Source organism: Chamaea fasciata, unplaced genomic scaffold (assembly GCF_029207755.1).
Source record: "Chamaea fasciata isolate MVZ Bird 193981 ecotype frontalis unplaced genomic scaffold, bChaFas1.0.hap1 SCAF_10, whole genome shotgun sequence".
NCBI classification, from domain to species: Eukaryota; Metazoa; Chordata; class Aves; order Passeriformes; family Sylviidae; genus Chamaea; species Chamaea fasciata.
Window position 1 is genome coordinate 306723 of NW_027094095.1, and position 70733 is coordinate 377455.

At 46.3% G+C, this 70733-nt stretch overlaps 1 protein-coding gene and 1 long non-coding RNA gene across 2 annotated transcripts; both read left to right on the plus strand.

Annotated features, from left to right (window-relative positions):
• Positions 1–14360: 14360 nt before the first annotated feature.
• On the plus strand, positions 14361–16262 carry LOC136294884 (inhibitor of nuclear factor kappa-B kinase subunit beta-like). Its single transcript, XM_066193073.1, has 5 exons — positions 14361–14367; positions 14720–14843; positions 15097–15248; positions 15840–15949; positions 16206–16262. Exons 2-4 carry the CDS (start codon positions 14788–14790, stop codon positions 15923–15925), a joined length of 294 nt encoding a protein of 97 aa, XP_066049170.1. The 5' UTR covers positions 14361–14367; positions 14720–14787; the 3' UTR covers positions 15926–15949; positions 16206–16262.
• Positions 16263–17358: 1096 nt separating this feature from the next.
• On the plus strand, positions 17359–19869 carry LOC136294339 (uncharacterized). The gene is made up of 3 exons (XR_010722381.1): positions 17359–17529; positions 18248–18338; positions 18872–19869. It is a non-coding gene; the product is annotated as an uncharacterized lncRNA (long non-coding RNA).
• Positions 19870–70733: the final 50864 nt, after the last annotated feature.

Below are 70733 nucleotides of genomic sequence, written 5' to 3' on the forward strand. Positions count from 1 at the left end.
GGGGGCGGGACAATCTGTGGGGCAGGAGCCATCTGTGGGGCGGGGATGGGATCTGTGGGGCGAGGTTTGGGATTCGGGATCTATGGGGCAGAGCGGGGATCCCTCAAAATTCCCACAAAAATCCCCAAATTTCCCAAAAACTCCAAATTTCCCCCCCCAAAAATTCCAATTTTTTTCCTCGAAAAAAATCCCAAAATTTTCCCCCATTTTTTACAAATTTTTTCCCAAATTTTGCCCATTTTTCCCAATTTTTTTCCCAATTTTTCCCCATTTTTCCCAATTTTTTCCCAATTTTTCCCCATTTTTCTCAATTTTTCCCAATTTTTTATAATATTCTGAAAGTTTCCCACAGAATCCTCAAAAAATTCCCCCAAAATTCCCCAAATTTTTCCACAAAAATTCCCAAATCTTTCAAATCCCCCCAAATGTTCCCATTTTTTTTCCCAATTTTCCCAAATTTTGGGGGCTTTCCCCCAAATTTTCCCCAAAAATCCCCTTAAAAACGACCCCAAACCATCAAAAAATCCCAAAATTTTCCCGATTTTCCCCCAAAATCCCCTAAAAATTCCCCCCAAAATCCCCAAATTCCCAATTTTCACGCCAAATCTCCCAAAATTTCCCCAAAATTCTCCCAGATTTTCCAAATCCTCCATTTTCCCCCCAGAATTCCCCTAAAAACGACCCCAAAAATCCCAAATTTCCCCCAAATTCTCAAATTTTCACCCCAAATTTCGGGTTTTTTCCCCCAAAACTTTCCAACCTCGAGGGCCACCAGTGGGCGCTCTGCAGGGAGAGAATTTGGCGGATTTTGGGAAAATTTGGGGAAATTTTGGAGAGTTTTGAAGGAATTTTGGGAGAATTTTGATGATTTGGGGTCATTTTGGGGCAAATTTGGGGGAATTTTTTGGGAAATTCGGGAGAATTTGGGGGAAAATTTGGGTAATTTGGAAAAAATTGGGGGCATTTTGGGGATTTTGGGAAAATTCAGGGGATTTGGGGGGAAATTTTGGGGGATTTTGGGAGGAATTTGGGAAAAAATTTGGGACTTTTTGGGGGAAATTTGGGGTTTTTTTCTGGAAATTTCGGGGTTATTTGGGGGATTTTTGGGAAAATTTGGGAATTTTAGGGGGAAATCCAGGGGATTCGGAGGAATTCAAAGAAGGAATGGTGAAATCCTGGGAATTTTTGGACCATTTTGGGTCATATCGGGGGAAATTTTGGGTGATTTGGGAGGGAAATTTTGGGAATTTTTGGGGATTTTTGTGATTTTTGCAGAAATTTTGGGATTTTTTTTAGATTTTGGTGAAATTTGGGAGAATTTGGAGGATTTTTGAAAAAAATTTTGAGAATTTTGGGGAATTTGGGGGGATTTTTGACAAAATTTTGGGAAATTTTTTTGGATTTTGGTAAAATTTGGGGAATTTTTGAGGAAATTTTGGGAATTTTTGTGGGCTGTTTTTGGGGGGAATTTCGGGAGAATTTTGGTCGATTTTGGGGGGATTTGGGGACAATTTTGGGGGAGATATTTGTGGAATTTTGAAGAATTTTGGGGGATTTTTGAAGAAATTTTGGGAATTTTGGGGGGATTTTGGTAAAATTTGGGGATTTTTTGGGACTTTTGAGGAAATTTTGGGAATTTTTTTACATTTTGGGGAAATTTGAGGGGAATTTTGGGGATTTTTGGGGGGGAAATTTGGGGCGGATTTTTTGGGGGGGAAATTCGGGACAATTTTGGGGTCATTTGGGGCCTCGGTGTATCCCGTCATGCCCCGCGGCGCTGATCTGCGCCTCGGTGTATCCCATCGTGCCCCGCTCTGCGTTGCGCCTCGGTGTATCCCGTCATGCGCTGCGGTGCCGCTTTGCACCTCGGTGTATCCCGTCATGCCCCGCGGTGCTGCTTTGCGCCTCGGTATTTCCCGTCATGCCCCGCGCCGCCTTGCGCCTCGGTGTATCCCGTCATGCCCCGCGCCACTTTGCGCCTCGGTGTATCCCATCATGCCCCACGCTGCTTTGTGCCTCGGTGTATCCCGTCATGCCCCGCAGCGCCGCTCTGCGCCTCGGTGTATCCCGTCATGCCCCGCAGCGCCGCTCTGCGCCTCGGTGTATCCCGTCATGCCCTGCGGCGCTCTGTGCCTCGGTGTATCCCATCATTCCCCCGGCGCCGCTTTGCTCCTCGGCGTACAAATGAAGTCACCCGCGTTTATTTCACCTCTCATTTGCATAAATTTACATAAGGCTGGCACGACAGTGAGGTGGGCGGGGTCTGAGCCACGCCCAGGCCCCTCCCAGTACAAACCAGTAACTCCCAGTCCCCGTGGTCAGTGACGTCATTCGCGTTTATTTGTGCTCTCATTTACATAAATTTGCATATCGGCGTGGTGGGCGGGGTCAGAGCCGCGTTGGCCCCTCCCACTCCCTCCCAGTACAACCCAGTAACCCCCAGGCCCCGCCCAGTTTGTCCCGCCCTTGTCGCTCCATATAAGGGAAGGGGGTGTGGCCTGACGAGGGGCGTGGTCGGTTCACCTGTGGGGGGAGGGGCAAAGGTAACACCACGCCCAGAAATCCCGAAACCAGTTTAAACCAGTATAAACCAGTAACCCCCAAACCCACTCCCAGTTCATCCTAGTATAAACCAGTGACCCCAAGCCCACTCCCAGTCCATCCCAGTATAAACCAGTGACCCCAAACCCACTCCCAGTTCATCCCAGTATAAACCAGTGACCCCAAACCCACTCCCAGTTCATCCCAGTATAAACCAGTGACCCCAAACCCACTCCCAGTTCATCCCAGTATAAACCAGTGACCCCCAAACCCACTCCCAGTTCATCCCAGTATAAACCAATGCCCCCCAGTCCCCGTCACAGTGCCCTCACCTGTCCGTACTGGTTTGAACTGGGATCTCTTGACGCTCAGCGGCCTCCAGGGAGCGGCTCAGGGCCAGGGCCCGGCGCTGGGGGATACTGGAAGTTACTGGTTTATACTGGTTTGTACTGGGTTATACTGGTTTGGGGGTTTTCCTTACTGGTTTGTACTGGGAGGGGGTTTAGGGGTCACTGGGATGAAGTGGGATGAACTGGGAAGGGATTTGGGGTGACTGGTTTGTACTGGTTTATACTGGTTTGTACTGGTTTATACTGGTTTGGGGTTTTTCTTTACTGGTTTGTTCTGGGAGGGGGTTTGGGGGTTTTTTGGGATTTTTGGGGAGAATTTTGGGGATTTTGGGGCATCAAAAATCCCAATTTTCAGTCGGAATTTTGGGTGAATTCGGGGGATTTTGGGGCTTTAAAAATCCAAATTTTTAGTGGGAATTTTGGGGTGAATTTTGGGGGTTTTGGGACTTCAAAAATTCCAAATTTTGGGTGAATTTTGGGGATTTTGGGGAACTAAAAATTCCAATTTTTAGTGGGAATTTTGGGGTCATTTTTGGGGATTTGGGGGTTCCAAAAATCTCAATTTTAGTGGGAATTTTGGGGGATTTTGGGTGGGAATTATGGGGTGAATTTGGGTAATTTTGGGGCTTCAAAAATCCCATTTTTCAATCAGAATTTTGGGGTCATTTTTTGGGATTTTGGGGCTCTGAAATCCCGATTTTTAATGGGAATCTTTGGGGTAATTTTTGAGGCATTTTGGGTGAATTTTGGGGGATTTTGCGGCTCTAAAAGTTCCAATTTTTAGTGGGAATTTTGAAATGAATTTAGGGGATTTTGGGACTTGAAAAATTCCCACTTTCAGCAGGAAATTTTGGGGTGAATTTTGGGGATTTTTGGGCTCTAAAAATTTCAATTTTAGTGAGAATTTTGGGGGATTTTGGGTGGGAATTTTGGGGTGAATTTGGGGGATTTTGGGGCTTTAAAAAAATCTCAGTTTTCAGTCGGGATTTTGGGGTCATGTTCTGGGATTTTGGGGCTCTGAAATCCCGATTTTTAGTGGGAATTTTGGGGGTCATTTTAGGGGCATTTTGGGTGAATTTTGGGGGATTGTGGGGCTCTAAAAGTTCCTATTTTTAGTGGGAATTTTGGGGTGATTTTTGGCATTTTGGGGGGAAATTTTGGGGTGAATTTTTGGGGATTTTGGGGAACTAAAAATCCCAATTTTTAGTGGGAATTTTGGGGTTTTTTGAGGGATTTTAGGTGGGAATTTTGGGGTGAATTTAGGGGATTTTGAAGCTTAAAAAATCTCAGTTTTCAGTCGGGATTTTGGGGTCATGTTCTGGGATTTTGGGTGGAAATTCTGGGGTGAATTTTGGGGATTTTTGGGGCTCTAATAATTCCAATTTTTGGGGGGGAATTTTGGGGTGAATTTTGGGGGTTTTGGGATTTTAAAAATTCCAATTTTTGGGTGAATTTTTGGGATTTTTGAGGCTCTAAAAATCCCAATTTTAGTGGGAATTTTAGGGGGTTTTGGGGGAATTTGGGGTGGGAATTTTGGGGTGAACTTGGGAGATTTTGGGGCTTCTAAAAATCCTATTTTTTCAGTCGGAATTTTGGGGTCATTTCCTGGGACTTTGGGGCTCTGAAATCCCGATTTTTAATGGGAATTTTTGGGGTCATTTTTGGGGCATTTTGGGTGAATTTTGGGGGATTTGGGGGCTCTAAAAGTTCCAATTTTTAGTGGGAATTTTGGGGTTTTTTGGGGGGATTTGGGGTGGGAATTTTGGGGTTTTTTGGGGGGATTTTGGGGCTCTGAAAATCCCAATTTTAGTGGGAATTTTGGGGTGAATTTTGGGGATTTTGGGTAGAATTTTTGGGGTGAATTTTGGGGATTTTGGGGCTTTAAAAATTTGTCCTGGGTTGAAGTATATTTTATCACCATCTTCATGAACTGTTGAAACCAGGTGAGGCAGTGCTCCCTGCCTCCTCCACTCTGGCTTATCTTCTGTTAATGGCCCATCAGCACCTTTGCTACACAGCTCACAGATAACCCCCTCCTGGACTACCTCCTGTTAATGGGCCCATCAGGCCTTATCACATGACTCACCATCCCATTGTGAGATGCTCCGCCCAGAGGGAGGAACCAAGCATTCCAGCCTGGATATAAGCTGAGACTCTGAACACCAGAGGGGTGCTTACCCACTGGATTCCCAGAGGACCCGAGCTACCAGACCTTTCTACAGGATCACTGCTTCAGGAAGACCACCTCATCTGGACTGCTTCCATCACCCCGCTCAGGTTGTATTCTGACTCTGTCAGTGGTCTTTTGTATTATTGCATCTATTTTAGTTTACTTTCTTTCCTTTTTTTTTTCCTATTAAATTGTATCTCTGACTTGGAGCCTCTCATTTGTTTTGCTTCCAAACCACTACACATGGAGAAGAAAAAGCCCATTTTAGTTATTAATACAGTTGTTCACGTTCCATCACAATCAGAAGACAGCATAATTAACTATTAGCATATTATTTGAGAATCAAAGCTTCCAGCCAGAAAAACTGCCTGTCAAGAGATGTCAGTAAGCAGAGGCAGCCATAGTACGGAGACCACACAGTTCCTCGTGCCCACACGTTCCCAGTGCACGATGCAAGTAATCATCAAAAGCACAACTGAGACAGAATACAGTAATAGAAAGTTAACGACTTACACCATTTGCACCATAAGAATGCAGTAAGAGGAGGGAGCTCAGGCAAATAGAGTTACAAAGTAGGTTGAAAAGCAGCTCGTCTTACTAATCAGAACAGCATTGAGCGGTACGATGTGCAGAATTCAGAGACAACGTAAGAAAAATATTATCTAGCAAATAATATATGCCTGTGGTTAAAGATCGAAATTATGACACCCATTCCTGGTTTTGCCAGCTCTCCTGTGAAATTGTGAGGAGGCTCCACTTCTCCATCATTAAAATGGGGATCACAGGAAATTCTTGTTACTTGGAATGCTAAAGTTTACTTAAACTTTCAAATTCTACGTATAGGATACTGCAGAAGGAGTGTTTTCAGTTTTATTTAAGTCTTGAATTTTAAGCACAGTGGAAATGAATGAAAACACAGTTAAGTTAAACTCTGGTGCTTATTTGTCCCTGGACCTTTTGGATAAAAGTCCCTCTGGACTAAAAATCTGAGGAAAACTAGTAACAGCAGGGAAAGTCAATTGCATTCATAAGTAGAAATGAAAGCTATGTAAGGTGAAGAAACTCGTGTGGCATGCGTCAATGGAACTAGTCCTAGTTATTAGTTACTAGTCGCGGCGAACAGGCGCTTTCTCGCTTCCCAGGCTAGGAGACGCACTTTCCGTGCCGCAGAAGCTTCTCTGCTTGTGGAGAGCTCAGAAACGGCACCTAGCGCTGTTCCCAGCCTGCCTGCAGCGTTGAACCGCTGACTGCACTTGGCGCAGAGAACAGGCGCTTTCTCGCTTCCCAGGCTAAGAGAAGCACTTTCCGTGCTGCAGAAGCTTCTCTGTTTGTGGAGAGAACCAGTCCACCAGGCCATTGCTATTCCAATTTAAACATTCAGTTCCACTCTTTGCCGTGCTCCAGATACCCCTATATGTTACTCCAGTGTCTTTGTAGCATTTAACTTCAGTATCTGAAAAAAAGGTAAGATGTGAAAATCTAAGGACAGCATACCAATTCTTTTCCCTGACAGTTTCCCCAGTCTCTGCTCTGTTTAAACTTGGCTCTCAAATGTCTTGTCTAGTAAGTCAGTGAAAATGCCCTGTCAGGCAGTCTGTAAGTGTATATGAAGGTCTTCAGTTACAAAATTTAGAGTTTTATTAAGAGACACCTAGAACAACCAAGATGTGCTTAAAAGTTCTTTGTAGTATTAGCTTTAGAATAAAAAAAGACAACTTACTAGAGAGCCTAGCCTACAGCAGGAGCTTCTGGGTATCTCATCCTTGTGTACTGCACAGCTAACCCCAATAGCTGTGTTCACAGCAGTTGATGCGGTATACTCACCTATTTCACACTGCTTCCCTGAGAAACCTTGGTGGCACTGGCAGATGAAGAGCTGTGGGGAATAATATGCCTGTGAACACTGGCCCCCATTGTAGCATTTATTTCTGGTGCAGGCTGTGGAATAAGCCAAAGCCAGGAAATACTGTTAAGATTTCACAGAAGCAAGAAGCTGGAAATGTAGACACACCTTTCATTTTCCTGTCAGTCTCTTTTAGCCTGTTCTGTTTTTCCCTACCCACCTGTTATTGCCATGTGCTTACAGCCTTTTTGTGTAGCGCTTCAATTTTTTTCTCTGTTTCATTCTCTCCACATATTCTGTCAGACTTTCTCAGCTCCATGCCCACTCCAACTTAGTCCCGCCCATGACAGTGTATACTGGTATTTTCTTTTCTATCCTCTTCTATTCCCAGACAAATTTTCTGTGCAGTAACTCTGGCCCTGACAGTGGATGATTAGATGGACAAGCTCTCACCATTTCCTTTTTCTTTGTCATACTTACCTCTGACAGGCAGAGTGTGGCAGTGACTCCGACCACTGTCACACCTACAGTATTCGATTCTGCTCCCTGAAAGCCTCAGCCAGGTCCCCCTGTATTGGTAAATTTCTGCAGATGAATTATCTGTGCAAATGGCTGTAATCGGAGAAAGGAAATCCTCTTTTAGTTCAGGGAAAAGACCTGGCTGAGCAAAAGGACTCCCTTCTATTTCCAGGAGAAAAGCATCTGTGATGGGAGCATCTGTCTAATGGGTTGCCCTTTTTCCTTCTCCGACCACAACGGTCCCATCTCTCTCGCTGCTGTGCTGCCAAATGTACTGTTCCACTATTGACTCGTCTCTCTTTCTTTCAAGAAGAGCAGAGGGAGGGGAAAACTTTGTTGTGGATGGTATTAATGCGCTGGTATTTTGCCTTCTGAATCTCTCATCCACATAACCATGACAAAAAGCTGTCAGGCTCTGTTTCTTCAGCATGATTTGCTTTCCCCTCCCATGTTCATAATGCTCCAGCTAACATGGTTTTAGTTAGCCTGGCTTACCTCTAGATCTGGCTCCTCGTTTGAAACGCATGTGTAAGCCCTGCAAGCAAAGAAGGTTAATTCTGTGAGTAACTGCTCTCTTAAAAAAGATGAGAGAACAAGTACCTTCAAAGAGTCAGTCCTTTTCTTAAAGGGCATGTAAATCAGGAAGCTCTGAGGAATTGTCTGCCCTCTTGTCAGACAATACAGTGAAATGTGCCTCTAGTACCTCAGTATGGGTTCCTAAGAATTGTAAATCATTTTGTTCCACAGATTACCAGGTGATTGCTTGTCATCTGAGTGAGGTGAATCTGGGATATGCCGTACTCACATTGTGTGTGAAGTCATTATGTGTTCTTGGGGCGTTGCAAATGCTAACTAAAGCTTGCCAGCTTTCTGCTATTTGAAGGAGGTTCAAGCAAATAATTTCCAAGGTAGGTACAGTCAACAAGCAGTTACTTTTGCTCACTAACATGCAGTTTCCCCATGAGACTTTGTAGCTTGATTGTCTTTAAGAGATATGTCTCTTGCAGCCAGTTAAATGAAATATTTTGGATAAAGTTTAATGGAGGAAACCAATTTAGAAAGCTTCTTTGATTAGGCCACAAGAGAAAGAAGATAAGAAGGAGGAAAGGTGGGATAGCAATTTTTTGAGAAAGGGAGTAAACGTTCTGGAATTGTGTAGCATTTGCTCAAGCTGTGTGTGGTGTGAGGCTTAAAGTGAGGGGACAAGGGAACCACTGACGTGCAGTTTTAAGTGAGAATAGTGATGAAGATGATGACCATAGAAAACGGAAGGCTGGTTACAATGGAGTTCTTATTAACAGTGAAAGGTGACAGTGAACAGATACACCAAGAATACCCGGAGAAGACTTGTTTACTTGCAAGTCTTGAAATGAAAACGAGCCAGGATAACACATAACACATCCACAATGATAGACTACTTTGTAACATTTTTCTTCCTCTGATTTGTAGTGAGCTAAGCAGATTCTCATTCTGTCTGATGCAGACAGCTGCAGCCAATGGCAAAGAAATGCTGCTGAAAATACAGGAAGATGGCAAGAGAATTATTTGATGCCTTAGCCTCTTACCTGGCACTGGGCAGTCATGATTGCTCCTACCAGCACAAGGAGACATGGGAGCTTGCCTTCCATTCGGAGTGTTTTTCACATCAGCTCTAAATATCAAATTATCTGTAGAGACAAAAAATAGGATGTTGAACAAAGGAAGTTTACAGTGTGAATGCAGTTCAAGGTGTAACTTTAAATGAAAGTTTTAAATGATGAGAATTCTTTTTATACATTTTTTCAACCCATCACTTCTCAGCTGTCTGGTCTAACTGTCCTGGTCTTCCTAGGGAAACTGCCAGGCTGGATCCAGATGTGCTTTTACTTGATAAACTTAGAAGCTTGTAAGCTAAAGCACACTCATTTACATCTGGAGGAAACTGAGAGAGTGCTTCCTGGGGAATAATACAGAAGTAAATTCCAAGTACTTTTTCCCTAAATTGTAGGATGCCAACAGTAGTACCATGTGCACTATTAGAGAGATGGGCTTATCTGATGATGCAGTGTAATGGTGATTTAAATGTGTTAATTGAGATTCTGATTACTTACACCTACTTAAGAGATCTCTTGCAGAGGGTCTGCTGAAGGGTCAATTTGTGTTAACAGTGGTTTAAGAGGATCTGCATTTCTTGTAGACTGCTACTTTGGGTGAGAGTGAAGATTCTCTCTTGTGTAGAGAATGTGTAGGCAAAATGACTTTGCTTGATGATAGGTGAGGACTTATTTTCAATATTTCTACCGATCCTTCCCAACTAAGCCTTTAGTTTTTACTAGTATCATACGCTTTTGCTAAAAAGGCAGAGTTGTGGCAATGGTCTGGCAGGCTAGCTTTTTTCTGATAGTCTCATTTATTTGTTGCAGCATCTTTCTGTATGTCACTTCTATGCAGTCACAACTATACATTATTCCCTCTAATCTCTTCAGCAGCTTTACACTTCAAAGCCCTCTTCAATCCACCAAGAAGAGTTTCTGCTTTCTCCAAATCGATTTACATAGTCTGACTCGTCTATCAGTACTCTTGGGAGAGAACCTTCATTGATCCCTAGTGGAAGATTGTAAGGTGTCATGTAGGTGTGGTGGACCCTGCCTGCTTTGAACAAGTCCTGCACCACAAGTCCATTTTCTCTCTTCCTTTTAAAATATAATACCTCCTATACAAACCAAGAGCTGGGAGCAAGATAAAGTAGCAGGCACAAGATACAGGCAAGAAGATAGATTTTAATTTCCAGTCTCTAGGATTGCCCTGAAGTTCCAAATACTTGAAATAATATTCAGGCAGCGTTGCCCACACTATCACCTTTTTATCATCTATGTTATATGCAGAAAGCTAACTCAATTATTTGAAAAAACTACTACTTCCAGAAATCATGAGCTCAGACTCTGTTTATATAAAGCCAAAGAAGGCAGCTGGATAACAGCTGGTGAAACTGGAGTATGATAGATGAGTCATAAATTTGGATTCAGGGCTAATATGGAGAGAGACTCTGGGTTTTTAGTAGTTTTGTCATTGGGGCTTTTTTATTTGTCTGTTTGTTTGTTTGTTTGTTTTAAAATTTGTTCAAAGCAAAAGGTATAAATAGTCCAGTTTCTGAAGCAGAACCAGAAGTACAGCAGGATAATTTAGGATGTGATTTCTCATCATTAGGCTGCAAAAAGAAGGGACTTAAGTTGCAAGTCAGACTGAAAAGATTCACAAGAACATCTTCCGAGAACCTTAATTACTCCATGCTTTATCTTTAGGTCACATCTTGACGATAAAATCCTTAAAATTCGGAGCATCTCTCAGTGACTTGTATTGGTCCATAGATTTCACAGTACACTTTTTATATACTTTCAAGTCATTTTTCACCTCTTAGGAAACACTGCATAGTGAGCCTTTTAAAAAAAAAAGTGGTACAAGCGATTCCCAAGTAGACATTAACTTCAATTGCATCTGAGCTAAATCAGCAGCGTTCCCAAAGCCGAAGTGAATGATCTGAACCGCTGTCCAGTCGGTTGGTTTCTGCTGTAACCCTGTGTTATAGTATCCTTACTCCCCGCAGCTGTGGCTCATTATTACAGCTATGCAGGCTTGTGTTCTGAATCCCACAGTGGCAATGTTTTAACTTGCTAATTGTTGGTATCACTGGTGATCTTTGTTGTTATCTGCAGAGAAGGCTTGAAGTTCTTAAAACTGTTAGAAACAAGATTCCGGTAGCTAAGACGCTTTCAAAGAAAGCTTTGTTCAGTGAAACTACTTAGATCTGAGTTGAGCTGCCTGCTTAGAATTTCTTCCTGGGAAGCTCGGTAAAGAACTTACTGAGCTCATGCTAGGTACTGTTACTTAGCTCTAACAACTGGCTTTTTCTGTCTCAGCTTCTGCTCTCAGATACCTTCATGAGAACAGGATCATCCATAGAGACTTGAAGCCAGAGAACATTGTGCTGCAGCAAGGAGAGCAAAGGGTAAGCAGGAAGCAGTCGTCTCTACCTGCACAGACAAGTAAACTTACAAGGAACCTGCATGTGCTTCATGCAGTTACATGGTCCCTCTGCAAGAGCACTCAGCCCAGGATAACACCTGTCTCAGGTCACTGTCACATAGTATTCTGTGTGCAGCTGAGGTGAGACGTTGTATTAGACGTCTGTTAACACCTGACATTTTGACTTTCAACTATTAAGGAAAGAAGCAGACTGTCCTGATTGACCAAAGATCGGAAGGAGCTAGAGGCGTAACTGCTAAGTGTGCTCCAACACCTTCAAATTCATTGTGGTTTTAGAAATCTACAGTAGCCTCCCATTTCTGCTTCTATCTCTTCACTGGCACCTTTCCTGCATAGCTTTGAAGAGCCAAACCTTTTCTTTCTGCTGTATGATGTGCTTTTAACAGGACTTCAGTCTGGCATTCTTATTCTCTGTTGTGTGTTTCAGTTAATACACAAAATCATTGACCTTGGTTATGCTAAGGAGTTGGATCAGGGGAGCCTGTGCACATCCTTTGTTGGGACTCTGCAGTACTTGGTAAGAAAGGAATTCAGCTAGAAGAGCAGCTACTGCTTTCTAGTGGGATAGAATTAACTGTTACCAAGCTTTGGGCTGGGATTAGGTACTTGCACGGTATGGGGTGCATTTGTGGTGCTGAAGCTAGCAAAGGTGACTGCTTTTTTGCTGACACTGGGTTTTGCTGAGACTGGGTTTTGTGCTACCTGCATCTGTTATAAATAAGCAGGAGTGCCAGTAACCTATGCTACTCACTCCAGGAGGGTCTTAAAGCCCGTGAGAGGCAGCGTTCAGTAATGTCTTTAATTATTTGTACAAATGTTAATGAGATGTTAAGGGACAGAGAAAGCTAAGAGCTTCCTGGCCAAAGCCATCTGGCTTTGTCTCATGCGTGTAAACTGTATCAGGCTCCAGAGCTACTGGAACAGCAGAAGTATAGGGTGACAGTGGATTCCTGGAGCTTTGGCACGCTTGCCTTTGAGTGCATTGTAGGCTTCTGACCATTCCTACCCAACTGGCAGCCAGTGCAATGGTGAGTGAACCGTGGCTGGGTGGTAAGTGGGCATGATGTGACTTTCCTGTTTACAGGAAGCAGAAGTGTGGTCCCTTGATTCTGAGGATAATATCCCTATGTTTCTTGCCCTTTTGGAAAGTGACCCCTTTCACAGGGGCTTGACTCACCTGAGCAAGTTCAGCATTCCTGAGACTTGCTCTATGGGATAAGGGCTGACTCCCGCAGGGCAGGTAACAGAAACCAAAGTGGCATCTGTATTATATGTCAAGAGTAGCTTTCAAGAGCCTACTAGCATGCAGGCTGGGAAAGGCGGGCAATTTTTTCACCATTGTACTCGCTCACATTAGGCATGCAAAAGTGCGTCAGAAGAGTGAGCTGGATATTGTTGCTTCAGAAGACTTATCCGGAGAAGTCAAGTTTTCTAGCAGTTTGCCCTGCCCCAACAATCTAAACAGGTGAGTACTAGAAATTGCTGTGCTGAGATAAACTGATTCTTCTGCAAAAGGACCAAGTTTGTGTTATATGCCTTACTGTGTTAATCTGTGAATACACTGAGTGCGTGACACAGGCAGTACTACTGTCGCTTGTCAGACTTGTGTAGTCTTGGTTTCTGCCTTCTAAACGCTGCGTTTGTGATGGGGAGAGGTGGAGTGCTGGAGGGAGAAGGAGGGGGGCAGTTCTGTCAGTCCTCCCACACAGAACAAGCCGTATCGTTACTGCAAATGCACTTTTACCTTTTCTGATCTCCTGGTTTTTGTTGCTCAGTGTTTTGTCTGGGAGGCTGGAGAAATGGCCGCAACTCATGTTAATGTGGCACCCACGTCAGAGAGGTACAGATCCTACCTATGGACCCAATGGGTGTTTCAAAGCATTGGATGGCATTTTGAACTTGAAGGTAAGCAATATGTCTGTATTAGCCTAAAAAGTTTTCCAGAGAGCAGTTTCCTGAGCCTCTGAATCCTAGACTTAGGAGGAAGAGTGAGGCAAAAACTCATAGAACTGTCTCCTGACCGTTAGTGACAGGTGCTTTCCTCTTGCTTCTTTGAGGACAAATACTCCCTGAGCTTGTTGGGAGTAGTGAAGAGCTTCTGTGCATGCTTGGTTCCATATTCTGAGAGAGGATTCTACAGGTATTTAACTGCCATGTTTAACTGCCATATTTAACTCTCTTCCACTTGATGGAGGACAAGAACTTTGCCATAATGTTAGGAAGTAGCTGTAAAGTGACTTCTTGATTCTGACAAGTGCTTTGAACAGTTTCTTGGTGGTCATTTTTTCGGTCCCTCAATCTCTGCTCTAAGATGACCAATGTATCTTCAGCCTTTCTCATGCCATGCTACTCTTCTGGTAGTTGCTTCACGTTTTGAACATGGTTACGGGAACTGTGCACACCTACCCTGTGACAGAGGAAGAGACTCTGCAGAGTGTGAAGGCCAGGATTCAGTCAGATACAGGAATTCCAGAAGAGGACCAGGAACTAGTGCAGGAAGCAGGACTTGAATTGTTTTCTCAGAAGTTGGTCACTAAACATACAGCTGATGGCAAGGTGAGTCTCGGTATTCCCTTTCTTGAGTTTGAGTGAATCAGAAGTCACTGCACTCGCTTTGGGATCACAGCACTCCCTGCTGTTGTGGCATGCTTTTGTCATGGTAACCTCACAGACCTAACAGCCACTGTAGCGTAGGCAGCCTGTTGCCTTTGGTGCTCTGTGTTTGGTTGAGGAGGACTCTTCTGTTTGTGGTGTTGCCAAGGCTTGCTCTTCCCAAGAAAACCTGGTTGGGTCTTTTGTCTTCTGCAGGTGAATGATACTGCAGCAACAGACACAGACCTTCTCTTCCTCTTTGATAACAAGAAAATTTCCTGAGGCTCAGGTGGCCTTGCGTCCTCATCCAGAAAGTGTTGGCTGCATCCGTAAGGACTCCTCTGGCATGAATATGAAGGGCGGGCCGGGGTCAGTGTTGAGAGGGGCGTCTGTGTTTTGTGGTCTGTATCATGCACAGAGTAGAGGGAGCTTTTGCGTATTGGGACTGAAGAAGCAGTAAAATGGACTGTCATTCATTCAGTTTATCAGAATAACTAAAAAAGGGAGGTGTTTGATTTTGACATGCTAGGGGAGCTGCACAGGGGTTATCCAGCTCTAGGCTTTGCAGGCAGTAACATGCCCCTCAAAGGAGCAGTGTTTTGGTCTGTTTTGTGATAACACAGTATTCCTGCTTCACGCTGATATGTCCATTTCCCTTTCTCCCACCTCCTTTGTTTTCAGTTCAGGATCCAAAGAAGAATCTCCACTTTTTCCAGTTGCGCAAAGTGTGGGGTCAGATCTGGCAGACGATGCGGATGTTGAAAGAGGACTGTAATCGGCTTCAGCAGGGGCAGCGAGCAGCCATGTACGGTGGCCGTTTCTCCACAATACTTATCTCTGTCTTTGTGCGCTGGTGGAAGGGAAGACAGAAATGGGACCCTGTTGGAATGGGGAAGCCCGTGATTGGAGCTGTATGCAATTCATGAAAAGTGGAGAGTTAGCCCTTTGGCACAACTGCATTTGTCCTCACCGCTGTCTCAAGTATCTGTTTTGGATGTAAATGAAAGCCTGGTGGATTTCTACTTTCAGAGGCTAATAGGACCTTCTTGTCCTTGCAGGATGAACCTGTTGCGTTACAATAGTACCCTCTGGAAGACGAAGAATTCTATGGCCTCCCTTTCTCAGCAGCTGAAAGCAAAGCTGGACTTCTTTAAAACAAGCATCCAAATTGACCTGGAAAAGTATAAAGAGCAGATTGAGTTTGGAATTAGTGAGTATAGAATCTGGCAAACAGGTCTTTTCATGACTCTTATCCTCACAAAAACACCTGCCTCTTTCTCTGTGAACCTGAGAAAGCCAGTCACTCTTCTTTGATTCCTGTAGCTTCTGAGAAGCTGCTGTTTGTCTGGAAAGGGATGTAGCAAGCTGTGGAACTTTGTGGGCGGGTATGTTTCTAAATCTAACTGCTAGTCATAAAGAGGTTTGTTTTTGTTATCTCTCCCCTCCTCCCCCTTTAGCTTCATTGTCCCTGCCTTAAATAGAAGCCCCTTGTATCTGCACTGATGTCAGATTTCACATTGCCTTGGTTTGTGTGGCACAATTTTTGTCCATTATTAGTACTACATGAAGCTCATTCTGTTGTAAGGCTTAGGGGGAAACGGGAGATCTTGGCGAAGCCCCAGAAACGTCTTGGAATTTCCTTGAATTGAAACGACTCATTTGTCTTTGGCCAAGGCTGCTGTTTGCATCTTGTTGGTTTGTTTAGAATTAAGAATGAGAAAGGAAGAACCAGTGTGAGTGTGTGTGGTAGTGTCTCTAGGTATGAGACTGTTGTGTTGCTTATGTTCTACCCTGCTTTCAGGAAGATGGTGTGGAGCAGGTAGTGAAGAGGATGATGGCCCTGCAGACAGACATCGTGGACCTGCAGAGAAGCCCTCTAGGTCGTAAACAAGGAGGAACACTGGAGGATTTGTGAGTTGAACTACCTTGAGCTTCAGATGCAGGAGTGTTTCTGGCTAAGCTTACTCACTAGAGGACAGTGAAAGGGCTGTTTCTTCCACCCAAATTGTGGGGGACTGGGAGCACTTTAACACTAAAGATGTTTTTTGACTCATCTGTCATTGTTCTGAAATGGCAGACAGGTATAGAAAAGTTTTGAGTTCTCAAACTATTTGTTCCATGTTTTGGTTCTTTGGAAATCCTTTTCTTTCCTGCTTTTTTCTTCTAGAGAAGAACAAGCCAGAGAGCTGTACTGAAGACTCAGAGAAGAGCCAAGAGGTAAAAGACGCTTTAGCTCGAGGTCAGCTTGCTTTGTGTCTAACTTTGGAGATGTAGTAAGGATCACTGAGAAAACCATCTGACTTCTAGGCCTGCCCAGACACTAGCAGCACATGGGCTCTCCTGGATTGCCTTTTCTCGAGAGGGAAGTCAGGGAGTCAGTTTCACACTAGGCCAGCCTTCCTTTCTTGGTGCTTTGTGAGCTGTTCTCGAAACTCCTCTGGAGCTCTTCTCAGAGCAGGCTGTTGCCACAAGCAGCAACCAACCTTTCTGGGTAGAAAGGATGAAAGACACGACTGTTCCTTTGATGCAGTCCCAACTCTCCTTTTCAAGTTCTTTAAATTTTGAAGAAGGTGGCTAAAATTCAGTGTAATTCATCCCACTCAAACTCACATATCCTGAACTTTGGCTGTTTCAGGATTAAAGCAGTAGTGGAAATGAGCCGCTAAGAATCTTCTCACTCTGTCCTATAAACCGACCTTTCTGTGTAATATTGGCTCTCATTCCAGATCAGAGGACAGGCGGTGACAGCCAGGAAATAGTACGACTGCTTCTACAGGCAATCCAGACCTTTGAAAAAGAAGTTTGAGTCATTTATGCTCAGCTCAGGTGAGCTTTGCACATTTTATTCAGAGTTGAGAGAAGGTATTTTCTCTTCCAGCAAGAGAAGGTTTAAAACTCATTGCATATGGCTCTTGAGATCTTGCAGTGTTAACAGAAAATAATTAACTTCAGAACTGTTCTCCTACTGCAGTGGCCCATGTGTGATCTGATTAGTTTTTATTTTTTTAATAGTAAAACTGTAGTTTGCAAACAGAAGGCATTGGAATTGTTCCCCAGAGTGGAGAAAGTGATGAATCTGATGAGTGAAGATGAGGAAACAGTTGTTAGGCTTCAGGAGAAACGACAGAAAGAACTGTGGAACTTGCTGAAAATTGCTTGTGTAAGTAAAATAAGAACTCCCCTTTAACCTGAGAATATGGTTTGTAGCACAGGCTACTGAAACAATAGTAAATTGAGTGTATCCTATGGTTCTTTTCTTTCTTTTGAATCAGTATGAAAGCCAAGTTCCAGGTTGTCTCATATTCCCGGCTGCTGAAAACTAGTGGGAACAATTGCACTCTGAATATTCTGTGTTTTCTTCAGAGTAAAGTGCGTGGTCCTGTTACTGGCAGTCCAGAGAGCGTGAACACATCCCGTCTTGGTAGCTCAGGTCAACTGCTGCTGCAAGTCCCTTCTGGAACATTCAATTTATCAGAATCTGTAAGAAAAAGGTGAGGCAAAGTCTGGAGTTCTTCGGCTGCTAATGCCACCACTACAAAGCTAGTCTTCCTGCTTTGTGAAATAATGGCACACAGAGTTTCTCATATATTTACACTTTGTGTTCAGCTTGCGTTGTCAGCAGCCTTAGTTTACTTGGTAGTTAAGACTTCCTGGGGCTTTCAGATTTTCCATATGAAAATTGGGTATCATGTATGGCTTCACTTCCCCCAGCCTCAGTAACAAAAGTGGTTTTTTGGTTTTCTTCCTTTAATCTGAGATGGTTGGGCTCACTTGGAAGTACACTGCCAGCAAGAACTGTTGAAGTATTGTCATGTAAGGTCGCAGTAGCTGAGCTGTGTCATTGAGACTGCTGCATGCGTAGTTCCGGCTTGCTTAAATGAACTGGGTTACCACTTGGAATGAAAGACCTTGGTTTGTTTCTTTGCCTGTTGCCCCATCCTTAAGTTTATAGGCTACTCAGCTTTTCCTCTAGCAACAGTGGTTCCACCTAATAAGAACCCAGTTCCATCTTGGAATACATTTCCTTTCCCCCATTTAGTAAATCAGGGGCTGCCACCAACTTTTCAAGTTGCAGTATGAATTACAAGCCTATGACCTGACTAACTTCAGTGTTCTGCAGCGTATCTGCCAGAAGTATTTCTTGATGACAGAGGCAGCATCTCTTTAAACTGCCACAGAAATTAATAGTGTAATAATTGCCCCTTTCAGTGAGGAGCTGCTGCTGGAATCTCGGAAACTTTGTAGCCAACTAGAAAATGTGATGCGTGACACAATGAAGGATCAAGAGCAGAGTTTCTTGGTAATGTATTCACTCTTCTGTAAATGGACTAAGGAAGTGCCTGGCTTCGAAGTTCTGAATGTGCAACTTTGCCACCACTAACACAGCTAAATGAAATCTGCATTTTACTCATGGCCAAGGGGGAGAGTAGGAGATGCACAGAGATAGGAAGCACCGGTTCCCTCATAATCTGCCGCCTGACTTACTCTGCTTGCCAAAACTGGGAGCCACATGCTGGGAACTTGCTGCGCTAAACAGTAAGGGATGGGGCAAAGCACTTGGCTGTTGTACAAAACTACTGCAAAACTGCACACAAATTTGGGATGAGCGGGTGTCAGGGATCCTTAATTTAACAATGCAGAATATTGAAGAGAGAGTAAAATACTGGAGAGTGCAAATAGGTTGTTTCCTTAACAGCAGTCACGTGGCTCATCATGAAATTGACCAACTTGTTCCCAGTAAATTTTTTATAACTCTTAGCACACTTTACCATTATTTTAGAAAAAGCTCAACTGTAGCCTGGTGTTGAATTTCATTTATTCTTTCGGCTCTAGACTGGAGCTGGCTGCAGCTTCAGGTAGAAGAAACAAACAATCCAGAACAAACCCAGATGTAGAATCACTCTGGTTGCCTCTGAAGCCATGCTGCTTTGGGAAGCCAACTGTGAAAAGCTGCTGCCTCTGAGAAGGGAATATCAACTGCCTTCTACTGTCACCAGCTGCTTATGTGATACATATGGCTTAGCTTTTAGTATCCACTTCTCAGACACTTTTTCACAAAGATACACTAGGGAATGCCTGTTCTAACTGCTTGGAGAATGTTCTTAATTGTGCCTTAAGACAGCAGATCTCTGTCCTGATACGTCTTCCCTTGGGCATCGCCTGTGGCTGTTTTGCTGCATTTTGGGCTTTCTAATGAACAATGGACAAGGTATACCCAGTCACTGGTAGATGTCACCTTCCTAATGAACTGTGAACTTAATTGCTTAACTTTGCTGATTTGCACTTTTTTTCTTTAAGTGTAATGGTTGTACTTACCTAATACTTGTTTCCTGTATGGGAACAAAATTATCTAAAACATGTAAACTTTTGGTTTGCTCTTGTTGATGCGCTCAATAACACTATAATGGAAAAAGCTGCTTTCACTGTGCAGGTCTCTAAAACGTGAGAGGTGTAAGAATGTTAGCCTAGAAACCAAAGAAGGAAATCTTCAGTGTACAGGTATCGTGTAACAAAGCATTTGCAGATTATCTATTAACCATGCTTAAAGTTGCATGAAAAGATGAAAAAAAGACCAAAAACCCCAGCTGGATGGAACCTTGGTGAGAGTCAACACACACCAACCTTGTGTTCTGACTGTGACCAATTTATTTCCTTCTGTTCTAACCCCAAATTTCCACTACAACACAGAGACCTCCTTTTATAAAAGGCTGTGAAGTATAGGACATGCAAAATGCAATACAATAATGGGGAGAGGTTGGATTTTCTTTTGGTTTTTTTGGAACAGATTTAAAATACAGGAAACTGAAATGTGGCACAAACATCACAACTTCCATGCATGCCTTCAAGTGTCTTCCTTTGTTGTGCTGGCACACTCTGGACTTCAGCAGTGGGTTAAAGTCATTCTTGGGCAGAGTAGAAAGTTCACACTTCTTCAAATTTCTGAGTAATATTAAGGCTGAAATGCACCGGGTACACTTTTCCTTCATCTTCCAGAGCACCACCAGTTGTTTTACTTAAAGCTGTGTTAGGCTTCCAGCTCAAGTCCCAGCTCAATTTTGTGACCTCCAGCACTGAAATTCTTGACATCAATCAAGCCTGAGAGGGTCAGCTTTACACCTACAAAAGCAAGTCACGAGAACCATCATGCACTGACATCCCAGTACAGTGCTCTTCCTCAGGTCCTTGACCTCACTAATGTGGCTTAGTTGCCACAGGAACTTGCATCCATAGACATCCTTTAGTTCTCTGAGTCTGCGTAGACTTCTAGCTCCTTTGTTCATCTAGTCTGTTCTTAAGATGACAGTGAATTAAACCATAGTGTAGTACTTAACACCATTTGCTGCTACCAGTGAGAACTGCGTACCAGATCGAAGGGCATGAGTGTAACCAATTCCAATGAGGCTGGCATTGTTCACTTTAGCCTATAGGAAAAAAAAAATCACAGTATTTATAAACTGTGTAAGTATTCATACAGAAGTATCCCAGTCCCCTGAGAAGGTGGCCTATGCATTAACACTCTTGAGCTACTTGGAGACCAACCTCTCTTAGAAGCATGTTCCAATCTTTTCCTTTTCTCAGGAGTTTTCAGCTTAAGCAAATGGTGCAAATTCTGCCTTCAGAGAATGCCATGCTGTTTTTCACTGCCTCCTCTATTATGTCTTTATATCTTTTAAAGAGCTACTTACTGCAGTCCCTCAGAGCCTGTCTTGTTCACATCACTCAGGAGTGATTTTCTTTTTTCTTCTAATGAGCAAGAAATACATGAATATGCAATCCCCTTTTTGCATTACTAAGTTTTGAGCTCTTAACAACAGTATTTCTCATGTTCAATTTTGGTTCAGTGGTCCTGGAACTAATTGTTGTTTTGAAACATAAATGCTTGCTACTTCAGTTCTTGGTCTTAAAACACACACGTCAGCTAACTTTCAACGGTTAACTTACTGTTAGGAGAAGGCTGTAAGCTCAGGTAAACTTCCACCATTGTAATTATAATATGGTTTTACATTATGGATTTAAGAATTCAAAGGACACTTTCATTGTCTTTTAAAAGACATTTTTCAGCACAGTAGCATGCTATTCCAAGCACACTAGTCAGACTATTTCACTATGGACAAAATTATATTTAAGATTTCTTTTCCTCCATAAGTTCACAAGTACGATGTGTGAGGTCCCAATTTAAATTTGAACCACAACAGAAGCCACAGTTCGCAATCTACCATACTTCCTCAGTAACTAGTTCAGGCAACTGCTTCATTACAAATTTTCAGTATTTAGGGGAGCTTGAAATACTCATTTCTGCAACAAAATTCTTACCACAACGGAAGTCTTCTCATCCATTTGGTACTTTCCAGCAATACCAAAACGTGTGTTGTTACTGCCAGCAGTCCATGCAAGATTGACTGATGTCTCAACCTTATTAGTAACCTTCTGATAAACAGACCCACCAAACTCAGTGCCGTCATTCCTGTTTGTAATAGATGCAAGTGTGTCAGGCCTTGCTTTGTTTAGTAACTCTTTAGATTAACCCTTCCCCACAATGATTTGACATTATCTCCTAAAATGAACCAAGAGATCCAATACTTCCCTGAACCCAGGCTCACTACTTCCTAGCTGGAGCTGGCAGACTCCTGCTCCTATTTTTTTTTTGCACAAAGCATGTTTTGCTTGCAGAACGGAACAAGACTTGCCAGAGACCTACAGTTTAAGGTTCTGACAAAAAAAACCAAACCAAGCAAACCAAAACCAAAACCAACCCACCCAGATAACCTGGTTGCTTGTCTCAAGTAAGCCAGTGTGCAGTAACACATAAAGGAGACTTCAGTTATGAGAATAAGACTGAAAACAATGTTGTTGCGTTATAATCATTTAAATACACCATCTTCAGAGCGTCTCAGGCCACCTGAATGCCAAGACTAGGGCTACGCAGCGATGACAGCTGGACACAAACACAATGCCACGCATGCCTTTCTCCTTCATCGTGGGCATTTCTGAGGGAGAAAGTTTCTGTGTGGAGAGTGTGATTGATAACTGGCTAGCTGCAAAAGGTCACGTAGACATGAGGGAGCTTTGCTGAGCACACAGGCACTCTCATGAGAACCAGCAAGGCAGCAAGCTTCTCATGTCCTTGAGCACAGCTGGGATACGATAACAAGACCTTGTAGCTGAAAGATATGAGAGAGAAGCACGGTAAAACAAAAACTTACTCAAACTGTGTAACCACAAAGAAATGTAGAAAGAGGCGTAGCTGACTTTTAGTCTGAGCACCAATCCTGAGCTTAACTTTTGCAATATGCATGAGCTTATTAGTGTTATTATAAAAGCATTGTGTGAATTATCAATAAATGAGATTTGCCGAACACTCATATTGAGTGCTATATTTCTCCCGCCGCAGATTTCCCACAAGAACAGACTTTCCAGTTCTTAAAATCTTCTTAGTAGGAGCTGTGATGGTGCACTTTGTGTAAATTGTGGTCAATTCTGTCTCCTAATAGCTGGCATCTTCAGATTCTACTGGCAGTGTTGGGAATATCTTTTCAAGAGTTGAGAAGGAAAGTGTCTTTTAAGGATTCTGATCTTCCAGTGTGATGCGTAGATACCAGTCAACATGTAGACTGATGACAGGCACAGACAGTATTCTTGGCAATTGCTTAGAAAATAAACAAAACATCAGGCAGTAGAATAATCCTGTCAACAAGGAGGATAACAGTAACTTTTCCAAGGGACAAATGTCAATGTCACTTTCAGTTACATTGCAGGAAAAAATGATAAAAGAAATGGGTGTGACCCAGAATTCCCACAGCCTAGAGGATATGTGAGTACCAGTTTGGCTGAAATGACTGTTGCTTGTCATTCCCCAGTGACAGTTTGGGGAAGTCATCACAGGCTCTTTTAATTTATGAATACTGATGTGTATAAGTCAGGTGTCGGTATATGTATTTTCACATCCTTTTTTTTGCTTTTTCCATTGTGCAGCAGGTAATCTCAGAACAGCAGTGGCTGTGCTGAAGCAATATAAGTAGTAATCTCTGATTTTTTCCAATGATGTTTGATTGCCAAGTGATATCCTCAACAAAGTTGGTCAGACCCTCTCAGTCCTACTCCTTGTAGCTACTGAGTACTGAGATTGTAGAAGGCCTTACTGAAGCTGACAGAAGTAATTTTCATTGCCTTCAGTGACTTTTCAATTGGGCTGAAAGTGCTGGTTGGTCTCAAAAATACTTTGTGAGCTTTGATCTAATGAGTGGAGACCAGTGGTAAATCAAAATGGAAGGAAGAGCTTTGTGGGCAGAATGCAGTACAGGTTAATTTGCTTTTTCAAATTCTAACTTATTTAAATTTTACATCAGAAGTTGTGGAGGTCTAAATCCCTACTACCACCTTAAGGTATCTCTGCCTCATCATTGCTTAAGACACTGACTGAATGCACATAGTTTAATTTAAAGTTGATTGCATTTAACAACAGAATTTTTTAAAGCCTTTAGTCATGTAATAATGGTAGATAGCGCTTCATTTAGTCAAGAATGACCCGATACAGTTATCTATCATTTACATTAGCAATGTTGAACCGACAGTAAATTCAATTAATTCTTCAATTTTATGCTCTTAATATTTAAAAACCTGAATCCACTTTAAAATCAATTTGCATTATTTTGAGGATGTGATTCTTAATGTTAAGCTCCTATTAAATCCGCATTTTCTCTACTCTAAGGTTGCTTTGAATTTTTTTGTCATGTTTTTGTGGAATGTTGGTCTTAAGCAGTTTTTGTGGGTTTGTCTGTGACTTAAGGAGCTCTCTATTGGATGCTGATCTATGCAGTTGAAATAGAACACTGGAAAAACATGATTTATAACAAGTGTTCTCATAGCAGACCAGGAGGTTGGGTTGATATTTCTTCTTCTTCCATCAAGGAACACCCGTGGCTGTGGGCTATAATTTATAACAACAGTGTTGCTTTGACCGGTTTTGGTTACTGTGGGCTTGTTTTCAGGAATGATGAGTATGTAGTTATCCCATCTTGAAAGAAATACATAGCACATGTGTTTATTTGGATTAATTTGTATGGTTTTATATCACAGTTGGTAGAAAGCTGGAAGAAAAGCCCAAGAGTAAAGGAATAAAGGAGGCAAACCAAACAACTGAGGGTTGTGACTGTGGTTAAAGTCCCTTATGAATTCTGAGTGCTCCAGCACCGGTTTTCTGTGAGTCACTCTTTGAAGCTGCCTCATCATTTTGTTATATATATTCCAATATATGTCCGTCCTGTCAGACCCTAGAGAGAACACTTGCAGTGAGTAATTTCAGGTCTGAGTGCCACAAGCAGGCTGCTGAGAAAGCTGGCCCAGCCTTTTTTGTTCTTGGTGTTTCTGATGGTTTGAGCTGCAAGTTCACTCAGTTGAGCTGCTCTGTGCTCCAGCTCTGTTTCTTTAGTGATGCTGCAATACTTGCTGCACGGCAACTCAATTGGAAAACAAAGAAATTAATGATACAGACAGAAGATCTGTTCCCAAAGCAGGGTGAAATTCTGGTGGAAGGGCTTCTGCTGCTTGAATTTTAAACACTGTGCTGTGAAACCTCTGACGTCATCTGTGGGTTAGTGGTTGTATCACCTGGGATAGTCCATCCAGGCCCTGTTGATGCAAACGTGCTTTTCACTGGTGCTGCTCCCTATTTTGGAGAATATCTGAAAATAAGGTGTGAGCAAGTACTGAAAATTTCAATTTTTGCTCCTATTTACCCACTTGCCTGCTGGTTTAATTTTGAAGTAGGGTGTCAGATAGAATCTGTCTAATGGCAGTGGTGTAAAAAGCATGCCTTCAGTTCCAAACTGAAACCCCTTGCAGTCAGCAGATGTCCCAGCTCAAGGAAAATGGGTTGCAAGCCCAAAACATTCACTTTCCCTGCCTCATTTCTAATGGTCTTACCAAGGAAATAGCCAGACTTGGATTGTGCTTACTCTTTGCAATGAAGAAGTTGTTGATGCTGCGTTTTCATGCTCCCATCGTCGTTGTACTCCAAATGTCTGTTCTGTGGAATGGGCAGGATTAGGCTGTTTAAGACAAAGCCACTCCACATTTACAGTGCCTGTAAGGTCCATAGTAAGAGCCCTAAATAGAAGTATCATTTTCAAGATGCCTTCTATTTTACAAGCAGCCAAACAGAAAATGAAACCCTGGGTTGAATTGTAGTCTTCCTGAAGGAAGTGTCAAAGCCTAACAAGAGAGCTTGACCCAACTTTGTACTTGTTGTTGAGTGAAATAAACTTTAATTCTTAATGAATCCAAACACTGTTAATGAATCCAATACTACTACTTTACTGAAAAAAGCTGTAATTACTGGACAATCCCCTGATTTTCAGCTGCTGTAAATCACTCTATCTTCACAGAATGGAGAGGGGCACTTCATTTAACAACACTGAAGAATTAAGACAGGGAAATGGCATAAAAATCAGAAAGGATCTTAGAATCAGGGGAAACAGAGTAATGAAAAACATATAAAGTTGGGCGTTGCTTCTGTGAAAAGACAAGTTGTACATCCATGTACATGTAGCTGCATTAAGGAAAAGCGTTAGTATTCAAGCCGAATGATGTCATGGGAAAACCGATTTGTTTTTTTTAAGCATGCAAAACTTCTGTCAGTTGAAAGGCGATAAGAACAGCATATTAATCAATTTGCCTCCTTACCTGTTGTTTTGTGAAGTAGTTAGGATTGCTGGCATTTGCCATCTGGAATTTTATGCCAGTGGCAGATCCCTGACTGTGATGGTAGAAGGGTAAGGACCTCATCCAAATGCATCAACAGGAATAGTGTCTCACTGTGAAACTGCCAAGTATTTCAGACCGGTGCCTAATAATGCAAAACCTTGTTGTAAATATGTGTGAAGTGTAATTTATCTAATGTAATTATGAGATGTTTAGAGCCAGTCATTTGAAATAGACTCCACTTCTCTGTTAACTTTTGACATTGGAAAGACTGTAATCATGTTGCAGACCATCAGCCCTTGGATTAAAATTTCAACCTACAGTGAGCTTCAAACTGCTTTGCATTTACCCTTAGAAGAAAAGGGAGGTTGAATAATTTTTGTTACGTTGATTTATCTTAGGAAAATGGGTGTCAAGGTTCTGAATTACAGTAATTATTGTAAGCATGTAAAATATTATCAACTACAAGATCCACATGATGTGGTGTGGATGGATTAGTGCACATGCTAAGACCAATTTGAGAACATTTCAATTTTTGCTACGTTTGCGAGGGCTAGTTACATCCACTTAAAATACAGATTGGCTCTAAAATGGCAGTGGTTTGCAGGTCCTAAGTGTTAGGACTTTGGTTAAAGCAAAAGGAACAAAATAATTCTTTTTCTTTTAGCTTGTCATGCAGTTTGTGCTAAGGCTTTCAGTAGTACTTTATTGTGACAGCTCATTTTCCTTTTCATTTGATGCCCTCATATACACCTTGTCACTCTATTAAACTAGAAAGATTTAGTTTCTTAAAGAGCCTTCAGTGAAACTGTTATAAAGCCTTTTCTCAAAACAACAAATACGGAGCCTGAACACATGAGATTACATTGTTTTAGTTTATGTTGCTTTTTTGAGGAAATAAAAACAGGAGAGAGCAAGAGTTTATTGCTTAATAAGTATCAGCTATTATCATCAAAAGGGTTCATAATTTTGAGTTTCATTTTTATTTTGACCAGAACACTTTTAGATAATAAATGTTGCAATTGAATCTTGTTTTTTTTAGGAAGTTGTTAAAACAAGCTAAATGCTTTCCATTTATGGATAACAAACTGATGCTCTAAGTTTAGGAATTACTGTGCCAAAATTTGAGTATTTCTTTGATTTCCTTGTAACCCATAAAACTGACTGTTTCTGGGTATTCTGGGACCTTTGAACTAGGGGTCTTACCTCAGGTGGGATGTCAAAAGAATATATAGATTGTGATGCTGTTTTCTCTCCATTACTAGGAGCAGTTTTTGATCCGGGCAAGTTGTGATTCAGACAATGCCGCTAGATTTCTACTTGAGAATCTGCCTTTTGTGGCCTGTTTTATGGGTATTTTCACTTTTTTCATTGCAAGTTTTTAGGATTTTCTAAGTGTGTGTTTATAAAAAAGCAGCACCCAAATTAATTGCATCTTATCAGTACGTAAGAACTACTTTATGGCATTTTAACCTGAAAACGCTATGATAGCGTGTGTGGAAATGGAATTTAACTCACTTGGCGGACTTGAAATATATCCCTAAGCAGTAATTGCAATATCTTTTCAAATTCTCGAGCAGGAAACCAACCTTTTTCTAAATGGAATTTTTATGAACTGTTTTAAGGACTGTTTACTGGAAAGCTGCCTAATCACTGCATTTCCTGGGTAGTGACTGAAATATGTGTGCTGAATTAGTAGCAGGAAGATGCTCAACTACTCTGGCAGGGAAGAGTTGATACTGCTTTTGCTAATGCATGTAAATCACAGAGAAAATTCTGAATATGGAGAAAATTTTTATCAATAGCCCCATTTAATTGTATCCTTCATTTGAACGGTGCCTTGCTTCAGCGATTTTTAAGCAAATTTTTGAGACTATTTTTTTAAGTGGTAGAAGTAATAATTAAAACCCGTCCATGAAAAGATTTGGGAATACATTTAATTGATAGAAAGATTAGGTATATCAGGGGAAAAATCCACGTTGCTGGCATTCTTCTGGTTTTGGGTCTTGGCGAAGGAACTAAAATGGGTTAAGAGGAAATTGCTTGTTCCACAGTGTGCTGTGTGTGGCTTCCTGGGGATTTTACCTTTACGGTGAGTGTTCCTCTGAACACAATGAAGCTGCAGGCGTGTGCTAAATCCAGTTAAGGAGATTTCCAGTCTAGTCTTTTGGCTCTGGAAGAGTCCCTAACTGTGCACCTGGGACATAGGATTGTCCAAAAGTGTCCCCATTGCACATTGCAAGGAATCCTGGTCTTCATTCTGCTGGTTTAGTTTGATGTTTCCATATTCTTCTAAAAAAGAATCATTGCTTTCTGTCCAGTGCCTGCATTCACAGCTGTCTGGTTTTTACCTTTTCTTCAGCTGCCTCTTCTCCACACAAGTGCCCTTGTCTACTTAACTCTTTCTTTTATGGCAGCTGTTCAATAGCTGGAGTTAAACTTCTTGCCCTACTCTGAATTTCCAATTTCCCGTTTGAGGATGAGGCAATCACCGCTGACTTCCCAGAGGGCACTCCTTCGCTTAGTTATCCAGCTCTTAGCAGCTTTGAAAGGGACAGAGAAATGGAAGGGAGTAGCTTTGGTTCATAAATATTTTTGCATTAATGATAATTAAAGTTAAGGTCAATGACTGTAGTACAGATGACTACCAATAGTGCTTTATAGCCCCTTTGGGAACTGAAATTATGTGAAATAATTCAAAATAGCCTCCCTCGAATGGTTATTCTGTGAGCAGCAGTAGCTCTGTTTTAAGGCTGGCGTGGTGTCAGGAGGTCTCTGGGCATACCAGGAGTTTCAGGTTGCTCACTTTTCTGTTATTTTTGCCCATCTCCAAGTGTTTCCATTCTACATTCGGTCTTCCCGAAAATATTTGTGTGTCTTCCTTCATTTGGACATTGCAAAGCATGACTGCTTTTGTGGAGGACTTTTCACCCTTTCCCGGTCTTGTGCCTTTTGTTTCTTTTGGATGTAAATCCAAGCAAGCTGCCAGACTTTTACATCTTATTGGGATTTAGCAGTGGTGTCAGCGAGTACAAAAAAGAGTTCAACATGTTTTATTGTTATCAAAAGCATTTCCAGGAGTGGGAATGAGGGACAGGAATCCAGGGCACAGGGATGGTGGATCCCTGCTTATCTCTGTAGTATTTTAGAGTGTGTTTCAGTGTATCCCTGAACCTCTTTTGCAAATATTGTTAAAAAGGCAGTGCTTCCCCAAAGCAAGAAATGAACCCGGGAAAAATAATCTCACAGTCTGTCTTGGTTTGGGAAGACAGGTATTTGCTAGGTAATAAAAAAAAACAACAACTGCAGTTTCCTTTGGGATGGAGAGTGTAAATCCCCCCTTCACCCCTTTTTTTTCTTTTTCAATTATAAATTTAAAATCAGAGGCTCTTAGGCAAAGATTTGGGAAATAGGAATAGCAGTTCTTTACTAGTATGTATTACAAAGCAAGCAAACACAAAAAAACCCCCACCAAACAACTACAGCATTAATGACAAACGAAAACAGTACCAAGAACTTTGAGGGCTTTGTTTCACAAAACCCAGGGCAGTTTGGTTTCGGTGTCCCTGCAGGATCCTCAGAGCACCAAGCTGAAAACAGTGGAAAAGTCCCGGGCTGGTCGCTGGGATGGCAGGGTGTCCCGGCAGGCAGGGGCAGGATGTCCCGGCAGCGCAGGGGGTGCAGGGTCACGCTGCAGCAAGAGGAGCAGCGCCGAAGGAGCCGAAGGCGAGGCCGTGCCTGGACCAGCTCCCGCGGGTGAAGGGAAAACTCAGGATTCAGGCCGAACCGGTGATAGTAGATTTCCCAGGACTGGATCCCTTTGGCCACAGTGAAACTCCTCCAGCCAGCAACAGCCGTTCTCTCCCTCCCTGAACGCCGGAAAAAGAAGAGCTGGCAGCTGTCTCAAGCTTTGTCTTTTACTTGCATTTTCTCCTTCTTCCACCTTTGTCCACCTCTTTGTTTTGGTTAAGTACTCTTAAGTATCCAACGCTTGGTTTCTTTGGTAACTTATGGGGAAAAAATTCTTTAGAGAAAGAAGGAACAAACCTAACCCCCAACATTATCCATCCCGAATTTTTTTTCCATACGAACATATTACATTGAGTTTTAACTGTTAAAATACATATATATAAATATGTATGCAAATATGGATACAGTTACATTGTCATGGGTAGTTCACTTCAAAACAAGGTCCATTTGAGGTATACATTGGGTCTCTCTATCTTTTTGCATCACTCACTAGGTGCAACCTGGTCCCTGAGCGAAGACAACCTCACGGATGGGATTGTCTTTGCTGGAGGCAGGATTAATCCAAACAGTTTTTCTCAGCATACTTCTCATGTGTACTACTGGAACTTTATTTTTTTTTGTCGTTTGCAAGGGCTCAGATTGGGCAGGACCTGCTCGGTTGGTGGAACCTCGAGTGTTCACCAACCAGGTGGCCTTTGCTAAATTAATATCTCAATTCTTGAAGGCTCTCCTACCCAGTGCCTTCAAGGTAGTTTTAAGCAGGCCATTGCACTGTTCAACTTTTCTGGCCGCTGGTACACGATAAGGAATATGGTACACTTACTTGATGCTATGTTTTCTAGCCCAGGTGCTTATAAGACTATTCTTGAAATGGGTCTCATTGTCCGACTCGATTCTCTCAGGGGTGCCATGTCTCTACAGGACTTGTTTTTCCAGGCCCAGGATGGTGTTCTGGGCAGTAGCATGAGGCACAGGGTAGGTCTCCAACCATCCAGTGGTGGCTTCCACTATGGTTAGCACATAGCGCTTGCCCTGGCGGGTTTGGGGAAGGGTGATGTAGTCAATTTGCCAGGCTTCTTTATATTTATATTTGGACTACCGTTTACCACACCATAAGGGCTTCACTGGCTTGGCTTGCTTGATTGCAGCACATGTCTCACAGTCATGGATAACCTGAGAAATACTGTCCATGGTTAAATCCACCCCTCGGTTTCGGGCCCACTTATAGGTGGCATCTCTGCCCTGATGACTCGAGGCATCATGGGCCCGTTGAGCTAGGAACAACTTTCTTTTGTGTTGCTAATCTAAATCTATCTTTGACACTTCTATTTTGGCAGCTTGATCTACCTGCTTGTTGTTTTGGTGTTCCTCATTAGCCCGACTCTTGGGAACATGGGCATCTACATGGCAGACTTTCACAGGCAGCTTCTCTACACGAGTGGCAACGTCTTTCTATTCATCAGCAGCTCAGATTGGTTTTTTCTGACGCTGCCAGTTGGCCTTTTTCTACTTTTCCAGCCAGCCCCACAGAGCATTGGCTACTATTTACGAATCAGTGTAGAGGTAGAGCTTTGGCTACTTTTTTTTTTTCAGCGATGTTAAGGGATAATTGAACAGCTTGGAGTTCAGCAAGTTGACTTGATTTCTTTTCTCCTTCAGTGGCTTCTGCAACTTGTCATGTGGGGCTCTATATGGCTGCTTTTTACTTATGGTTCATTCTTACAATGCGACAGGAACCGTCAGTGAAAAGAGCGTAGTGTGTTTCTTTTGCCGGCAGTTGGTTGTACGGAGGAGCTTCTTCAGCCCGTGTCACTTGTTCTTGCTTTTCTTCATCCGTGAGACTAAAGTTTTCTTTTTCTGGCTAGTTTGTAATTATCTCTATAATCCTAGGGCGATTTGGGTTTCTAATACGGGCACGCTGTGTGATGAGGGCAATCCATTTGCTTTATGTGGCGTCGGTGGCATGGTGGGTGGAGGGAGCCTTTCCTTTAAACATCCACCCCAGCACTGGTAGTCGGGGTGCCAAGAGGAGTTGTGCTTTTGTGTCAATCACTTTTGAGGCAGCTTGAACTCTTTCATAGGCGGCCAAGATCTCTTTCTTTGTGGGAGTGTAGTTGGCTTCAGATCCTCTGTAACTTCGACTTCAGAATCTCAGTGGTCGGCCTCAGGTCTTTTAGGCACTTTTTGCTAAAGGCTCCAGGACAAACTGTTGTTTCCGGCTGCAGAGTAAAGCACATTTTTCACATCTGGTCTTGTTCTGACTGGGCCAAGGGCTACTACATGAGCAATCTTTTGCTTGATCTGGGCAAAGGGGTGTTGCTGTTCAGGGCCTTAGTGGAAATTGGTTTTTTTTGTTGGTAACCAGGTAGAGAGGGCTCACGATCTGACTGTACTCAGGAATGTGCATCTTCTAAAAACTTATGGCTCTTAGGAAAGCTTGTGTTTCCTATTTGCTGGTCGGTGGGGACATTGCTGTGATCTTATCAACGACCTCAGTGGGGATCTGCCGCCGTCCATCTTGCCACTTTACTCCTAGGGACTGGATCTGTCTGGCAGGTTCTTTGACTTTGCTTTTTTTGATGGCAAACCCGGCTTTTAGCAGAATCTGGATGATCCTCTCTCCTTTCTCGAACACTTCAGCTGCAGTCTTTCCCCACACAATGATGTCATCGATGTACTGTAGATGTTCTGGAGCCTCACCCTTCTCCAGTGCAGCCTGGATCAGCCCATGGCAGATGGTGGGGCTGTGTTTCCACCCCTGGGGCAGCCGGTTCCAGGTGTACTGCACGCCCCTCCAGGTGAAAGCAAACTGAGGCCTGCATTCTGCAGCCAGAGGAATGGAGAAAAATGCATTGGCGATGTCAATAGTGGCATACCACCTCGCTGCCTTGGACTCCAGCTCGTACTGAAGTTCCAGCATGTCCGGCACAGCAGCGCTCAGCGGTGGAGTCACTTCATTCAATGTACGGTAGTCCACAGTCAGTCTCCATTCTCCATCAGACTTGCGCACAGGCCAGATTGAGCTGTTGAAGGGTGAGTGGGTTTTGCTGACCACCTCTTGGCTCTCCAGCTCACGGATCATTTTGTGGATGGGGATCACGGCGTTTTGATTTGTCTGATACTGCTGATGGTGCACCGTCGAGGTGGCAACAAGTACTTGTTGTTCTTTTACCTTCAGGAGTCCCACTGCAGATGGGTTCTCTGATAGTCTCGGCAAGGTGTTCAACTGCTTAATGTTCTCTGTCTCCACAGCAGCTATTCCAAAAGCTTATCTGAGTCTTTTATGGTCTTTATAATATCCATTCTTGAGGAAGTCTATGCCCAGAATACACGGAGCCTCTGGGCCGGTCACAATCGGAAGTTTCTGACACTTTTTCCTGGTCAGGCTCACTTTGGCTTCAATCAGAGTCAATTTTTGTGATCCTCTCGTCACCTCGGCAATGGAAATCGGTTCTGCCCTCAAATGTCCCGATGGCATTAGAATACACTGCGACCTAGTATTTACTAAAGTTTCATATTTTTGTGGTTCTGATGTGCTAGGCAACCGAATTTACACAGTCCAAAAAACTCGATTTTCTCGTGCCTCTTCCTGGCTAGAGGCAAGGCTCCTTTAGCACTGGTTATTATTCTCTTCTTGGACATACATGGTAGAGGTTCCTTCGAGGGAATCTGACACAGCATTCTCACTTCCGTAATACTTGGCAGCTTGCTCATGGGAGGCTGAGGCTACTTTCATTCTAGTGGAACTCTCTCTGTTGGTGTTTCTCTCTTTGAGCTCACGTACCCGTGCTGCCAGGACAGAACTAGGTTTCCGATGCCATGCTCCCATGTCCTCCTCGTGGTCTCGCAAATAAAACCACAGGTCAGCTCGAGGGGTGTGCCCTCTCTCTCTCGCTGGGGAATGTTGGGCTCTAATTTTGGGGCTTGTGACTCGCACCGGTGCTACATGGGAACTGTTTCTTCTCATCTCCTCTCTTATTTTTTTCATCTCTTCTTCGAGTTCTTTCACCACTGCAGAGACATGAGCCTGCATTGGGCCACTGACCATACTTTCATAATTTCCGGGCTTGTTGGCAACAGAACCTACTGTCTTTCGGTTATCCTCAGCATTAATTGTTGCGATGAATGTGGCGTATTGAGATGGTCCATGAGTTGCTAGATTCTACATGTGCCCTGTGCATCTAATCTTGTCGGGGTTATTATCATGCTGTCTGGTCTTTTTAAAAAGTACTTCTAACACTGCCACTTCTCTCAACTGTTGGATTTCTTCTTCAAGGGTCTTCCATCGCATTTTATGGTTGTGCTCTTGCATTTTGTCTCTGTGGACAAATCTCTCTCTCACACTTATTAGAAGTCGTTTCCAAAGGGAAAGGGGCTTTTGTTCTCTAACAAATACCTGATTTATACCTGAGTCCTGGGTCAAGGGTCCCAAATTCCTTGCTTCAGCACTATCCAGTTGTACACTTGTACCCATAAGGTCCCAGACTCGAAGTAGCCAGGCTGTATAAGCCTCACGTCCTCGTCGTACAATATCTTTTTGCAGATTACGTAGACTTTCGTACGTCAGGGACTCAGTGATGATCTCAACCTGTGGCTCTTCTGTGGATTGTGAGGACCCTCCTTTCTTATCCTTAATACCAGAATCTGACGATTTCACTTTACACTTCCTTGTTTCCACAGGGGCGACTGCTGCTGGCTGTGACTGCCCTTGTGGTTCAGCTGGAACTTGGACAGTTGTAACGTCTGTGGGTTCCACTGCTGCACCATCAGTCTCCGCCTTCTCGGGGCAGGGGGAGAGTTTTTCATGAGCTGGGGAAATATACTCCCTCAGCATCTGGCCCATCTCTTTTACCAGAACTTCAACCCAATCCGGTTGGGTCCTTTCTGAGGCAGGCTGTGGGGCAGAGTCAGGCTCTGGGGTATCATCCCTATTCTGTGGAGTAGGTATCAGGGTGGTTATCTAGGTCAATCTTTTCTTATCTCTGAATGCTAAATAGAATACGCATATTAGCATTCAAAGAGGATTTAAACTCTTCAAAAACTGGTGAGGCAGACCCAAAGGGATGGGTAAAGGGTTGGGAAAAAAACTCTCTCGGTGTCATTTCCTCACAGTAGGTACTATTGTTAAAGTAACTCCAAAAACACACAGTTAGTGTACAATAGCCCTGAATCCATGTGCCTGCCTTCCAGAGGAAATTAAAAATCCATGAGTTCTTCACTTTATTAAGCTATAAAATAAACTGGATGACAGTCACAGTAGCCTTAGTTATAGGGCCCATGTTTAGATAAGGGCCTGCAAATGGAAGGAATACAGCCACAATCACATGCGATCCAAACTAGGGTAAGTTAGACCACATGATGCTGCTTAATGAGGTTTTTATATCCAACGCACACAAAAGAAAATACTAGGTTAGTTAAGAACCGCTATTTCTCTTCCTTTTTCTCAGTGCCCTCAAGCCCCACATTGGGTACCAAAATCTGTCTTGGTTTGGGAAGACAGGTATCTGCCAGGTAATAAAAAAAAAAAAAAACAACAACAACTGCAGTTTCCTTTAGGATGGAGAGTGTAAACCCCCCCTCAACCCCTTTTTTTTTTCTTTTTTCAATTATAAATTTACAATCAGAGGCTCTTAGGCAAAGATTTGGGAAATAGGAATAGTAGTTCTTTACTAGTGTGTATTACAAAGCAAACAAACACAAAAAAAAAAAAAAACCCTGGGGGAGGAAAAGGTGAGGAGAAGCTCCCCAGGGAATATTGCAGAGGAATCTCCAGTTCCAGAAGTACAAAAAGTGCTCAGCCTCAGGAATTTATCCCAGCTCAGGAACAGCAATAACCTCTCCAAGCCTGAACAATGTGAAAACCGATTTATTTTTTAAGACTTAGTGACTGAAAACCAATAAAAAGAGTTAATGCAAGGACTGGATTTTGCTTCCGGAGGGAAAAGCCTTGAATTCCATGCTGGAACTCATCCTTTTCCCATCATTTCGGTGGGAAGTTCCTTGCTGAACAGGGACTTCCCAGGGCTCCTACAGAGTGCGCTTTGCTTTGCTTTAATTCCTCCTGGAGGTAATTGGATCAATTATCTCTGACCCGAGCTGAGCTTGCTGTAAAGGGGCAGGAGGTTTGTGGAGCCCCAGGAATGGGGAATATTCCTGGGATACTCCAGGAAATGTTCCTGGGATGGCTCCAGGGAATCCTGGTGTGCCACAAAAAGCTCAGGAGCCTTTGACGTTTGTTTGGCTGCAGGGAGAGGAGTCCGTTAGAATCAAAAATGTTGCATTTGATGTAGAATATCCTGAATTTCATTGTTTCAATCTAAGCAGAACTCCCAATCTCAAAGCTTGGTTTTAAAAGAGATTTTTGTGCAGTGGAGATTTTTTTGACGTGCCTGGAAAATTCTCATCTTCCCGAGGGACATTTTGGGTGAAAGTTCTGGATTCTGGAGGACAATGAGGGGACCCAACGGAGCAGTTTGGGAGCTCCCTGTCCCCCTGAGCTGTCCTGGTCCTTTCTGGGCTCCTCGGTACCAGCCCTGAGGCTTTGATTGGACGCTTTCCTTGTGAATTTGGGGTAGTTTTTAAAGAAAACCTTTCGTTGGACACTGTCATCCGTGCTTTTTGGTTGTTGTGGGTTCTGGTGTTGCTTTTGGAGGCTTTGGGAAGGGAACTTTATCCCAAGAAATCCTCCCTTTTCCAGGGACCTCTCACTAGAGGTCAGCACTGCCGTGCTGCCGGCTCGGGAATGTTGGATGGTTGGGATTAAACCCGCCGAGGCTGCAGCTGCTGGGGCTTGTTTGGGTGCCTGATGTGCACCAGCCTTGGTCCTGGCACGGGGTGTCCATCCTGGGGTGTCCATCCCTGGCAGTGTCCAAGGCCGGGCTGGACAATAACTCTGAGGAGCTGAACCCCGAGACTCATCCTTGTCTCCTGGGAGTTTTTACTGCCCTCCGTGCTGCCTGCACCTGCACTGCAAGGAGGGCAGGATTTTATGGCCCCTCTAAAGTCCTGTACACAGCTTTTCCTGCATTTGCTGCTGCTAAACACAGCCTTTGTGGGATCATATGGCACTTTAAGTGCTCTGATTTACAGAGAGGCAGCAACTCCATCTGTAATAAACATCCTAAAGCTGAGTTTAAGAGCGATCCACTGTATTTATTTGGCACATAAACACTCCCCTGCAAGGCATGTGCCTGAACTCACAGGAACATCACGGGCACAGCAAGGTCACAGCCAAGGTGAAGGTGACAGGGGAGAAAGGCAAATCTTGGGAATCAGCAAATGGAAAACCGTCCTTTTCTCCTGGTAAATATTCCGGATACGTGGCTGAGATTTCTTCCTCTCTGATAAAGAGCCTGGTGTTACACAGAACAAGAAAAAGACAACCCCAGGCTCGGTTTAGCTTTAGCTTTCCAAAGTGATGCGTTTTATCTGTGGATAGAAATTGTTTCCCTGGAATTAGGAAACTCCAGGTGGCTCTGCGAGGTCAATTATCTTTGAGCTCCCTCAAGTGGCACTGAAACCTTGGGGTTTGTCACAGAAATCCTCGAGTTTCTTACCAAAAATCCTCGAGTTTGTCCTAGAAATTCTCGAGTTTGTCATAGAGATCCTGGAGTTTGTCATAAAAATCCTCGAGTTTGTCATAGAAATCTTGGAGTTCGCAATAGAAATCCTCGAGTTTGTCACTGCAATCCTCAACTTTGTCACAGAAACCCTCGAGTTTTGTACAAAACCCCTCGAGTTTGTCATTGAATTCCTTGAGTTGGTCCCTGAAACTTCCCAATTTGTTGCACAACTCCTTTCCTAACGAAGCCCTGTCATTCGAGCCCGTGTTTTTCACAGCAGCTATAGCAAACGGAGATGCTCGGGTTTCCAGGAATTGAAACCACTTCAGAGCAGTTGAAGGTGATCCATTTAATAACACAGTTCTCTTCTGACACATCTCTGAAAAGACACAGATCAAGGGAAATGAAGCGTTTTATGTCCAAGAGGAGTTTGCAGCTGATTCCCAACATGATACCTGTGTGTTGTGAGAAGTTGTTTTGACTTTTTTTTTTTTTTCTTCTGTGGTTCCTTCTCAAATTCATGCCAGAGTCGCTGGAAAGTGAACGTGTTGTTCAACGTCTCAGGTAAAACTCAGCCCTTTGCTTTCTACACCTTGAAAAGGTAAATAAATCCTCTGGCTTCAATCCAGAAGTTTTTTAACGTGGTTTTGCCTCGTTAAAAGCACATTTTATTGAAGAAGAACATCTTTTTAATCAGAAAGCAATTGATGTGCACACAGGATTCAGGTAGTTTTTGGTGTAAGGTGATGAAATTTGATAGCAGACTGGAGCTTTTCACAGTTCAAAAAAAATAGCTTTTTCAAGGGTTTGAATAATATGGCAAGAACCTTTTGGAGCAAAGAACTCAAGAACAAAATGACTTTGGAGAAGAGAAAACTTGCAGTGTTTGAAGGATCTACAGGGAAACCGGAGTGGGAGTGTTCATCAGGGACTGCCAGGACAGGAGGGAATTCATTTCCACTGTGTGAAAAACGAGCTCCACTCTCTTTTCAAATGTTTATGAGTTGAATAAAAATTAAAGACAGACAATTAGGAGACATAAGAGCAAACGTTTCAGCTGGGGTGCTTCACCGGAAAGCACACACCCTTCTCTTTTCAATGGCTGTGTTTTTAAGGATTGCTGTTTTACATATTCAATAGATATTAAAACTTTTTGTTTGCTTGTTTAAAGTTTTGCTAATTATCTTATTTGATCAATTTGTTTGTGGGCCTTTTTATTGTGTTTGGTAGCATGGGTTTTGGCTGGTTTTATTTTGATAGAGAAACTAGAAATCCAGCAGCTTTTATGTAGGGTGACGACCTCTCCCTCATAATTGTTGGCTTGGTCAGTCTCAGATGTCACAAAGAAAAAAATGAATTTTTCTACTATTCACACTCTGTCCCAATCAGAAAATAACTCATCAGCTTTCTAAAGATTGACATTTATCTTTACATTGACACTTCTGGGAGGAATGACAGGTTTGTCTTTACAAACAAACTCTGGGTCTGCTGCTGGATGAAACCAGCACTGAGAGAGAAAAGAAACAATGGGAAGGATCCCACTGATTGATGAATGGAAAAGAAGATGTTTGCCTTCACAAACAAACGGTGGGTTTGCTGATAAATGAAAATGGATGTTGAAAGATGAAAGAAACATTGGGGAAACCCCATAAATTCCATAAAAATTCAAAGTTTAAAGGGGGTTGTATGTTAAGGAGGAATTTTGGGTATTGGGCACTCTGGGAAGTATGTAGCTCTCAAGTACCTCAGGAAATGGGGGAAGAGAGGGAAACTTCTGCTTCTGCCCCAGCCCAGGGACATTTGTTATTTCTATCACCTGCTAGTTTGACACCATGAACCATTCTGGTTTTACCTAAGACGTGAATCATGAGCATTGTGGTGCTTTTTTATCCACAATGTCCTGTTAAGAGCAAGAACACGCTGTTCTTACAGCTGGGATGGTGGCTGTTCTACACCATTGATTCCACACTGCATGACTAAAGACAATCTCTCCTTTTCCTTACTAAGCTGAAGCTACAGCTTAGTGCAAATAGGTGTTAAAAGAGAATGAATGCAATAATCCCCCTTTTCTTTTTTGGTCGGTTGTGGATACCCCCTTGAAGAATCCAGAACAACTCCAAACTGTTGTGCATACAATGAAGAAAAGGGAACACTAAATTCCCTTTGGATGATGAGGTTGATGAGGTTAGAAAACCTGTTTGAATCACTGTCACTGTTTCTCACCACATCTAATGTAACTAACAAGAAATTCAGCTGACTTTCTCTGTGAAAAACACAGTTCATTTTTTGTTAAAATTTTAAAAGTTTAATAATAAACAATAAGACAAGAAGAGGCATAAGAAAAGCAAAATGACAGACATCTGGGTGCCTGGTGTTTCCACTCAAGGCACGGCTTGCCAACAAAGGACCTTTAAATACCATAGGTATGGCATATTCATACATTTCATCCGCGATTTAAACATTCCTTTTGACTTTAGGTGTTTCTGCTTAATTGCAACTTTTCTCCCCCGCCATTCTTTCCTGCACATAAAGTTTTTGTGGCTCCACAAAGTCGCAAATCTCTTGATAACCAAGGCAATAAATTCTTCTTGTTGGAGTCCTAGGTGTCCTTGCTGTTATGTCTATCCACATGAGATGCTGTGAGGAATTTCTTAATTGCTTCTCCCATTTGTTTTGTTTGTTTGTTTGTTTTTTAGTTTTGGTTCTTTTATTTTTATTTTTTGAGCTAGTTACAAAAAGCATCTGCTATAGCCTAAAAACTGTGTTTATCCCACTACTACAAGAGGGTATATTACTATCGCATAACTTTCTACCATAACACATCTAAGATTCATTTTCATATTTGTAAAAAGCCAAACACTTAGTATGTATTTATAACAACACTGAGGCAGTTTTGCAATGAAGCAGCAGCGTGTCATGGTGCTAAATAGGAATTTGGCATTACCTCTAATGTTCACTGCTACAAAGTATAGCAGGACACAGCAAGGCAGACTGGGTTAGCACAGTCATTCCTCCCCTCCCCTTCCTCCTGCCCATCCCATTGTCTCCTCTGCAGAAGATGCAGGCTATGAAAACAAGGCAAGGTTGTTACCCATTTTTCTTCTGCCACAGGACTTGTTAGACACTGTGTTTTTTCAAAGGACTGCATGTGCCTCTCCCCAGCTTGCTTCTTTCTCATTCTACAAAAGAAGAGAGCTGAAGGAGTTTCAGGCATGTGAGTGCCTGACCTCTCTTTCCCTCTAAAGTCTCTGCCTCCCAAAGCCCTGGTTACCTGCTGTGCTTTGGCATGAGAGCCATTCCAGCCCGAAACACAAGGGCAGTGGACTTCAACTGCAAAGCCTCTCTCTGCAATGGGATTGCTTTGAGCCTGCAGCCTCCATGGGCAAGGGCTTTGTGGGGCAGGGGCCATCACAGCCTGTGCCCTGCACACAGAGCCAGGAAAAGGAGCAGATCCTGCTGGCTTCTGCTGCTGCTGATCCTAGCAGCAACTCCCCTGGGAGTTCCCCCAGGGAACTTCACACCAAGGGCTTCCATCACTGTTGTGGCTGTGAGAACTTGTTGCTTCCCAGTTCTTCACCATCCTTGTGGATTTCTGAGCATGTCAGCCCAAGTGTCCATGGCCCTTCCTTCATCCCCAGCCTGCAGCACTCACAGTCCCTGCGGCCTCCCCCTTGCTGCAGCTCACTTGCAAAGTGCTGCCAAAGGCAGCGGAGCTGGCTCAGGATCCCTGTTGGCTCCTGGGCTCCAGGATGACCTTCAGAGGGACACTTGGAGCGCTTCCTGAAGAGCTGCCCATGGCATGGCGAGTGGATTTCTTCTCTCTGGGTGGCTCTGGTTGGAGCTGGATGCTCCGTGGAATCCCGGAGTTTTCTCAGCTGCCTTTGCAGTGAGTTCTCAGCCAAGGTGTGGCTCTGCTGCCATCCCAAATCTGTGCTTTTCTTGGCCAGCCTGAGTGCAAGTGGGGCATGTGCTGGGCATGGATGGAGATTTCTATGGCCAAAATCCTCCAGTATTTACAACTGCTCATTGCTCTGGACAGCACAAATCACAAAACACCCATCGCAGTTGACAATTGTATTTTCTTGCAGATTCCTACAGCTGCACTGCTGATCGACAAATACACCAGAAGTGATTTCACATGAAAAATGTCATTTATTACAAATTGCTTCACCGGCGCCGACACTATACAACTATGTATTTAATTTAACTATATATCTCAATTTAAGTTAAAAAAGGGATTTTTTAAATTTTTACAACAATGCTATATAAAAAATATAGAAATATCCACTTCAGTTAAGAAAACCTTAATTTATTGCCAACATCTACAACAACTCACTAGACACAAAGATCAATTAGGTGTTTAGCAACTTAATTTATTACATATTACTGCAAGCCTAAAGCCCATCTAGGAATACAAAAATATCAGTATTTCTATCTAAACAGTCTTCTACAAAGATCTCAATCGATACAATGACACAACTATACATCTCCATACATGTTTAAATAGAAAGATACACCCAGATACACCCACCTCAAAATACAGAAGGCAATACACAGATGTAAATAGAAAACTGGATATATTTACTTCTAGGAATACCAATACACCTAATTAAAGAGCCATATAACTCCAACTGCATAAATAGAAATACCTACACAACTGTATTCATAGGAAATAGAATTAAAACACACATCGAACAACATACTTACATATACATATACTTACATCCATATATACATATGTTATTACAAAGATGTATGCATATATACAGACACATATATAGGTAGAATACATTTATAAATATACCAAGATACATAGAGAAATATTCCTATACAATAAGCAACCCGCATATCTAAATATCCATGAAATTATTCCTCTCTATGCTACAGTCCATATATCTTTAAACAGAAATCTAAGCAGAGGGATTCCCGCCGCCCCATCTTCAAAGCCTTTCACTCTGTTCTTGCTTCCTCCCCTGCAGAGCAGCACCCCTGGACAAGGACAGCAGATGGCACATGTGCGAAAGCAAAGGGAACACTGAGTAAGAATCCAGATGTTTCCCTTGGCAGCACCTGCCCTTCAGTCTGGGAAGGGAAAATCTCAGCGCTTCCCCAGGAGGGTGAGAAAGAAAAAATTTGGCCAAAGCCCACGGCCAAAGCCCAGGCCACCCTCACCCCCACCTTCCTCACCGACCCTGCGGCCTCAGCTGGGCTCTGGGCTGGCAGCAGCATCTCCTTGGTCACTGCTGGAGCTGGTGGCCTTCAGCTTCTCCCTGCTGCCTCCTGTCACTCTCTGCCTGTCCTCAAGGTCTGCAGGGCAGCCGTGGCAAAAGTGGAGCCTCTGGAATTGGTTCCAAGGCCTGGCAGAGCTGCAGGCCCGCAGCCCTCTGTGCTCCCTGCTGGCCCCCTCCATCCCCTCAGCCCCACCGTCCCCTCGGCAAACCCCCGGCCCCCTTTGGTTTCTTCAGCCCCTGCCAGTCCTCTCACCCCACTCAATCCCTTCTGACCCATCCCGGCCCCTTAGACCCCTCTCAGACTACGCCCCTTCCCTGTCACCTCAGTGCCACCATGGCCCTCTGCTCCCCCACAGCCCTCAGTCCCCCAGCAGCTCAAGGTCACCGTCCCTGCAGCGTCAGCGCCTCCTCGGCCCCTCAGCCCCCTGTGTCTCCCCGTCCTTCAGCAGCTCCTCAGGGGACAGTGCCTGGGGCCACCGGCAGCTCCCAGCACTCCAGGGACAGCCAGGGCTGGAACTGCTGCTCCGCTCGGCCCGGCCGCCAGCTCGGACCCAGCACAGCAACAGGGGACACAGGGGGCACAGGGGGAGAAACAAGAGCTGAAACAGGCAGCTGAGGGGGGGAAAGAGGTAAAAATGCAGCCTAGGCCTACACGAACATCAGTCTCTCCATCTGTATCAACTCACAGATCAAGGCAGAGCGTTTGCTTTGTGATGTCAGGGCACAGTTGCCACGTGGTCATGGTGACATCGCAAGGTTGCCTTGGTGCCCGGAAGGCCTCAGGGGTGTGAGAGCAGCTCTTGGGCTTGCTCGGTGCAGGAACTTGGTCCTGTGCTTGAGGCTTTTGTCAGTGGGCAGCTGCTGACTGACAGGAGACTCCTTTTAGCTAGCGTTAGAGCGCACTCTGCAAACTTGCACAGCAGTTGCCACAATGATTGGGCAACTCGCCGCTGCAGTTTTCACTGTTTATGGAGTTACTTATTCCTGCTATTTCCTGACTCACCTGGCAGGTAAGTAGAGGTTTTTCCTGGGTGTCACCTAACCTGGTTTTTGGTCTTCCTGCTCTTTCTTAGTGACTGAATTGATTTGGAAACAGAAAGGCCATTGGGATGCTGCTTGGATAAAGCTCCTGTCAACACGTTCAGGTCAAAAGGGGGTGTCTGTAGCCACGGCCGTGTGGGCAGCATGTGCAAGGGAGCCTGCAGGGGTTGCGTTCCCTCCGTGGGAGAGTCTGTGGCAGCAGAGTCTGTCATTTCCTCCATTTGCTGGGTCAAGCAGGACAACTTTGAAAATGTAGACTGGGAGGCCTTCTTGGAAGGTCTTCTAAAAATGCTGTGGTTGTCTCCAGTTTTCTCAAAGCATCTGCTTCATTTTCCCTTGCCTACTGCAGGTCACCTGAGCCGGGTATTCAGAGGTGCTGATCCCAAGGTGAGTAAGGAAAGAACATTTGATGTTCCTGGTGTTTAAGAATTGTGCAGCAAGCTGTGAGCTTGGCCTGTGGCAGTAGAGTGTAGAGGGCCAGCTGAGTAGGCTGCAAGAAAATCCATTTCCATGTCTGCAGCAGCAAGAGCAAAGGCATCACTGCCTATTTCCTAATTTTCCATTCCAGAGCTTTAAAAGAACTAAAAGATCAGTTTTGCAGAGAGAATGTGCTTCCTGATAGTAGTCAGGGGGGAATATGTAATTTGGAGCAATTTGCAGTGTCCAGTTGAATCAACCCATTAGAATTTAGTCTGAGGGACTTAAAATCCCCTTGCTCTCCAAGCTGATGATTTGTGCTTAGTAGAGCTGGTTCTAGAGCTGAAGAGAAAGAAGGTTCTAAATGAGCCTGTGTCTCACGCTCCTGTCTGTCCACAGATCCCAGAAGGAAGAACAGACTCCCCTCCGGCTTCCTCTGCTCCTGGACAAGAAGCCGAAGAGGAGCCAAATGACCACAAGGCTCCAGCTGTGGTCACACCACAGCCGGAACTTTCCCAGACAGTAAGTGCCTCTTCTGGAGGGTGCTGTCTTTAGTGCGAGGCAGAGCTGCAAGTTTCTGAGCAGCCAGCTCTTGCTGTTGGTGGCTGAGGATGCTAAGTGCTGCAGTCCTGCCAGACCTAGCCATTCCCCTCAGCCAGTGACAGCTGGAAAATGGGCTTTGAGCTGCCATGTTTAGGCCCCAGCTTGCTGGGATTCTGATAGGGGCCAGCCTGGAGCAGGAACGCTCCCTGTCTGCAGAGGAGGGAGCATGTCAAAGGCACTGTGCTCAGCCTTGGTGGATACGTAGGGGACGCTGTGGTCTGGGGACACCTGTCCCCCTCCACAGACGTGCCAAGTACCCACAGGCACCAAAAGTCTTGATCTGAGAACACAAGCTCTTTGAGGTGGTTTGTCCCCATGAGCTTCTTGGCTGTGCTTACCCGGGAGCATTTCAGAGACACACTGGGGACGTGGAGTTGCTGTTTGAAGACAGGGATTTTGGTGCCTTTGTTGCCAGGTTGTTCTTTTGCCTCTTCAGGCAGAGCAGTCAGTAGCAGAGCTGGAAGGCACTCGGAGTCCACCTGTCTTTTGGCTTTTAATAAGCTGCTAAGAGATGATGTGTTGTCCGTGAATCTTTGGGGGGCCACTCTTCTCTTGTGTGGCAAAAGACACGTTCCCTGTCAGCTTCCGAAGAGGCTGTTGGAGCTTCAGCCCCAGATGGAGGCTGATTGTACTGCTAGTGTCACAGTGGGACAGAGTGAAGGGCAGGGAGAGGGGAATTCAATGGAGCTCTTGGGACTGAGGAGGCCAGGAGTCCCCCAGGCACTGAAAGCACAGAGCCTTGTCATCTGCAGAGATCAGCACTGGGACAGGAGGGTTACAATGGAAGCAGAGGTGGGCAGGGAAGCAGAAAGAAGTGGCTGAATGAATATGATTTGTACGCTGAAAAAGGAAAAAGCTGAGCCTGATGGCATCTCCCAGTCACTTGCTCTGCATTTGTGTGTACAGAACGTGGAGGCAGAGGCACAAGCAGAGCCGCCCAAACCTCTGAGTGACACGATGGCAGCGAGGAGGAAGAGCAGGGAAGACATCAGAAGAACTGAGGATCAATGGAAACTCCATCAGGAGAGGGGCAATCAACAAAACCATGTAAGCGGAGGAGTAGTAGCCACTCCCCTGATGGAAGGTTCTGTCTCCTGTTCTTTACGGAACTTTGGAGACAAGCTGCAGGCAGAGCTGCAGAAAACTCGGGCTAGGATCAAGGCACGGGAGAAGAGGCTGGAGGAAGAAATGGAGATTCTAGCAGAAGACCGAGCGAAAATTTGTCTCCTCCTTGAGAAGCGAGAGGCTCTACAGAAACAAGTGAGTGAATGAGCAATAGCCACTGCAGTCACCAACCTGGTGCTTTCTGCCCTTCTTGCCTTTCCCCTGCAGAGCAGCAGGGGGGTGGGGTGATGCCTCTGAGTGCCATCCTGCTCCAGTGTGTGTCACAGGCACTCTGAAGGACACTCCCTGCTCTGCTGAATCTCAGCTGCTGCCTTGCACAGTGGCACTAGTGCTTTGGCCTTTTGGCCAGCAGTCATCTGAATGCATTCCTGCTGGCCTCTTCCTGCTCTCCTTGTTTCTTGAGGTGTTCTTGCAGGTGAACACGGTGACCCAGATGGATCTGGAAAGAAGCTGTCTGTATTCCTTGTGAATCTGGTCCTCTCCCTTTCCTCACAGTCGATGACTCTTGGCTTACAAGGACAAGCTGGACTCTCTGACTGCTTTGTTCTCTTTGACTTGAGGTGGAAGTGTTGACATCTCGCCTGGCAGCCTGCAAAGATTTCCATCAAGTGACTGGCAGCAAGGAGGCCCAAGATTCCTGTGAGGCACAGAAACTGTCCCAAGCAGCAGCGCTGCCGGTTGGGCATGTTCAGAAGATGCCGGAAGAAAAGAGGACTCCATGGGAGAAGGTAGAACATTTGAACAAAGAGCTGCAAGTGTGTCTGCAGCCCTTGGAGGGGGAAAAGCGTCCTTGGGAGAAAGTGGAATGGTCATTTTGGCAGTCTGCCTTCAGAAAACCCACGCAAATGCATTTTGGAGAAAATGGACAATGAATCTGGCCTTGCACTCCAGTCAAACCAGCCTTTGGCTTTGAGCCATCCAGTTTGAGGAGTGGACATCAGAACAAACCCATGGCAGAGCCCTGCATGTGGCTGACAGCATCTTGCTAAGGGCTTGCATTTGAAATGGGATCTGGGGCTAATCTCTGCCAGCCACTTTTCTTTCTGACACCAACTCCTTTGTTGTCTCAGATCTCCACAGGCTCTTCTGTTGAACCTGCAGGAGCAGCAGTGTCACCTGAAGGCACTAGTGCTGGCCAAGTTGTGCAGTGGAAGCCGGGCAGTTCGTTCATCTCCAGCACTGACACGGCTTCTGCTCAGCAACAGGAGATGGAGGATGATGAGGATGAGTCCCTGGAGCTCCTGAGTATGTCTTGTGTCTTTCTTCTCTGAGGGACAGTGTATTGTGTGCACGTGTCAGCACAGCTGGACCCAATGATCCTCCTCACTTTGGTGTCCCAGGAGCATTTAGGGCTCCCCACAGGAGAGGCTGTGCTCCAAGGCAGCAAGAGAGTGCTCTGGGTGTTCCCGCTGCCTCTGAGGGCAGCTTGGACGTGCCTGGGGTTTGCCTGAGCTTCCCCATCTGCTAAAGGCAGAAGCAGGGGTTGTCCTTGCATCAGCAGAAGGCTGTGAGCTAGCAAATGATCTGGGCAAGTCCTGTGTGCTAGTGGCCAAACTGGATAGAATAGTCAGCTTCCTAAATTCTCCTTAGACTCCTGACTTCTCATCTGCCATCCGAGCAAAAAAAACCTTCACAGAAATTGATTGGTTTTGGCATTTTGTCTTTTGGTTGTGGTTTTAGTTTGGGGTTTTTTCCGGATTTTTTTTGGGTAGAGATTTTTTCTCCATCTTGAAGGAGCTCTTCTGCCCCATGTGTCTTAGTGGCGTCATTTTGATGACTGTTCTTATTTACCACTACTACATCTGCTGGTTTTTTAATGAGAATATATATATTTGTCAGTGAGGACTCTTTGGAAAGAACATCAGGTGACAGCAGAAACAGAGAGCAAGAGCTGGTTTTTTTGTGCCCCCAACGAAAAAAACCAGATCTTTTTATTACAATCTGTATTTAATAACCTAGTTTGGTTCCTAGAAACATACATCCAAGAGACATAGGCCTGGGGCATGATCAGATAAAAGTGCACTGTAGGCATTTCTCAGGAGTGAGCCTCGAGCCCCTCTGCTGTATATTCCTCAGATCCATGACACTTTTTCCTACCTGATTCCCAGTCATTCCCATGACTGTTAGAATGCTACCCACTGGCCCAAGCCCTGCTCAGATCAGTCTCTAGGAAAACACATCAAGCCCTTTGTGATTCTACAGCACAAGTCATTGAAGCTGCTTCTTGCCCAGAGCAGCTGCCGGTCCTGTGCCCTCAGATAAGACCTGGTGGGGCTGAGAAGAGAGCCCAGCTGACTCTCTGTCTCCCGTCACCTGTTGGCACAAAAGGGCACTGATGTGCACCTGGGTGTGTCTGCTCTCCAAGCCAATCCTGCCGTGTCCTCAGTGGGGGCACCAGCTTGGAAGGGGCTGGGTGTGGCCGTGCCTTCTTGCCATTGCTTGTCAGTGCTTGTCTTGGTTTAGGAAGACAGGTATTTGCTAGGTAAAATTACAATCAGAGGCTCTTTGGCAAAGATTTGGGAAATAGGAATAGCAGTTTTTTACTAGTATGTAATACAAAGCAAACAAACACAAAAAAAAACTCCCCCTTCACTAAACAACTACAGCATTAATGACAAACGACAACAGTACCAAGAACCTTGAGGGCTTTGTTTCACAAAACCCAGGGCAGTTTGGTTTCGGTGTCCCTGCAGGATCCTCAGAGCACCAAGCTGGAACAGTGGAAAAGTTCCGGGCTGGTAGCTGGGATGGCAGGGTGTCCCGGCAGGCAGGGGCAGGATGTCTCGGCAGCGCAGGGAGTGCTGGGTCACGCTGCAGCAAGAGGAGCAGCGCCGAAGAAGCTCGAAGGCGAGGCAGAATAGCGGCGGCCCAGCTTCTGCTCGGCGGGCTTTGCGGCGGCTGAGATCCTCGAGGAGCGGCCGACACGCGTCTCCCGAACGCCGGAAGCAGAAAAGCACGCAGCTGCCTCAAGCTGTGTCTTTTACCTGCGTTATCTCCTCCTTCTACCTTTTGTCCATCTCTTTGTTTCAGCCAAGCACTCTCAAGTATCCAACACCCGGTCCCCTTGGCAACCCGTGGGGAAAAAATTCCCAAGAGAAAGAAGGAACAAACCCAACCCCCAACATTGCTGGTGCCTGGGCTTTGGCAGCTTTGTGGCGGTGGCTGCCCTGGCCCTGAGGGCTGGTGTGAGCGCCGAGGCTGGAGCCTTCCTTAGCTGGGAGAGTCCCGCTGCCTGCCGGCCGCTGCAGCGCGGAGCTGCCTCGAGGCAGCAGCCCCTGCTCTGGGCCGGCTCCTGCGTGGCCTGGGCTGGGCTCACAGAGGGTCAGCATCTCCTCTGGGCAGCTGTCCGTGTCCCGCCGGCACCTGAGGAGCACTGCTGTCCCTGCTGCCCTTGCCCGCTGCGGGAAGCTGGGCACGTGTGCGGGGCTGAGAGGGCGAGTGCAATGGCAGGGACTGATCCCTGCTGTCAGGGGGAGGAGAAGCAGTGTGGTTCTTCACGTGGGCCACGGGCAAGGGCGTCTTCCAGCTCAGCCTGCTCATCAAGGGTGAGGGTCCTGCTGCTGAAGGCCCCTTGGGATTGGTTAGAGCATGAGCTGCTTGGGTTTACAAAGGGAAAGGCATTCTTTTGGCAAACTGCTGCAAGGTGGGGAAGATGCCCTCCTCTCCTGGGAATGCATCTCCCTGTGCTTTGTTTTCTGCCAAGGCATCTCTTCAAAGGGCTGTAGAAATCAGTGCTGGCCTGCTTGTACTGCAGAGCTGCCTGTCTTGTTGCAATTGTTGTTGTTGTTGTTGTTACCCAGCTGGCCACAAAGGACTCAGAAGCCCAGACTGTAGAGCCCCAGCAGGGCTGCCTTTTGTATCTCTTGGATAGTGGGATCTCTGCTTTCAAGTGAACATCTTGCATTTTGTTTCCCTCAGGGCAAATGGCGAGCATGGAAAATCCCCGAAGGAAATACATTGAAGAGGAAATTGTTGGCAGAGGGTGACTCCAACCACAGTTACTTGTACGCAATCATGGGGCAACGATTTGCTGCTGGAATATCTGTCAAGGGTGAAGTCAGGCAAGATGCAAACATATTCAGACACTGGGGTTAGTCTGCCCCATCTCTCAGTACCAGCCAGAATTTGGAAGTGTGGTCAGAAGGAATTGTCAAAGACACTTGGATTTCATTGCCAGAAACAGCAAGCACCCCTTTTTGTAGCAGGGAGATAACTGAAGGAACATTTCTTCCCAAGAGTTTGCTGAAGGAAATAGTGTGATCAGGATAAAAACTGCCCAGTTTAGAAACTGAAATCCAAGATGAAAGAATCACCTGGCCTTTGGAGCTGAGCCACTAAACCCCAATGCTTCAGAAAAAGGCTCAGTGCCCATGCACTGGAGAGGAAAATGCATCATCTACCTTCTGGCAGAGCCCTCCTGCATGCTGCAGGTTGGAGGCATTTCCAGCAGACATCTCCTGTCTGAGCTGGCTTTCACTCCAACGTCTAAATGGCTTCTCCTTTCTTTGCTGCTGTTTTGTTTCTAGGGCTTTTGGAGAGGTTTGCAGAGCCATCGACACTGCCACAGGAAGACAGGTAAATGTCAAGAGCCCCTGCAGATTCTGCTGCTCTCCAGGGCTTTCCTCTCTCGTGTCAGCTGTGGCTGCAGCTGTGGCTAGAGCTGTGCTGCAAAGGCACAAGAAGCACAGACTGGTGCCAGCCTGCCAGCTGCATTTGGGACAGTCTTTGTCCTGCTCAGCTGCCAGAAGGAAGGCAAGGAGGGCAGCAGTTCCTTTCAGAGAAGGACGCTCTCCCTGGCTCTCAATTGCTCCAACAAAGGTGGTGCCTTGGAGCATCTCACTGCTCTCTGGGGCTACGGCTTCAGAGTCCTGAATTCCCATTTCTGGCTGCCAGCAAATACATCTGAATGTTCCTGGCAGTTCCTTAGCCACCTGCAGTGCTGCACTTGGGAACTGCACGTAGGGAGAGATCTGCAAGGCGTCCCTAAAAGCCCCAAGCCCTGCCTATAGCCCGAGATGTATCCACAGAGTACCAAGGCACGCATTTCTTCCTCTGAAGTACGGACAGAGAAACAGAGAGTGTGCTCAGAGCTTTGGGGGGTGAGAGTTGACACACCATTTTTAACAAGTGGACAAGGCAAATTGTGGTCAGTGGCCACGTGTCCTGGAACTGGCCCACAAAGGAGCAGAGAAATGAGCTGTAGGAATGTCAGTTCCTAATTACTCCTTTGTCTAATCGCAAGGCACTTTGGCAGAGCTCACCTGTGTCATTGCAAAATCACTCGCTCCATGTGTGTTGTGGTCTCATTCCACCAGCTTCTAAAGTTACTGATTTTCTGTGTCATTCTAGGTGGCCATCAAGAAAATCAATCTTCAAGGACTGAATAGGAATCAACAAGCGCTTAATGAAATCATGGTCATGAAGAAGAATAAGAGTCCCCACGTTGTGGATTATTTAGACAGGTGAGTGGTCATGGTCTCTTCCCATGAAGGTTTGTTTACATAGTAAAGGCATGTGAGGTTAAAACCCCACTTTGGACACCGGCAGAAAATAGAGCTGTTAATAATCAGTTAATTATTATTTCTCTACTCATCTCCAATGGATGGGAAGAGAGTGTATTTTGCCTGCATGTGTCTTCCCTGGCTTTCAAACACTGAGTTGGAACATTGGCCAAAAACCTGAATCAACCCTCCCATACTAAGTCAATACCTTGTAAGCTCACTGCCTCCATGTTGTCTCAGGATTGATTTTTTCAAGTTTCTTCAACGCTGATGAAGCATGCTAGAGAGGATTTCCCTTGGATTGTTGCCCCTCTTTTCCAGGGCTGGCCATGCCAGGAACACTAGGTGCTCCTTTCCAGAAATACCATGCGGGACAGGTTTTTCATCTTGGCTGATACTAAAGTGTACGTTTTGCTTGCTGGCCATCTAAAATATCTCCTTTTTCACAGATGTGCTGTTCTCCTTGAGACTGCACAGACTGTAAACAATGCACAGCCGGAAGGGCGTGTCTATTCCTTGAATTCTGTCCTTGTCACAAAGGGACCCGGAAACAAGAATCAAGCAAAGAAACCAATGTATGCATGTTCATCTGCATGGCCTTGTTCCCTTCTTTCAGCTACCTTGTGCTCGACGAACTCTGGCTGGTGATGGAGTACATGGATGGAGGCTCTCTGGATGATGTCATCGCTGAGGTTCGCATATGTGAACACCACATTGCAACCATCAGTCGAGAGGTGAGGGATCCCATCTGTGCTTTCCGAGGGCTTGGGCAGTATTGTCTGGGAAAGGGGCTCAGGACAGGAGTGATTCCGTGAGCCAGGCTTTGTTTCTGTGTGGCTGATATGCTCTGGGCAAGCAAGAGCATCTCAAGCGAACTGCCTGCCAGTGCCCCTGCACTCACTGGACTCTGTTCTTGTCCTCTTCTCTCCTGCTGTTGCATTCTCACTCTGGCTCTTGTATTTGCTCTTCTCCATCTTGCCTCTCTAAACTTTGGCCTGTCTGCACTGCATTCCTTGCCTGTAAAAGCAAAGGTGGGGGTGGCACTGTTTGAAAGGAGCAGCAAAGAAGAAAGACTCATTTCTCTGAGTCCTCAGCTGGAAAGGTTAGCAGTGCAGCCAGAATGCTCTGTACTTCTGAGCACATCCACTGCAGCAGCAGTCGTCCTGGCTGGTTTGCAGGGCAGAGTCTACACCAGCAGTTGCTGTTGCTCTTTGACAAGCTGACATGCCTTTCTTTAGAAAGGTGCTGCTCTGCCTGTGTTGGAGCAGCGAGCTCTTGCCCTCAATGGCACTGTCTTCTGCCATTACTCCTCATTCCCCTGGAGAGGGAATCTTGGAGAGCTCTTTCCTTTGTTGTGTGATGAAATCACATCACTGATTTTTGCCCTCCCGTTTCTGGTTTCTCTCTCAGTGCCTGCAAGGACTGGATTTTCTCCATTCCAACAACGTGATACACCGAGATGTGAAGAGCCTCAACATTCTCCTCAAAACGGATGGCTCTGTCAAGCTGGGTCAGTATATTCTTGGGCAGGTGCAGCGTTCCAGGGATATGTGGGCTGTGGGGCTGCTTTTGAGTGAGTGCCAGCCCCCCCCAAAATGGTGCTGGTGGCAGTGCAGGGAGCCTGTTGTGAGCTGACCACGTGGTTGCAACGTGCACAGACCAATGGCAAGGATCGAGCAGTGCACAGTGGCATTGCTCTGTGTGTGTCCCTTCCAGAGGGAGGGGGCTACAAGTCTAAAGCTTCAGGGGAAGAAAAGACACTGCTGGAGGCCGTGTAAAAAATGTGGGGATTTTTGAAGCAGCCAATGCCATATTTCCTTGGCTAAAGTCCTGAAGAAACAGAGCAGGGACAGTTGTCCAGGAGATTCAGCAGCACATTCTCCAACTTAAACTGGGCAATTCTTTTCCTTGATTTCCTAATTGCACAGGATTCAAATAAAAACGGTCTTTTGCTTTCTCCCCAGCTGATTCTGGCCTCTCTGCTCAACTCACCTATGAGCAGAGTAGACGGAGATCGGTGACCGGGACTGCTTGGTGGATGGCGCCTGAAATTGCAAAAGCTGAGTCCTATGGCCCCAAAGCAGACATATGGTCTTTTGGAATTGTGGGCATTGAAATGGTGGAAGGAGAACCTCCTTATGGGAATAAAGGTCCTCTCGTGGTAAGGTGTAAATACTCTCTGATCCCGCTGTCTTTCTCCCCCATCCCACGTTCTGTGTGCCATTGGACAAAATGCCATTGCCATCTGCTGGAACTACTTCCACCATGGTCCCTTTCTGAAAATGTCCCTGCAGCACATCAGCATCTGCTGGGGTTTTGGTTGCATCCATGAGGGAACTCAAGCCTTAGCCCAGGCAGACAATCTCCCTTCTCAGGCAACATTTGGCTTTGGCTTAGAAGTCGTTCCAGCTCTTTTGGCTGTGTAGATGGCCCTACTAACAGGAAACAAGCATCTTAGAGCTGCTGTTATCTTTCCTGAAATGAAGGAAAGAAACCCAAACCCAACAAAGTTTCTAAAGCAGTGGTTTGGAGAGAAGTGTACCCCCATTCTTCTCACAGGGAAACTTGCCTTAACTGAGGGATTTCCTTTCTTTACTTTTAATTAGCATTGTTTTCAAGAACCAAGGAAAAAGCTTGATGACTTTTATAGCAGCTGTGCTTAAGGGACCAACAAGTGCTGCAGAGATGCTTTTCATGTAATACTCCTTGGAAATACTAGAGTGAGTTAGCAGAGCAAAGTCCCTCTTCCAACTAGCCTGTCAAGCTGGTCAGGTGAATCCTCAGAGAAGCAAAGGTGCTTTTGCTGATGTAGTTTCCACTAAGGAGGTCAGTCAATGAAATCAGCTGCCAGGGCAAGATCTGCTGGATGCTGGAAAAGCTGTGACTGCATCAGGCTTTGGGTTTTTTGTTGGTCCAGGAAAGTCATCTCTGCCTCTGTGCCACGGCAGAAACAGCCCCTGCAGAGTGCAGCTGAAACAATGGGATCTGGGAGAGCAGTTCCAGATGTGAAAGAAGCAGCTGAGAGACTCGTCTTTCCTTTTTCTCCAGGCTCGATTCCTGATAGCCACCAAAGGGATCCCAGAGCTGCGGCAGCCCAAGCTCCTCTCCCCTTTGCTGCGTGACTTCCTGAGCTGCTGCCTGCAGAGAGACGAGGAGCGGCGCTGGTCTGCCAAGGAGCTGCTGCAGGTAAAATGCCAAGGGGCTGCAGGGGAAACAGTGTCCCAGGGACGGGCTCCTCCTGCACTGAACTGCCAGGCATCAGATGAGCCTCGTCCTCCTCGCCTCCACTCTTGGTGCTGTTCAAATGAGAACAGCCAGGAATCCTAGACTGGGCTGGGCTGGCAGGGACCTGTAAGGGTCATCTGGTCCAAGTGCCCTGCAATGAGCAGGGGCGTCTTTAAAGAGATCAGGATGCTCAGACCTGAGATATTTCCAGGCCTGGGGCACTTAGCAGCTCTTGCAGCAAGCTGTGCCACTGTTGTCCCACTGTTGCTCCTTAGACCTACTCTGACTCAATCCCCTTTTCATTGAAAAAAAGATTACCCTGCCTTTGGGGCTCTTAGCTTGGAAAGTAATCGTTCATTCTTGGCTTTTTTGTTTTCCTTTGTGCAGCATCCATTTGTAACATCAGCCAAGCCTACATCCAGCCTGGTGCCACTCATCCTTACATTTAAGAAGTGGAAGGAGTTGACAGGAATGGACCAGTCACTTAAAAACATTTTCCTCCATCACCAGCATTGTGGAGGATTGTAGAGTAGGATTGTAGCTAGGATTGTAGAGTAGGATTTTAGCCTAGGACTGTAGGGTAGTATTTTGGCCTAGGATTGTAAATAAAGTTTCTGAAACCTCAAGTCATTTTGAAGATTGTCCTCCTTCTGAGCCTGTGAGAATGCTCAACATTTCCTTCTGAACTGTCCATTTTTGCTTAGAGGTGGAAAGTGACATTGATGCCTTCTTTGGTACGGTTTGAAGGGGGAGTAGGCTCTTCTTTCGTCATGCTCTCCGGACCGCAGTGCCTTTGGAATATGGCCCAGGGGCTGGGTTTTACCCAGCTGTGGCACTTGTGTTTGAGGCAGAAAGGGCAGTGGCATTTGCAGGCAGAACCAAAGGACGAGGCCAGCTGCAGGCAGGGACAGCTTGTCAGGTCACATCTGCAGGAGCCGGGGCCTCACGCAGCTCTGGGAGGAAGCGCCTGCAGTCCTGGAGTTGTGCACTGAGCCAGAGCAAAGGGATGAAATGCAGAGTGTTCTGCAGAAATATTCCGGGGCACCAGGCCAGCCTGCTTTGAGCTCTCTGGCACACAGCAAGCACTGTGCAATGCAGCCCTGAGCTGCTGGAAGAGGGGTGTTAGAAAGGAGCCAGCTCTTAGATGAAATTAAATGGGTACAAAGTCCTCAAAGCCAAAGAGGACTTTTTCTTAGGAAGGATTCACCTGAGCTGGTGTTGGGGGTTAGGTTTGTTCCTTTTCTCTCTTAAGATTTTTTTCCCCACAAGTTGCCAAGGAGACCAAGTGTTGGATACTTGAGAGTACTTAACCGAAACAGTGGTGGGCAAAGGTGGAAGGGGGAGATAACGCAGGTAAAAAACAAAGCTTGAGGCAGCAGCGGGCTTTTCTTTTTTCCGGCCTTCGGGGAGAGAGAGAACGGCTGTTGCTGGCTAGATGAGTTTCACTGTGTGGCCAAAGGGATCCAGTCCTAAGAAATCTACTATCACTGGTTTGGCCTGAATCCTGAGTTTTCCCTGCCACCCGCGGGAGCTGGTCCAGGCACGGCCTCGCCTTCGGCTTCTTCGGCGCTGCTCCTCTTGCTGCAGCGTGACCCTGCACCCCCTGCGCTGCCGGGACATCCTGCCCCTGCCTGCCGGGACACTCTGCCATCCCAGCTATCAGCCCGGGACTTTTCCACTGTTTCAGCTTGGTGCTCTGAGGATCCTGCAGGGACACCGAAACCAAACTGCCCTGGGTTTTGTGAAACAAAGCCCTCAAAGTTCTTAGTCCTGTTGTCGTTTGTCATTAATGCTGTAGTTGTTTGGTGGGGGGGGGGGGGGGGGGGTTGTGTTTGTTTGCTTTGTATTACATACTAGTAAAGAACTGCTATTCCTATTTCCCAAATCTTTGCCAAAGAGCCTCTGATTGTAATTTTACCTGGAAAATACCTGTCTTCCCAAACCAAGACAGATTTTGGCGCCCAAGTGTGGGGCTTGAGGGCACTGAGAAAAGAAAAGGGAAGAGAAATAGCAGTTCTTAACTAACCTAGTACTTTCTTTTGTGTGCGTTGGATATAAAAACCTCATTAGGCTGCATCATGTAGTCTAACTTAGCCTGGTTTGGATGACATGTGGTTGTGGCTGTATTCCTTCCATTTGCAGGCCCTTATCTAAACATGGGCCTAATAACTAAAGCTACTGTGACTGTCATTTAGTTTATTTTATAGCTTAATAAGGTGAAGAACTCATAGATTTTTAATTTCCTCTGGAACGCAGGTGTTGAAGAACAGTTAGCAGAGCAAGGCCACGGATAATTAGAGGCCTTATGGCCCGATACCAAGTGCCAGCAGCCTACGCGCTGCTGAGACAAGCTGTCCTTGGGACAGCAGTAAGCACGGACACAGGCCAAAGATAAAAGAACTTGTGGTTAATAGAGCGTAGCAGTAAGCACGTATACAAAGTTTTCAGCATGCCAAGAGGAGGAACCTTCTCACGCTTGATATAGCCAATCAAGTATAGATGAGTAGTGTATGCTAACCAACTATAATTTGACAAGTATGCTGAACGCTTCGGGCAAAAGTATAAGAACGGATGTTATGAGCAATAAAGTTGAACAATGCTTTACCAATCATATTGATTGATTGCATTCTTCCCTCGCCGAAATCCTCCGCAGTGCAGCACATCCTGCGTAGGAGATGGTCCTGGTGTCCCAGAGGGAATTGTGCATGGCTTTGCGGACAGTGGTGCAGATGGAGCCCAGGTCGCTGAGGGCCAGGTTGAGCAGGAAGAAGAACATGGGGCTGTGCAGGTGGTGGCCACAGGCTACGGCGCTGGTGACCAGGCCGTGGCCCAGGAGGGCAGCCAGGGAGATGCCCAGGAAGAGGCAGAAGTGCAGGAGCTGCAGCTGCCGCGTGTCTGCCAACGCCAGCGGGAGGAAGTGGCTGATGGAGCTGCTGTTGGACATTTGCTGTGGCTGCATATGGGGACATGTTCATGGATAAAGGACAGTGACAAGTCAGGACTGGCTGCTTTGAGCCAAACCCGTGCCATTCCCTGTAGCCTGTCCTGCTGGTGTTGGTGTCTTTGGGGCGGACCCTGACTGCCGACACAACAGCAACGCATTCGCTTAAGAGCTGGACTAGGTCAGTGCAAAAGATGGCGGCCAGGGCTGAGGGAGCCACACACAAGATGGCGGCCAGGGCTGGAGAACCACACACAAGATGGCGGCTGGGGCCGGGCTGCCAGGGCGGCTGATCTCACTAGGAGGCGCAGCCTCAGCCCTCTGGCTGCCATCCTGTGTGGGGCAGGCTGAGCCCCCCTGCAGTGTCTGTTGGAATGGACATTAACGGACACCGGGGAAAAGGACACGGTCTGGCACCTTTGCTCTGTGCACACAAACATAGACCAGCCAGTTTGGAACGCCAACTGGCAGTACTTTGATGTCAAGGCAATTCAAAGAGGTGAAAATAGAACGAAACTCCAGGCATTGAACATTTTAAAATAAAAACTTCTTTTTTTTTTTTTTTTTTTTTTTTTTTTTTTTTTTTTTGAAAGAGGGCTAAAAGCACTTCTTGTACACATGGACTCCAATTAGCACCAAGCAGCATCACAAGTGGTTTCGTCCAGGCAGGAGTCACAGTGAGTGTGAGGTGATGAAAACGGAGATGGGATCTGCTTGAGGCAGATGGTGCAGCGGCTGCTCACCTGCGACATGTATCCCTCAGGGTACCCATTTCTTTAGAACACTATGAAGACTAGAGGGAATTGAAAGTCCACTGCAGTTCAGGTTGTTCTTCACGAGATTGTTCAAGTCGAGCACAGCCATTCTGTTCAGCAGACACACGGGCAGGGGCTTCTTGGAGCGCCGCTCTGGCACCCATTCTTTGGAGGAGGGGATTGCAGGAAAGAAGAAAAGAAGCTCATCAACTACTGAAGAGGAAGAGTCACTGACAGGAAGCAGTGGGTTAAGAAATGTGAGGGAAAAAAAGGCAGAAAACATGAGGTGACAAGTGTGAGAAATGGGAGTGGAAAAAGGAGGGAAGTGTGAGGGAGGAAAAGGGAAGGAAACCTGAGTGGGAAAGGCTGAGAAAACTGAGGGGAAAATGGTGAAGACGTGAGTGAAAATAGGAGAGGAAGGTGAGAGGAGGAAAAGGCAGGACATATGACGGGAAAATTCTAAGAAACATGATCAGGGAAGGCTGAAAAACATAGAGGAAAAAATGGAGGGAAATGTGAGGGGAAGAGAGTGAGAAAATTACTGGCAGAGAGAGAGAAACAGGCAGCAAATGTGAGGGGAACATTGTGAGAATCCTGAGGGGAAAAGAGGGAGAAACCGAAGGGCAGAAAAAGGCACAAAACATTAGGGGGAAAAAAAGCGTGGGAAGTTGGATGGGAAAAGTGACAGAAAACAGGAGTGAAAAAAGGGCACAAAATGCTAGAGGAAAAGTATAAGCAACATGATGGGGAAAGAATGATAAACGTGAGGGGAAAAGTGGGAGAAATGTAAGAGGGAAAGCCTGGGAAACATGAGGGCAAAAGTGAGAAACATGAGGAGACAACTTGGAGAAAAATGACTGAGGAAAGGAGAAAAGCATGAGGGGAGAAAAGGGCAGGGTAAGTGAGGGGAAAATTGTGAGAATCATGCGAGAACAAAAAAGCAGGAAAAAGCGGGAAGTTGGGGAAGTGTGAGAGGCAAAGTGTGAGGAAAGGGAGCTGAAAAGGGTGGGGAAAAGAAGTAAAACTTGGGAGGCAAACATGACAGGAAAACTGTGAGACTCGAGAGGGGGAAGGAGTGGAAATGTGAGAGGGAAAAGAACAGGAAAGGTGAAGGGAGAAAAGGAGCGAAGGCAGGATTGGCATGACAGCTGAAATGATTCCTAACACATTCCCCCATGCATTTGCCCATTTATTGCAGTAGCCCAGGGCTTCTCTGTATGTCCGTCTCCCCCTGTGCCTTGATTCCTGTTCGGAAGCAGCAGAAGTGCAGGATGTGCCCACCAGCAGGAGCTGCTCCAGGCTGGGAAGGGGCCAGGTGGTGCTGATTTCCAGAGGCTTCTGTGTCCCAGGTGAGGCCAAGGCAGGAGTGGGTTGAAAGGTGCTGCTGCTGCTCCTCTGTGCCAGAGAGCCCTGGCTGGGCAGGGCACGGCGCCCACTGCACTGCGGGCTCTTTCTCCTGCCACAGCTGGGCACACCTGGCAACAAATCATGACGACTTGTGGGGAAACCAAGGGCTTTGTGGAGGCTGCATTGCTCTGCACACACCCGGGCCACCTGCAGCACAGAGCTTTGGCCCCCAGAAATGTAAACCCGAGGGGAACAGCTGGAAAAGGTTTCATTTTCACCTTTCAATAGAAGCAACTAAAATCAAAGTTACCAAGAAGGGCTCCGATCCCTGGTGCCAGCTCGGTGTGAGAAAGGAGGCATGACTTTATTTCAGTGCTGGGTGCGTGGGGAATCACTTTCCTAACACGTGCTCAGCCAGAAATCCCACCTACTCATTTGTAACCATGGAAATAAGACCTACTCATTACTTTGCTGAAACTCACAGGCTAAACATTCCCTCAAATTAGTTGACATATTTAAACCACTTCTCAGAAGTTACTGACAGGAGAGTAGGGCTCTCTTTAGAGTCCCGGGTGGTCATTTGGGGAACATCCCATTCCTGCAATTCTCCTCTGATGCTCAAGAGCCTCCTACAACCACTCTTTTCCCCTTGAATGCATTCCAGCTACATTCTTAGGAAGACTACCCTATTCTCAAGGCTAAGGTAGCCACTTGCACACATCAATCACTGCACTGGGGGAATAGAGGGCTCAACACTCTGTTAATGCAAAGGGAATTCACAATTTGTTACAGTTCAACATTTTCTCAAAACCTGCCTTCTCTGGGAATTGCTCACAAGCATGTCCTCAATGCACCTTGAAAATGTTTTTGCTGACTGAAGCCAGAGTGTGTCTTTCCTTCAGCAATTCAGAAGAAAAACACAAACTGCCTACTGAAACCCTTCTGCTCCCTTCCAAATCAGTTCACTGCTCAAGCACGAGCCACAGGCTCATGCCCGATTCCCTCAGTGAGATAGGAGGTAATATTTTGCTGCAGCTGCAGGGTTATTAGAAGAAGGAACGAAAGCTGTTGGTTCTTGGGGTTGTTATTTAGGGTTTGGATTGGTTCTAGTTGATTTGTTGGGTGTTGCTGTGAGGTGGGAGAGGGGCCAGCGTGAAGACCAAACCAAAAGGGAAGTAGGAGAAGAGGGGAGGGAACAGAAAAGGAGGCGGTGGGGACAGAATACAAGTTTCCTATTTCCCGGCCAAAGGGAAAGGGGACACGGTTCGCCCTGGGCTGGGAAAGGCAATAAAAAAGCAGCATTTTCTGTGTGTGTGTTGTGTGTGTGTTTGGCTCTTGGGAGAGGGAGATACACACCCAGCTCAGGGGAATCCTTCCTAAGAAACAGTTCTCTTTGGCTTTGAGGACTTTTTCCCCATTTAATTTCATCTAAGAGCTGGCTCCTTTCTAACACCCCTCTCCCAGCAGCTCAGGGCTGCATTGCACAGTGCTTGCTGTGTGCCAGAGAGCACAAAGCAGGCTGGCCTGGCGCCCCGGAATATTTCTGCAGAACACTCTGCATTTCACCCCTTTGCTCTGGCTCAGTGCACAACTCCAGCACTGCAGGCGCTTCCTCCCAGAGCCGTGTGAGGCCCCGGCTCCTGCAGATGTGACCTGACAAGCTGTCCCTGCCTGCCGCTGGCCTCGCTTCCCCCGGCAGAAGCGCCGTGCCTGAAGGAGGCTGCCCTGTGCCGGAGCCTGCGGAGCAGCCCGGCTCCCTCCCCTGTGCCCAGAGCGCTGCACACACTGCTCACCTTGGCCAGGAGTAGGAGGGCAGCCGGCACAAGGGTGGCAATCCTCAGCCAGGCCTGCAGCCCTCGGCTGTGGTTTGCCTTTCTCTGCTCCTGTGCACGCTCCGGACGGCTGATGCCACCGGTCTGTGCTGTGCCCAGCACGGCCACGCTTCCCCTCGGGAGAGCCTTCCCCACTTTCCAACTGTACCAAAGAAGCCATCAATGTCACTCTCCACCTCTAAGAAAAAACTGACACTTCAGAAGAAAATGTTGAGCTTTCTCAGAGGCTCAGAAGGAGGAGAATCTTTGAAACGAGTTGAGGTTTCACAAACTTTATTTCCAATCCTATGCTACAATCCTACTCCACTGTCCTAGCTGCAATCCTACTCTGCAGTCCTATTCTACAATCCTTCTCTATAGTGGTGTTGGAGAAAACAGTTGTCTGATTCCTGTCTCCTCCTTCCACTCTTTCACTGAAGTGATCAGTGGCACCAGGCTGGACACAGGCTTCGCTGATGTTATAAATGGATGCTGCACAAAGAAAAAAAGAAACCAAGAATGAGCCATTACTTTGCAAGCTAAGAGCCTCAAAGGCAGGGCAATATTTTTCAAAGGAAAAGGAGATTGAATCAGAGTAGGTCTAAGGAGCAACAGTGGGGCCACATTGGCACAGCTTGCTGCAAGAGCTGCTAAGTGCCCCAGGCCTGGAAATATCTCAGGTCTGAGCATCCTGATCTCTTTAAAGACGCCCCTGGTCATATTGCAGGGCACTTGGAGCAGCTGAGCTTTACAGGCCCCTGCCAGCCCAGCCCAGTCTAGGATTCCTGACTGTTCTCATTTGAACAGCACCAAGAGTGGAGGTGAAGAGGAGGAGGCTCCCCTGATGCCTGGCCGTTCAGTGCAGGAGGAGCCCGTCCCTGGGACACTGTTTCCCCTGCAGCCCCTTGGCATTTTACCTGCAGCAGCTCCTTGGCAGACCAGCGCCGCTCCTCGTCTCTCTGCAGGCAGCAGCTCAGGAAGTCACGCAGCAAAGGTGAGCAGAGCTTGGGCTGCTGCAGCTTTGGGATCCCTTTGGTGGCTTTCAGGAGTCGAGCCTGGAGAAAAAGGAAAAACGAGTTTCTCACCTGCTTCTTTCACGTCTGGAACTGCTCTCCCAGATGCCACGGTTGAAGCTGCACTCTGCAGTGGCACTTTCTGCTGTGGCACAGAGGCAGAGATGACTTTCCTGGACCAACAAAACACCTATAGCCCAATGCAGCCACTGCTTTTCCAGCATCCAGCAGATCTTGCCTTGGCAGCTGATTTCATTGACTGACCTTGTTAGTGAAAACAATAGCAGCAAAAGCAGGTTTCCTTCTCTGAGGATTCACCTGAGCAGCTTGACAGGCTAGTTGGAAGAGGGACTTTGCTCTACTAACTCACTCTACTATTTCCAAAGATAATTACATGAAAAGCATCTCTGCAGCACTTGTTGGTCCCTTAAGCACAGCTGCCATCAAACCAAAGGCATCTAGCTTTTTCCTTGGTTCTTGAAAACAATGGGAATTGCAAGCAAAGAAAGGAAATCCCTCAGTTATTCCTCAGGTAAGGAAACAAGCATTTGGAATCCCATCTTCCACACAGACACATGAAGATGCATGCACAAATGTCTTGGGACGAAAATGCCTCTTTGGGCACACAGGAAACACCTGCACCTCCGTCTCTCATCAGACTGCAAATTTCAGCTTCCCTTAGGCAGCAAAAGGAAAATTTTGGTGGCCAAAGCAGAAGAGGGAGAAACACCATCCATGTGGTAGCCCTCTGCTCATTTGGATCCTCAAGTCAATGCATTAATGGTATGGTCATCCTAGAAAGTGCCAGGAAACAAAGGGGTGGGTTTGGCAGGCTCTCCACATGGCCAGGCTTCATGTTGGTGACATGGAGGTGGCGGCTTGGGTTAGGAAAGAAAGACGGTCACTAAGTGTTTCAGCAGCACCGCACAAGAAGCACAACAGACTCTGTGGCCTTCACAGCCTCTTGTCAAGGTTTCAGGCAAATTTCCTTGTGAGAAGAACGGGGGTGCACTTCTTCTCTCCAAACCACTGTTTTCTAAACTTTCTTGGGTTTGGGTTACTTTCCTTCATTTCAGGAAAGATAACACCACTTCTAAGATGCTTGTTTGCTGCTATTAGGGACGTCTACAAAGCCAAAAGAGCTGGAACGACTTCTAAGCCAAAGCCCAATGTTGCCTGAGAAGGGAGATTGTTTGCCTGGGCTAAGGCTTGAGTTCCCCCACGGATGCAACCAAAACCCCAGCAGATGCTGATGTGCTGCAGGGACATTTTCAGAAAGGGACTGTGGTGGAAGTAGTTCCAGCGGATGGCAATGGCATTTTGTCCAATGGCACACAGAACGTGGGATGGGGGAGAAAGACAGCGGGATCAGAGAGTATTTACACCTTACCATGGCAGAATTTTCCTCCCAGTCAGGAGCTTCTCCTTCCACCATTTCAATGACCACGATTCCCAAAGACCATATGTCCACTTTGGGGCCATAGGGTTCACCGTTCACTTCAGGTGCCATCCACTGAAGAGTCCCGACCACCGATCTCCGTCTACTCTGCTCAGGGGTGAGTTGAGCAGAGAGGCCAAAATCAGCTGGGGAGAAAGCAAACGACCGTTTTTATTTGAATCCTGTGCAATTAGGAAAGCACGCAAAAGAATTTCCCGGTAGAAGTTTGAGAATGTGCTCTTGAATCTCCTGGACAACTGTCCCTGCTCTGTTTCCTCAGGACTTTAGCCAAGGAAATATGGTGCTGGCTGCTTCAAAAATCCCCACATTTTTTACACGGCCTCCAGAAGGGGCTTTTCAAACTTTAGACATGTAGCTCCCTCCCTCTGGAAGGGACACGCACAGAGCAATGCCACTGTGCACTGCTCGATCCTTGCCATAGGTCTGTGCACGTTGCACCCGCGTGGTCAGCTCACAACAGGCTCCCTGCACTGCCACCAGCACCATTTTGGGGGGGCTGGCACTCACTCAAAAGCAGCCCCACAGCCCACATATCCCTGGAACGCTGCACCTGCCCAAGAATATACTGACCCAGCTTGACAGAGCCATCCGTTTTGAGGAGAATGTTGAGGCTCTTCAAATCTCTGTGCATCACGTGGTTGGAATGGAGAAAATGCAGTCCTTGCAGGCACTGAGAGAGAAACCAGAAACAGGAGGGCAAAAATCAGTGATGTGATTTCATCACACAACAAAGGAAAGAGCTCTCCAAGATTCCCTCTCCAGGGGAATGAGGAGTAATGGCAGAAGACAGTGCCATTGAGGGCAAGAGCTCGCTGCTCCAACACAGGCAGAGCAGCACCTTTCTAAAGAAAGGCATGTCAGCTTGCCAAAGAGCAACAGCAACTGCTGGTGTAGACTCTGCCCTGCAAACCAGCCAGGATGACTGCTGCTGCAGTGGATGTGCTCAGAAGTACAGAGCATTCTGGCTGCACTGCTAACCTTTCCAGCTGAGGACTCAGAGAAATGAGTCTCTCTTTCTTCTTTGCTGTTCCTTTCAAATGCTACCACCACCACCACCTTTGCTTTTACAGGCAAGGAATGCAGTGCAGACAGGCCAAAGTTTAGAGAGGCAAGATGGAGAAGAGCAAATACAAGAGCCAGAGTGAGAATGCAACAGCAGGAGAGAAGAGGACAGGAACAGAGTCCAGTGAGTGCAGGGGCACTGGCAGGCAGTTCACCTGAGAGGCTCTTGCTTGCCCAGAGCATATCAGCCACACAGAAACAAAGCCTGGCTCACGGAATCACTCCTGTTCTGAGCCCCTTTCCCAGACAATCCTGCCCAAGCTCTGGGAAGCACAGCTGGGATCCCCGACTGACCTCCCGACTGATGATGGCAATCTCATCTTCTCTCAGGCGAGTCTTTTGGATTGTGTCATAAAGACTGCCTCCATCCATGTACTCCATCACCAGCCACAGTTCTTCATGCACAAGGTAGCTGAAAGAAGGAAACAAGGCCATGCAGATGAACATGCATTCGTTGGTTCCTTTGCTTGATTCTTGTTTTTGGGTCCCTTTGTGACAAGGACAGAATTAAAAGAATTAAAGACATTCCCTCCAGGCCGTGGGTTGTTTGCAGTCTGTGCAGTCTCAAGGAGAACAGCACATCTGTGAAAAAGGAGATGTCTCTGATGGCCAGCAAACAAAAAGTGCAGTTTAGTAACAACCAAGATGAAAAACCTGTCACCGTGATATTTCTGGAAATAAGCACCTAGTGTTCCTGGTATGGACAGCCATGGAAAAGAGGGGCAACAATCCAAGGGAAATCCTCTCTAGCATGCTTCATCAGCATTGAAGAAACCTTAAAAAATCCATCCTGAGACAACATGGAGGCAGTGAGCTTACAAGGTACTGACTTCTTGTGGTAGAGTTGATGCAGGTTTTTGAACAATTTTTCAACTATGTGTTGGAAAGGCAGGGATGACTCATGGAGACAAACTGCACTCTCTTCCCATCCATTGGAGATGAGTAGAGAAATAATAATGAAGCAATAATTACCAGCTTTCTTTTCTGCCAGTGTCCAAAGTGGGGTTTTAACCTTGCATGCTTTTACTATGTAAACAAACCTTCATGGGATGAGACCACGACCACTCACCCGTCTAAATAATGGACGAGATGGGGACTCATATTCCTCTTCATGACCGTGATTTCAGTAACAATATCCTCCATCTCGCTCGGTCCCCGAAGATAGATTTTCTTGATGGCCACCTAGAATGAGATTGAAAATCAGTAACTTTAGAAGCTGGTGGAATGAGACCAAAACACACATGGGGAGAGAGATTTTGCAATGACACCACCAAGCCGTGCCAAAGTGCCTTGTAATTAGACAAAGGAGTAATTAGGAACTGACATTCCTACAGCTCATTTCTCTGCTCCTTTGGGGGCCAGTTCCAGGACACGTGGCCACTGACCACATTTTGCCTTGTCCACTTGTTAAAAATGGTGTGTCAATTATCATCCCCAAAGCTCTGAGCACACTCTCTGTCTGTCTGTACTTCAGAGGAAGAAATGCGTGCCTTGGTACTCTGTGGATACATCTTGGGCTATAGGCAGAGCTTGGGGCTTTTAGGGACGCCTTGCAGATCTCTCCCTACGTGCAGTTCCCAAGTGCAGCACTGCAGGTGGCTAAGGAACTGCCAGGAACATTCAGATGTATTTGTTGGCAGCCAGAAATGGGAATTCAGGACTCTGAAGCCGTAGCCCCAGAGAGCAGTGAGATGCTCCAAGGCACCACCTTTGTTGGAGCAATTAAGAGCCAGGGAGAGCGTCCTTCTCTGAAAGGAACCGCTGCCCTCCTTGCCTTCCTTCTGGCAGCTGAGCAGGACAAAGACTGTCCCAAATGCAGCTGGCAGGCTGGCACCAGTCTGTGCTTCTTGTGCCTTTGCAGCACAGCTCTAGCCACAGCTGCAGCCACAGCTGACACGAGAGAGGAAAGCCCTGGAGAGCAGCAGAATCTGCAGGGGCTCTTGACATTTACCTGTCTTCCTGTGGCAGTGTCGATGGCTCTGCAAACCTCTCCAAAAGCCCTAGAAACAAAACAGCAGCAAAGAAAGGAGAAGCCATTTAGACCTTGGAGTGAAAGCCAGCCCAGACAGGAGATGTCTGCTGGAAATGCCTCCAACCTGCAGCATGCAGGAGGGCTCTGCCAGAAGGCAGATGATGCATTTTCCTCTCCAGTGCATGGGCACTGGGCCTGTTTCTGAAGCATTGGGGTTTAGTGCCTCAGCTCAAAAGGCCAGGTGATTCTTTCATCTTGGATTTCAGTTTCTAAACTGGGCGGTTTTTGTCCTCAGCACAGACTATTTCCTTCAGCAAACTCTTGGGAAGAAATGCTCCTGAGAAGTGTTATCTGACTGCTATGATAGGGGGTAGGTTGCTGTTTCTGGTAATGAAATCCAAGTGCCTTTGATAATGCCTTCTTACCACACAAATTCTGGCTGGTACTGAGAGATGGGGCAGACTAACCCCAGTGTCTGAATATGTTTGCAGTTTGCCTGACTTCACACTTGATAGATATTCCAGCAGCAAATCGCCTGCCCCATGATTGTGTAGAAGCAACTGTGGTTGGACTCACCCTCTGCCAACAATTTCCTTTTCAGTGTATTTCCTCCGGGGATTTTCTGTGCTCACCATTTGCCCTGAGGGAAACAAAATGCAAGATGCTCACTTGAAAGCCGACATCCCACCATCCAAGAGATACAAAAGGCAGCCCCACTGGGGCTCTAGAGTCTGGGCTTCTGAGTCCTTTGTGGCCAGCTGGGTAACAACAACAACAACAACGATTGCAACAAGACAGGCAGCTCTGCAGTACAAGCAGGCCAGCACAGAGAATGATTTTCTACAGTCCTTTGAAGAGATCTCTTGAAAGGAAACAAAGCACAGGGAGATGCATTCCCAGGAGAGGAGGGCATCTTCCCCACCTTGCAGCAGTTTGCCAAAAGAATGCCTTTCCCTTTGTAAACCCAAGCAGCTCATGCTCTAACCAATCCCAAGGGGCCTTCAGCAGCAGGACCCTCACCCTTGATGAGCAGGCTGAGCTGGAAGACGCCCTTGCCCGTGGCCCACGTGAAGAACCACACTGCTTCTCCTCCCCCTGACAGCAGGGATCAGTCCCTGCCATTGCACTCGCTCTCTCAGCCCCGCACACGTGCCCAGCTTCCCGCAGCGGGCAAGGGCAGCAGGGACAGCAGTGCTCCTCAGGTGCCGGCGGGACACGGACAGCTGCCCAGAGGAGATGCTGACCCTCTGTGAGCCCAGCCCAGGCCATGCAGGAGCCGGCCCAGAGCAGGGGCTGCTGCCTCGGGGCAGCTCCGCGCTGCAGCGGCCGGCCGGCAGCGGGACTCTCCCAGCTAAGGAAGGCTCCAGCCTCGGCACTCACACCAGCCCTCAGGGCCAGGGCAGCCACTGCCACAAAGCTGCCAAAGCCCAGGCACCAGCACTGACAAGCAATGGCAAGAAGGCACGGCCACACCCAGCCCCTTCCAAGCTGGTGCCCCCACTGAGGACACGGCAGGATTGGCTTGGAGAGCAGACACACCCAGGTGCACATCAGTGCCCTTTTGTGCCAACAGGTGACGGGAGACAGACAGTCAGCTGGGCTCTCTTCTCAGCCCCACTAGGTCTTATCTGAGGGCACAGGACCGGCAGCTGCTCTGGGCAAGAAGCAGCTTCAATGACTTGTGCTGTAGAATCACAAAGGGCACCCAAGTGAGGAGGATCATTGGGTCCAGCTATGCTGATGCGTGCTCACAATACACTGTCCCTCAGAGAAGAAAGACACAAGACGTACTCATGAACCCCAGGAAGTCATCCTCATCATACTCCATCTCCTGTTGCTGAGCAGCAGCTTTGTCAGTGCTGGAGATGAAGGAACTGCCCAGGCTCCACTGCTCAGCCGGGCCAGGCCAGGCCCCTTCAGGTGACACCGCTGCTGCTGCTGCAGCACCTTCAATAGAAGAGCCTGTGGAGATCTGAGACAACAAAAGAGTTTGTGTCAGAAAAGTGGCTGGCAGAGATTAGCCCCAGATCCCATTTTAAATGCAAGCCCTTAGGACGGTGCTGTCAGCCAGTGTCTGGGAGCTGCTGTCAGGCTCAGCTTTTTCACCTTTCTGCCCACAATTCCCATTAATTCAGCCACTTCTTTCTGCTTCCCTGCCCACCTCTGCTTCCATTTTACCAAAAGAACAACCTGGCAACCAAGGCACCAAAATCCCTGACTTGAAGCAGAAACTCCACGTCCCCAGTGTGTCTCTGAAATGCTCCCAGGTAAGCACAGCCAAGAAGCTCGTGGGGACAAACTGCCCCAAAGAGCTTGTGTTGTCACATCAAGACTTTTTGTGCCTGTGGGTACTTGGCACGTCTGTGGAGGGGGACAGGTGTCCCCAGACCACAGCGTCCCCTACGTATCCACCAAGGCTGAGCACAGTGTCTTTGACATGCTCCCTCCTCTGCAGACAGGGAACCTTCCTGCTCCAGGCTGGCCCCTATCAGAATCCCAGCAAGCTGGGGCCTAAACATGGCAGCTCAAAGCCCATTTTCCAGCTGTCACTGGCTGAGGGGAATGGCTAGGTCTGGCAGGACTGCAGCACTCAGCATCCTCAGCCACCAACAGCAAGAGCTGGCTGCTCAGAAACTTGCAGCTCTGCCTCGCACTAAAGACAGCACCCTCCAGAAGTGGCACTTACTGGCTGGGAAAGTTCCGGCTGTGGTGTGACCACAGCTGGAGCCTTGTGGTCATTTGGCTCATCTTCGGCTTCTTGTCCAGGAGCAGAGGAAGCCGGAGGGGAGTCTGTTCTTCCTTCAGTGATCTGTGGACAGACAGGAGCGTGAGACACAGGCTCATTTAGAACCTTCTTTCTCTTCAGCTCTAGAACCAGCTCTACTAAGCACAAATCATTAACTTGGAGAGCAATGGGATTTTAAGTCCCTCAGACTAAATTCTAATGGGCTGATTCAACTGGACACTGCAAATTGCTCTGAATTAGACAATCCCCCCTGGCTACTATCAGGAAGCAACGTTCTCTCAGCAAAACTGATCTTTTAGTTCTTTTAAAGCTCTGGAATGGAAAATTAGGAAATAGGCAGTGATGCATTTGCTCTTGCTGCTGTAGACATGGAAATGGATTTTCTTGCAGCCTACTCAGCTGGCCCTCTACACTCTACTGCCACAGGCCAAGCTCACAGCTTGCTGCACAATTCTTAAATACCAGGAACATCAAATGTGCCTTTCTTACTCACCTCAGGATCAGCACCTCTGAATACCCGGCTCAGGTGTCCTGCAGTGGGCAAGGGAAAATGAAGCAGATGCTTTGAGAAAACTGGAGACAACCACAGCATTTTTAGAAGATCTTCCAAAAAGGCCTCCCAGTCTACATTTTCAAAGTTGTCCTGCTTGACCCAGCAAATGGAGGAAATGACAGACTCTGCTGCCACAGACTCTCCCACGGAGGGAACGCAACCCCTGCAGGTTCCCTTGCAAACGCTGCCCGCACAGCCGTGGCTACACACGCCCCCTTTTGAGCTGAACGTGTTGACAGCACCTTTTCCCAAGTGGCATCCAAAAGGTCTTTCTGTTTCCAAATTAACTCAGTCCCCAAGAAAGAGCAGGAAGACATACAAAAGGCAGGTTAGGTGACACCCAGGGAAAACCTCTACTTACGTGCCAGGTGAGTCAGGAAATAGGTGGAATATCCAACTCCATAAACGGAGCAAACTACAGCAGCCAGTTGCCCAATCATTGTGGCAACTGCTGTGCAAGTTTGCCAACTGTTCTCTAACACTATCAAAAAGCAAGTCTCCTGACAGTGTGCACGTGCCCACTGACAGACGCCTCAAGCTGCAGGACGCTCCTGCACTGAGCAAGCTCAAGAGCTGCTCTGACACTTCTGAGGCCTTCTGTGCACCAAGGCAACCTTGCGATGTCACCACGACCACGCGGCAACCGTGCCCTGACATCACAAAGCAAAGCCCCGTGACGGTCTGTGAATCGATAGAGATGGATAGAGTGATATTTGTGTTGGTCTAGGCTGCATTTTTACCTCTTTTCCCCCCTCAGCTGCCTGTTTCAGCTCTTGTTTCTCCCCCTGTGCCCCCTGTGTCCCCTGTTGCTGTGCTGGGTCCGAGCTGGCGGCCGGGCCGAGCGGAGCAGCAGTTCCAGCCCTGGCTGTCCCTGGAGTTCT

Excerpts from the sequence above, each read along its gene's own strand:
- LOC136294884 (XM_066193073.1), top strand. The coding sequence starts at position 14,788 with ATGCGGATGTTGAAAGAGGACTGTAATCGGCTTCAGCAGGGGCAGCGA. Across the intron at positions 14,844-15,096 it reads CAGGGGCAGCGAGCAGCCAT|GATGAACCTGTTGCGTTACA; the intron begins GTACGGTGGCCG and ends TTGTCCTTGCAG. Across the intron at positions 15,249-15,839 it reads GCAGATTGAGTTTGGAATTA|GAAGATGGTGTGGAGCAGGT; the intron begins GTGAGTATAGAA and ends CCCTGCTTTCAG.